Source organism: Bufo gargarizans, chromosome 3, assembly GCF_014858855.1.
Source record: "Bufo gargarizans isolate SCDJY-AF-19 chromosome 3, ASM1485885v1, whole genome shotgun sequence".
In the NCBI taxonomy this organism is placed as follows: domain Eukaryota; kingdom Metazoa; phylum Chordata; class Amphibia; order Anura; family Bufonidae; genus Bufo; species Bufo gargarizans.
The window spans coordinates 560,307,025-560,375,183 of record NC_058082.1 but is presented as its reverse complement, the minus strand read 5'-3'; the positions used below and the strand labels follow the sequence as shown (position 1 = coordinate 560,375,183).

At 44.2% G+C, this 68,159-nt stretch overlaps 2 protein-coding genes across 4 annotated transcripts; one reads left to right on the top strand and one right to left on the bottom strand.

Moving 5' to 3' along the window:
• Positions 1-3,925: 3,925 nt before the first annotated feature.
• BTLA (B and T lymphocyte associated) lies at positions 3,926-19,077 on the bottom strand. Of its 2 annotated transcripts, none has more exons than XM_044287442.1 (6): positions 18,805-19,077; positions 12,439-12,765; positions 6,975-7,022; positions 6,513-6,632; positions 5,995-6,038; positions 3,926-5,898 (listed from the first exon to the last, which is right to left on the bottom strand). In XM_044287442.1, exons 1-6 carry the CDS (start codon positions 18,923-18,925, stop codon positions 5,611-5,613), a joined length of 948 nt encoding a protein of 315 aa, XP_044143377.1. In that variant the 5' UTR covers positions 18,926-19,077; the 3' UTR covers positions 3,926-5,610. The 2 variants fall into 2 exon arrangements, with proteins under 2 accessions (XP_044143377.1, XP_044143378.1); XM_044287443.1 differs by lacking the exon at positions 18,805-19,077 and adding an exon at positions 17,290-17,417.
• Positions 19,078-39,140: 20,063 nt separating this feature from the next.
• On the top strand, positions 39,141-67,736 carry PDZK1 (PDZ domain containing 1). 2 transcript variants are annotated; one of them, XM_044287440.1, is made up of 9 exons: positions 39,141-39,221; positions 40,516-40,727; positions 42,604-42,805; positions 43,271-43,407; positions 44,492-44,687; positions 51,504-51,700; positions 51,833-52,096; positions 53,339-53,983; positions 67,279-67,736. In XM_044287440.1, the coding sequence occupies exons 2-9, from the start codon at positions 40,518-40,520 to the stop codon at positions 67,333-67,335; spliced, it is 1,908 nt and encodes a 635-aa protein (XP_044143375.1). In that variant the 5' UTR covers positions 39,141-39,221; positions 40,516-40,517; the 3' UTR covers positions 67,336-67,736. The 2 variants fall into 2 exon arrangements, with proteins under 2 accessions (XP_044143375.1, XP_044143376.1); XM_044287441.1 differs by lacking the exon at positions 39,141-39,221 and adding an exon at positions 39,386-39,410.
• Positions 67,737-68,159: the final 423 nt, after the last annotated feature.

The following is a 68,159-nucleotide window of genomic DNA, read 5'->3' as shown; positions in this document are numbered from 1 at the left end:
CCCATCCTGAGACAGAGTCTGGTCTAGGAGAGGAGTACAAGGTGGAGAGGAGACATGAGAGGTCCTGTCCTGATAGTTGGGGAGGTGGGAAGTAGTTCGTAGAGCACCCACTCCTAGGAACCATATCCAGGGCAAGTATCCAGAGGTCCTGCCAGACAGTTGGGAAGTAGCTTGTAGAGCACCAACACTCAAGAATCACAATCTTGTAAGGTGAGGGACTACAGATGAAGACACCCATCATCAAACAATCACTAGGCCAGTATCATCTAAGTGTGAAACTGCAGCCATCCAAACTGCCTCCATACCTCCTCAGATGCTGCTACTAAAACCTGCTCCTACTGTATGTATTTCAAGTTCTACGTTGCACTTAGTAAAAAGGACTTTGTTATGTTCAACTCTGGCCTCATTCTTTGGCACAAGAACTTCCACTGCAATGGACCCCAGGGAGCGACGGTCTAAGTTAGGAAACCGTGACACAACATCACATCATGGACACTACTGCTAAAGCTCGCTGCACATGGCACAGTACACTTACCGCACTACATACAGTATATACAGGCAGGGTGCAAACCACCCACTTTAATATAATAGATGAACTGGGTGACTGCTTGGCACGGGACAGACCAGACGGTATCCTCTTTACTAAGGAACCTGACCTCTCCACATTCCTGCAAGGACCCCGGTCATCCATCGTCGGTCGCCGAGATTTTCAAGCAAGATGGAAGCTGGCGGCCCTTTGCGCGCAAATGGAGGCGGTAAGTTTTAATTTTAGGTTTAATCGATTCGCTGACACGAAGCAAGAGGAAATTCGGCTTCTAGGCTAATCTAGGATGTTTGTTCCTTTCCTGTATAGATTTTTCTGTATGGCCATACAATTTTATCGGAGGACTTTCAATGCAGATACATCACTTATTTCACCATATGCGTTTCAGGTAGATTCACTCTCCCTTCCTCAGTGGTGGGAGAGTGAAGAGGAAGGGAGAGTGAATCTACCCGAAACGCGTATGGTGAAATAAGTGATGTATCTGCATTGAAAGTCCTCCGATAAAATTGTATGGCCATACAGAAAAATCTCTACAGGAAAGGAACAAACATCCTTCTCGTTGAACGCTGTACCGAAGGAAGTCGCGGAATAGAGTGTTAACTCCCGCGATCTTTGGAACTCCCGCGGGATTCGAACTAGCTTGCCTCAAGGAGCAATTGAACAAGCCGGCGAATATCTAAAGCTCCGTTCAAGCAACCGGGAGACAGCAGGCACCAGACGGTAAGCTGAGCATTGATTAAAAGTTTACCTTTACTTATAAGGGAAGCGGTATAAGAGACTTTAAGCCTAGTATCACCTGAACCCTGTGGAAGATACAGGAATACACTGCGTTCCTATGGTAAATGTACTGTATATTCCTGCGTATAAGACTACTTTTTAACACATGAGAATCTTCTCAAGAGTCGGGGGTCGTCTTATATGCCGGGTGTCGTCTCATATGCCGGTATACAGCGTGCTGAAACTTACTTCCTAGCCGGACTGGAGAAGCTGTCCTTCTCCAGCTTCAGGGACAGGCGCCCTCTAGCTGAGCCACCGTGTGCTGCATCCGGCCAGCCGCTCCTGAAGCAGCCCCCTCTCCCTGCTCTCAGTGGTTTTCTCATACCGGCAGTATCACATTGCGTATTACCGCTCAGATCGTCTTGAAGACAGGGAGGGCTGGGCAGGCAGGGAGAGCTGACCCACCCAATCCAAGCAGGCTTTGTATGCAGTGTGCACAGAAAATACCGGTACATCGCTTGCCGTGATTGACTGGTTGTTGTATACTGGGTTGGATTGGCGATTCTGAGGAAAGGCAGCAGGAAGCAGGAGCATCTGCACTTCAGCCAATTCTAATGTTGGTGGATCTCTAATGAAGTTTGCTGTGCATCTTATCTGTGGTGAAAAAACAGAGTCTATCTGGGGAGCAGATACATGTGGTGGTGAATACAGTACAGCACCAGTATCTGTACATACAGTACAGCACCAGTATCTGTACATACAGTACAGCACCAGTATCTGTACATACAGTAGAGCACCAGTATCTGTACATACAGTAGAGCACCAGTATCTGTACATACAGTACAGCATCAGTATCTGTACATACAGTACAGCACCAGTATCTGTACACACAGTACAGCATCAGTATCTGTACATACAGTACAGCACCAGTATCTGCATCGGTTCATACAGTACAGCACCAGTATCTGTACACACAGTACAGCATCAGTATCTGTACATACAGTACAGCACCAGTATCTGCATCGGTTCATACAGTACAGCACCAGTATCTGTACATACAGTACAGCACCAGTATCTGCATCGGTTCATACAGTACAGCACCAGTATCTGTACACACAGTACAGCATCAGTATCTGTACATACAGTACAGCACCAGTATCTGCATCGGTTCATACAGTACAGCACCAGTATCTGTACATACAGTACAGCACCAGTATCTGTACATACAGTACAGCATCAGTATCTGTACATACAGTACAGCATCAGTATCTGTCATACAGTACAGCACCAGTATCTGTACACACAGTACAGCATCAGTATCTGTACATACAGTACAGCACCAGTATCTGCATCGGTTCATACAGTACAGCACCAGTATCTGTACATACAGTACAGCATCAGTATCTGTACATACAGTACAGCACCAGTATCTGTACATACAGTACAGCACCAGTATCTGTACATACAGTACAGCATCAGTATCTGTACCAGTTCATACAGTACAGCACCAGTACATACAGTACAGTATACAAATGTCCAACAGTCAAGACCCCATCATGGCTCTACCAGCAAGAAGAAAGAAACATGAAGCCAGTTTCAAATTTAAAGTTGTAAACTTTGCCATGGAACATAATAACTGCGCTGCTGCAAGACAATATGGAGTAACAGAAAAGATGGTTTGGGACTGGAAAGCAAATTAAAAGCATTAAAGAGTATGCCAAGGGGTAAGTGTGCATTAAGGAGAGGCCCCCACATTGGCCAGAACTCGAAAAACATGTAGCAGACATGGTGAATGAGCATCGCCAAAACGGTTATGTAGTGACACGAAATAAAATACGTTTGCACTTCAGTGGCCAAATCTAACCCAGATCACAGCTACAGATGTACGGCCGCTGTACCCGGTGCAGTAGAGTCCTGGAAAGGCATAATATGGCACCGAAGCAAAAGACGAAAATTGCACAACAATTACCTGCAGATCTTGATGCCAAAGTAAATGTTGTTGGAGGGGTAGTCTTATATGGCGAGTATAGCCCAAACCCTATATTTCAACTGGAAAAGTTGGGGGTCGTCTTATACGCCCAGTCGTCTTATACGCCGGAATATACGGTACCCACAACATTTGAAGTGACTTTCACCTTCCCAATCTGGGATAGAGACACAAAGGAAACCCCCTTTTTCATCTTGTTTTGAAATAATAGTATATATGGGTATATCACCTGAAGAACTTCGGCGCGATATATACTACTGATTGTTTTTATTATATGTCATTGTATTTCTACTGTACTATTTTATTGTATTTTTATCATTTTATATTTTATGGGGATATAGTAATAAATATTTTCTGCATATTTCAATCTGGCTACCAAGTGTATGAGTGCCCGCTCTTTTTTCTATTTCTAATTCCCATAGAAGTTCCTCAAAATGCAATAGTTGTCAACTTTTCCCTCAAAGATGCGGCAGGGTTGGACTGGCCCAACATAGTAACAGTGGGCCCAATTTCTGACAATGATGGACCCCTAATAAAACAGGGCCCTTAAGGTCCAATATACACAGAGAGTGGCCCTTCAGAATCATTTACTCTGGTGGGTCCAAGGGACTTCAGTGTGACAACTGATTTTATCCTTCTTTCCAACGTGGTCAGCATGGTAAACATTCCCAAAAAGCGTGAATATCTTTTAATGATCTGGCATATACTTTACAATCATGTTCTTATTGTTCATTTTATACGATTACAATCATTTTGATCACTTAATTTGTACCAGGTAAAGGACTACTTATACCTCTCTATATACACAGATATTACAGAAACATGTGTTGGATTTAATCTCAGGCAGTGTTTACATGTTGTCCATTATATACTGGAGACACCATATGAGATGCTGAGCAGCATTTTACTTGGTAGTAAAACATTTTCACAAAAACACAAAATTTGTCGGGAAGTACAAGATCATGGCATCTTTATAAAATGGGTAAAAATCCCAGAGGTCTCCACTAACGCATCCATACCACGTGCGATGAGACCATGGAGAGGAGCTTGTTTTAAGAGAACCACCAATTCTCCATGAGTCAAGTTTCTTGAAGGCACCACAGGATGTTAAAAAGGCTGTCTCCTTTTTACTATTGAAGACCCATCCTCAGGAAAACTCATCAATATCAGATTGGCGGGGGTTCGAATACCGGCTCCCCGCTGATCAGTTGTTTGAAGAGGAGGCAGTGCTCGTGGAAAGGGTCCATATATTTTGTTGCTCTGGAGCATTTAATGACTTTGATCTGGTCTTCTATGAGATATTACATCCTTGTCCATCATACAGTAGCTCAAGTAGACATGGCCCCCATGATTTTGGGTTGAGATAACTTATCCAGTTTTGATTAACCAATTTTAACAAGTTTGAAATCAGTAGGAAAGGATTGCTGATGCATTGCATGATAGCTAAGTTGAACATTCATGTTGAGTGAAGAGCATCAAACATTTTCCTGTTGTACGCAATTATATAATCAATTAGCAGTATATATTGGCAGTGCTGTCCATAATATAAGACATTTATATTCACTGTATTTCGGTAAAAAAAATTAAAGACACATTTAGAAATGTCTAAACTTGGCACCTCATCCTAAGTAGAGTCCATAAGTTGGGATCCTATTCCAATACTAAAGGATTCATTCTCTGCACCTAACCCTCATCTATACTTTTTGGAGTCTTCTGGATATTTTCTTCAGAAGAACCACTGATTCCAATGGCCTGAGCAAGAAAGCACCATCCTTCAAAATGTGCATAATTTAAGACATTCAAGGAGCCCCAAACAGCCCAAGAAAGGTTCATCGATTATTCTAAAAATTGATGAGTGCTACAACTTACAGCAACCCCAAGAAAACCTCGTTCAGCAGCAACTCTATCTCTTATTAATGAACCTTTATCTTATATAACATTTCAAAGTCAGAAACTCCAAGCCAAATCAAAACACGACACTTGGCCATAATAGATACAACCCAGGCTTTCAGAAAGTTTGAGAAACAATTTACCCTCATTGGTGATGTACATTTATAGGAAAGCTCTTGTTGGAATAAAACAACTGTACATTGCATAACCATGTATAACCAGTATATTGCTGTAGAAGATCTCCTGGTCCTACAAAAATGTAGGCCACTAGAAATATTCATTTGCATAAAGAATTCATGTCTCAGAGTATTGTTCTCATTTCTATGGGTTCTGGTAGACCATAGCTATGAACATTGACGGTGAACACCAGTAGGCCAATGACAACCAAGCTAGAAAAATTACCACCGTCCATCTTCGAAAAACATGTCTGACCTCATTATTTAGATGTAAGGACGTCTAATTGTCTCATTTCTTACAAATCATATTTTCGGTCCTTGTTCAAATGTACTACGGCATATTCAACTTCAACGTCGCCCTCAAACTGGAAACCTGTGTTTTTGGCATTGTGTTTTAGATCAGCATAGACAATGGAGTCTTCTTCATCTGGTCCTGGAACATTCTGTGTGGTGGACTTGTAACCCATATGGGCATTGTCATATGTAACCTCAACGGTTACTGCAGCTGGGTCTGAGTCCTTTAGAGTTGGAGTCCCTCCCTGTGGACAGTTCTTTGGACTTCCTGTCACGGCCACAAATTTTAGCTGGAGAAATAAGAACATTTACATATTTTTTTAATGAAACTTGATGAACGTTAAAACATGACCACAGTTTTCCACATGACCATCAACAATACTCACCTCTTCAGTAGGTGCAGGGTCTTGAAATGATGACCTCTGTTTTACTATTAAAAACAATTTACAAAAATTTTAATTTTCCATAATTTCTTTTTTCATAGACCAATGACACACAAAAACATGGGGTAAAAGGACCATGGCAAATTGATATGTGGGAGCAACAGAACAAAAGCACCCTGCCACGTGGGATACACAACAATGACATATGGGGTACAAGACAAGAACACAGTAATAATTGGGGTACAGGACCGGACAGGACACCCTACTGGTACATATGAACTGAATTTAAGGTATCTCATACAGCCAGCCAGTACCCTCTGCTCTATACTGATGAGAGGCAAGAGCCCCAAAATACTGCTTTCTAAAGTTGGGTCTTTTTGAGTTAGCTAACATTAATTTGCATATTTTTTTCCCATGGAGCATTGCTTGAAAAAAAAAGTCTCAATATACCACCAAGTCTCCTCAAGGAAAGCTGGTATTCCACCTGAACACTTGAAATCCAAACTACAAAAACTACTTACATTTGAAATGTTTTTGACAGTGAATCAGCAAGGAGACGACGATAACAAGAACACAGACACCTCCCATGGATGATACGATGTATAACAACAATGTAAAGTTCTGAAAATAAGTGATATTTTCTGAAAAAGAGAACAAGAGTATAAAAAAGTCACAAATTATTAATAAGAGCAATATTATAGGTTTCCACAATAAATTAGTACTTCAGGCTTCATTTGGAATGGGCTTTAGGACCCAGCAGCTCAGGCTGTCCACAAACCCCACCCATGCTTACTTTCTCTCTCTGACCGTCCAATCACAATTTATTATACGTCAAAAAAAAGAATTACAGCTACATTTAGGTGAAAACTTCCTTTAATTTTAAAGTTAAAAAATAATATTCCCTTAAGGGAATTTCCAGAAAATGCACAAAAATCACCATCAATTTTTTTTACAGATGTTTCTCACAGAAAAAAGGGGTTTACCTGTCTCTGTGGTATTTATAGCTGTAATATTTTCAGCCACATGTTCACCTGAAAATGAAGCGAAACATAATCAATGTGCAACAGCTCAGAGGAGACATGCTTCTCACATCCTCATTTACACGCTTTTTTTTTTTTGCTTGTTTTGATCATATTTTAATGGGAAGTTAAGGTATAAAATAAAAATAAAAAACAATGTGGCTTTACCTCTAAAGACAATTCAATGGTAGAGTGTCTCATAAAAGTTAATACCATCTCATTAAAATCAAATATTTTCTTTACAATTTACACAGATTTATTTATTTTTATTGTTTTTGGAACTCTACTGAAAGTTAAAAAATATATCTTATAATGTGGGTTATAGTTCACTGTATTTGTTTAGAAATATTTGTTTTATTTTGTGTCTGTATTAAAAAATAAATAAATAAATAAATAAAATGTAAAATAGGTTTATTAAATAATAATAACAATTCTAAAAATTACTAGCACTAGCAACATACCCAGCCGCTTCTCTTCAGTGCTTCCCAGGTCCCCCACCAGTCTGTACTACTGGGATCTATGGAAATTTGACCACTCTGAGGCAGGTCCCCACTGCCACCATTGTTTGACCGAGTTGTAAAATGTCATGTGTCGAGTGGGTCCAGGAAGTAGAGAGCAGAGAACCCGGGTGGCACAGAAATGAAGCAGTAAGGAAAATCCTTTTTTATTTTTTATTTTTTTTTAATTCTTCCCCTGTTTTAAAAAAAATTCCTGGTTGGGCAACCCCTTTTTAAAGAAAAAACTTTTTAGGCTCATCCTAGACCACCATACTTCTGTAAGTCAAGCCAGACTTTTCGGTTAGCTGGAATGCTGAAAAAATGTAAAAAAAATATAAGGTTATGTTCAGATGCTTAACTCCATCAATTGATGGGCAATTATTATAGTCACAAAAATTTTCCGCACCAAATATTTGCCTGTAAGCATCCGATTTACCCTTAGGCCAGTTTCAGATGAGAGTGTGCAAACGGAACTGTAAATTCCCGTAATCAACTCTGCTTCTCCGACCGGACTGCACAGCATTATAGTGATTTACAATGCTGTGTGTCTCTGCCCGACCTCAACTGTAATGATTTGTACTGAGGGCATTAGGTGAGTACAAATCATTACAGGTGAGGTCGGGCAGAGATACACAGCATTGTAAATCATAATGCATGGCGGTCCGGTCAAAGGAGCAAAGTTTACTACAGGAATTCACTGTCCTGCTTGTCTGAAACTGGCCTAAAGGGTAAGGCCTCATGCACATGGCCGTTGTGCGGCCATTCCGTGCATTGGGGACCGCAATTTTCGGGATGGGTCAGTGATCTGTCGGCACCGCAAAAAAATAGAACATGTTCTATTTTTTTGCGGTGCGGAGGCATGGACAGAAATACCACGGAAGCACTCTCTTCCGCACCGCATCTCCGCGATTGTGGACCCATTCAAGTGAATGGGTCTGCATCCGTGATTCGGGGTGCACATGTCCGGTGGCCCGCGTATTGCAGACCCGCGGTATGGCCATGGGGCGCACAACGGCCGTGTGCATGAGGCCTAAATGTTAATGCTCACGGACACATTTTTGGTTTGAAATGTATTTAGTTTTTATAATTGCCCTTCAATGCAATTAAGCTTCTGAACATAGCCTAGATTTTTATATTTTTTTCAGCTTTCCAGCCAGCAGGTCTCTCGGATGTGATCCATCAATCATAGAAGTACAAGAGAGAATTCTCCACTCTGATATCACGCAAGTGACATCACTGGTAGGGTTGATCCTGAAACGATGCACTGTAAGCTCATAATAATAATAATAATGAGTATGTGCAAGCAAGTAAAAAGACACATCTCTCCAAACAAATCACCTAAAAATAAAAAATATGCATATAACAATTAGTAGATAAAAATATTTCCAATATACAGTATGTTTGCCAGCAGGGGCGCAACTACCATAGCGGCAGACCATGCGACTGCTAGGGGGCCCAGGGCAAGAGGGGGCCCAGCATTAGTTGGGATTATCTCCTCTTCTACTGGGGATGAAAACTTGGTCTGGATTCTACCCTCTAAAGCAGGGGTGCACAAAAATTTTTGGTCTTGGGGCCGCATTATCACATTGCTCTATTTCAAGGGGCTGCAAAAAACAAAACAAAAAAAAAGTTAATCAGCACTTGTTTGCATCAGCCTATGCAAAGTGACTGGGGAGGAATGATCGCTTAGCACAGTCACTGCTCCCTCATTTAGTTCTGTTGATTATTGGCAGCATATTCCTGATTACGCAGTGAGATGTGCTGATGTAACACCCCAGAGTTATACTGTCATCAGATATCATTTCTGTTATGTCTTCCACAACTGTGCATATAAAACTATGTTAAACTTAATTGTTCATGTAATTTGCCTGGTTACCAGTAGGTGGCAACAACCTATTGGAAAGTATAGTTTAGTGAATTTAAGCTGGAATGGATTATTCCAGCTTAGCTCCCCCTCTATGAGAGAAGTGGACAGTTCCCACATCCTGCAGCATGGGTGGAGAAGGGAGTTAGAGTCAGTGTAGCCTCCCCCCTGCTAGGGGAAGGCTGGGTGATAGCGTTCAGGAAACCCCCTGTATAGGGAAGACAGCAAGCAAGGACCTAGTCTCGGCTGAGACTTGGCCACATACCCAGTCTGAGCACCTTCAGCTCTGCTGGATGAGGAAAGCAGAAACTACAGACAACCTCCAGAGGTCCAGGAAGAAAGCATCCCCTAAGAAACGATCTGTGAGATAAGTCCAGTACCTAGGAGAAGCCATATCCTCCTCAGCTAGTCTGTCCCCCACAGCAGAGGTCACATTCCTGCCAATCATTGCCAAAACCTGCTGGGACCAAGAGACCAAAGCTGTATACTGCTTGGATGCAAGTTATTAAAGTAACTTAGTAAAGCAACGTTTGAAATTTATCGAAAGGTCTGGACATCATTTATTCTGCAAAATTCCTCTATTACTCCTACTATCACTACACTCAAATTTATTGCAAGTGAGCCAGGAGTCCGGCTGTACCCAGGTAGGAGACACTGTGACACAACTACCACCATCCTATAGAGACATTATAGGCAATCACACCACTCTGGCATTCCTAATCTAGGACGTGTGTTATAACACCTTGGAAGGGCCCTGAGATAGTGCCCTGCGCACGCTGCAATTGGCGCCACGACAAGTACAGAATATTAATAACCCGTATACTGGCCATTGCACTGACAATAATTGTACATCTTTCGTTCTGATAAAACATGCAAATCAGCCGACAAACGAGTGATCGCTTGTTTATCAGCTGATCGGCGGCACGATTATACCGGTCAGATATCAGGAATGAACGCTCCTATGAAGACTTGTTCCCAGTAATAGTCCCGGATATCGTGCAGTGTAATGATTTTTGACACAATCCTGAAGCATGGCCTTGAAACAGAAGATTCATACTCTCCTCCTCCCTGCCGCTGTCTCCATCTTCCGGTCCACGTGCTGTTCACATCCAGCTTGCTATGGGTATAGTCACATGCTCCGCTCCAGCCAATGACTGGCTTCAGTGGTGATGGGGCCACAAGGTGTGTTTTACCACTGAAGTTAGTCTTTTGCTGGAGAGGTGCTCCGGGACCGGAAGATGGAGACAGCGAGACAATAACCAGTAAGCCCTTCCCTTCACTGCAGAGGACGGCGCTCACTGGTTATTACCGCCTCCTGCCCCCAGTTATAGCGGTCCTACAATAACCAGTAAGCACTTTCCTTCACTGCAGAGGACGGCGCTCACTGGTTATTACCGCCTCCTGCCCCCAGTTCTAGCGGTCCTACAATAACCAGTAAGCCCTTCCCTTCACTGCAGAGGACGGCGCTCACTGGTTATTACCGCCTCCTGCCCCCAGTTATAGCGGTCCTACAATAACCAGTAAGCCCTTCCCTTCACTGCAGACGACGGCGCTCACTGGTTATTACCGCCTCCTGCCCCCAGTTCTAGCGGTCCTACAATAACCAGTAAACCCTTCCCTTCACTGCAGAGGATGGCGCTCACTGGTTATTACCGCCTCCTGCCCCCAGTTATAGCGGTCCTACAATAACCAGTAAGCCCTTCCCTTCACTGCAGACGACGGCGCTCACTGGTTATTACCGCCTCCTGCCCCCAGTTCTAGCGGTCCTACAATAACCAGTAAGCACTTTCCTTCACTGCAGAGGACGGCGCTCACTGGTTATTACCGCCTCCTGCCCCCAGTTATAGCGGTCCTACAATAACCAGTAAGCCCTTCCCTTCACTGCAGAGGATGGCGCTCACTGTTTATTACCGCCTCCTGCCCCCAGTTCTAGCGGTCCTACAATAACCAGTAAGCACTTTCCTTCACTGCAGAGGACGGCGCTCACTGGTTATTACCGCCTCCTGCCCCCAGTTATAGCGGTCCTACAATAACCAGTAAGCCCTTTCCTTCACTGCAGAGGATGGCGCTCACTGGTTATTACCGCCTCCTACCCCCAGTTATAGGAGTCCTACAATAACCAGTAAGCACTTTCCTTCACTGCAGAGGACGGCGCTCACTGGTTATTACCGCCTCCGGCACCCCTAAATATACTGTAGGGGCCCTACAATAACAAGTAAGCACTTTGCCTGAGGGCTCGTGCACACGACCGTTGTCTTGGTCTGCATCCGAGCCGCATTTTTTGCGGCTCGGGTGCGGGCCCATTTACTTCAATGTAGCCGCAAAAGATACGGACAGCACTCCGTGTGCTGCCCACATCCGTTGCTTCGTTCCGCAAAACAGCTCATGCAGAACACACAAGGCTGGTATCCGTGTTTTGCTGACCACAAAACACGGTGTGGTCATGTGCATGAGGCCTTACTAGTGGGGAAAGCCCTTATTGGTTAACCCTTTAATGACCAGTCACTTTGTGGTTTAGCGTACGGGGTTCAGACACATAACTTTTTTAGTTGTTGCACTACCAAAATAACTTGCAGCTTTTTATTATATGACACAGAGCTTTTTAATATATATATTTTTTGTTTTATATTAGTTTATTTTATATTTTTTTTACAGGAAACTGTACAAACATTTTTTTTTAAGTCATTTTTATTCAAACTATAGCTCATTCTTTAAATATGCAAATTAAACCTTGGCTTCAAACCTTGGCTCTGGGGGCCGCCTTTGGCCCGCGGGCCGCAGGTTGTGCACCCCTGCTCTAGGGGAACAACTTTTATCAAATGAGGCAGTGGAAAAATGCCCCAAAGGTCATTGAAAAAGGGTTTAGGTGGAAACCCTTCTGTCCTGTGTGGGGGGCCTGGTTTGATCCTTGCTATGGGGCCCTTACTTCTCTATGTACGCCACTGTTTGCCAGTTTTTTTTTTACCAGTTGGTTATGGTAACCTCTTGTTGGTATAGGTTTGAACATTTTTGGCCTAGAGGACAAAAAATTGACCTGAGGATCCTCATTATAACACTTGACACTCACCAGATACAAGAACTTGTATTGTTTTGCCCACTATCTGCTGCTTCTTAAATTGGGCTCTACATCTATAATATCCAGTGTCGTTCATCTGTACGGAGTCAAACCTCAGAACATAGACAGCGCTGCCTTCTTTCTTCTCCTCCAGACTAGAGTCAATCCCGTTTCTCACGAAATCACATTGTTCTTTGATTAATTTACAGCAAGAAACATTGGGTAATCCCTCGTTACAGAGCCGCAACGAATACTTTATGCTCAGAGACTGCCCTGGTGATTTGGCAAACTTTTGGGATCCTTCCATGTTTATTGTAAGTGTACACGATGGACTGTTTCCTAGGAGAAAGACCAAAAAACAACATTTGTAGCAATGCGCCCCATAATGCTCACAATGTTCATAATAATGTGTCAGTGTTGGGCTCCTCGAGGGCCGGCACTGATACTTAGCACCTCCTCCTCATGCTAGATTGAAAAGCCTGAAACCCAGCAACACTGGCAGGGCAAAGTCATGTACAGTGGCCCACTAGCCCTTAAAACCAAAAGGTCATCAATTGCATGTACTGTATGCTAAAAATGAATGAGTGTACTGCAAAGACAGTAACAATAAATTTAAAGGGGAACATACACAATGTGACCTCATTTTTATTTATTTTTTTAAATCTTGTGCAATCGGTCCTGGGTGATGCAATTATTTGGCAGCAGTCGGTGCCCACCACAGCTTTTCCTCTGCTGGTAGACATAGCCGTCGTCTTGCTCACCTGTTCAGCCCCTAAAGTGAAGGAGAGAGCACCACGCAAGCATGGCCACCCTCCATTCACCGGCGCTATAGGAGTTCCGAAAGTAGCCAAGTTTAGCAGTCCCATAGCAGTGAATAGAAAGGTGGCTCTGCATGCGTGGTGCGCCATTCATTTACCGCTATGGGAATTCCGAATAAAGCCAAGCGCTATATAGCACTCCCACAGCAGTGAATGGGGAGTATGCTGCACTAGCCTTCAATTTGGGGGCCCCATTCTGGAGACAGGAACAAATCCCAGAGTTAGGATCCACACCTATCTGACATTGATGACATATCCTAGCCATACGCCATGCCCTTTAACTCACCCACCCTCTAATGATAATGAGATGACTCAGCTTATCAAGTTCCAGTCTACACAGTAAAGTTGACATGTGAGCTGTGTAACTCATGGTCACAATCCGTAGTTTTACAAAAGGCTACAGATATACTTAGTGATCACAAAATTGCTCAATCACTTTTGACTTTTTTGTAGTATATTATGCACAGAGTCTTGGTAGCTTTGCCCCTCTTTGCTTCCTTTGCAGAGTTTTTGACCCACATTTGTTACTTGCTTTTGTTTAAGGTGGGACATTTTCCAACCGCAGCATCCTCCTGCTGTTCTCAATACGGTCAGGGCTGCATGTAGCCCTCCTATGTATTACCGTCATAGCTCAGTGTCAGCACAAGAGGCATTCAGTAAATCCTCCTTATTATGGTCCTTTAGACTAGTATTATCTATAAAATTGTCAGTTTTATTGGAATGGATATACATGAACTACCCCTCGACATGTCGCTGCCTGCAAATGAGCCGAGGTGGCTAAGCTACCCCTTTACTCTCTATTTAGCAGTGTCACATAAACCACTTCTTGCTTAAAGTGAACCTCTTAGGAGGATCTAGGCCCTCAAACCGCTCCTGTGAGTGTCGCGGCCTTCTCTCAGCTTACCGAGCAAAGTGCTCTACATTGCATAGTGGCTGTACTTGGTATTGCAGCTCGGCCCCATTCACTTCTATGGGACTGAGCTGCTCCTAGGCCATGGGACCGATGAACGTGACGTCACTGGCCTACGGAAAGCCGAGAGAAGGCCGCGGCACTAGAGAGAGCGCTGCTCCCTTTTCAACCAGCTGATCGGCGGGGGTCCTGGGTGTGGGACGTGTGTGGTACTGTTGCCCAGTATCCTCTGTCCATTTTCAGGTTCTACTGGGAGTTGTAGTTTCACAAGAGTTATGATACTTGTTCTGTAGAACTACAACTCCCATGGTGGCCTGAAGATACCTGTCAGGCCATGCTGTGTGCTGTACTTTCACAGAAGATATGTTTTCATAGCGTGACTTAATGTGTAAATGTGTCTTCACTCTTATTTTCATTTGGTCGAGGTGCATTCAAAACATTGCCTTCATTTACCGCTATGGGAATTCCGAATAAAGCCAAGCGCTATATAGCACTCCTATAGCAGTGAATGGGGAGTATGCTGCACTAGCCTTCAATTTGGGGGCCCCATTCTGGAGACAGGAACAAATCCCAGAGTTAGGATCCACACCTATCTGACATTGATGACATATCCAGTACAGGTGTTTTCGCATGTGGCTAAACCCTAAGGCCCCTTTCACACGGGCGTTGCGGGAAAAGGTGCTGGTGCGTTGCGGGAACATGCAGGATTTTTCTGCGCAAGTGCAAAACATTGTAATGCGTTTTGCACGCGCATGAGAAAAATCGGCATGTTTGGTACCCGAACTTCTTCACAGAAGTTCAGGCTTGGGATCGGTGTTCTGTAGATTGTATTATTTTCCCTTATAACATGGTTATAGGGGACAATAATAGCATTCTGAATACAGAATGCATAGTACAATAGGGCTGGAGGGGTTAAAAAAAAAAATATAATTTAACCTTAATCCACTTGCTCGCGCAGCCCGGCATCTCTCCTGTCTTCTTCTTTGCTGTGTGCAGGAAAAGGACCTGTGGTGACGTCACTCCGGTCATCACATGATCTATCACCATGGTAAAAGATCATGTGACGGACCATGTGATGACCGGAGTGAAGCAAAGAAGAAGACAGAAGAGATGCCGGCTGTGCGATCAAGTCGATTAAGGTGAGTTAAATAATTTTTAATTTTTTTTTAACCCCTCCAGCGCTATTGTACTATGCATTCTGTATTCAGAATGCTATTATTTTCCCTTATAACCATGTTATAAGGGGAAATAATAATGATCGGGTCTCCATCCCGATCGTCTAGCAACCATGCGTGAAAATCACACTGCATCCGCACTTGCTTATATGGGGCCTGCGTTACGTGAAAAACGCACAAAGAGGAGCATGCTGCGATTTTCACGCAACGCACAAGTAATGCATGAAAATCACCGCTCATGTGCACAGCCCCATAGAAATGAATGGGTCAGGATTCAGTGCGGGTGCAATGCGTTCAACTCACGCATCGCATCCGCGCGAAATACTCGCCCGTGTGAAAGGGGCCTTAATGTTAATTTTTATATTGGTTTTTATTTGAAGTTTTAGGAAAGGGTGAATTGCATTTTTATATATTTCTTAAAAAAATTTTTTTGCTTTTTTTACTCTTTTTAAGAGTAAATGTAATACAGTATAGTTCTGCTGCATGCACCTACACATACACACACACAGCCCCACTGTACTCATTACATATGCAGTATAGCTCTGCTGCATGCACCTTACCCACACACAGCTTCACCATACACATTACACATATAGCTCTGCTGCATACACATTCACACACAGCTCTGCTCTACACATTACACATATAGCTCTGCTGCATGCACATTCAGACACAGCCGTGCTGTAACATTGCATATACAGCCCTGTTGTACACGTTACATATACAGCACTGCTAGATGCACATTTCCCATACTCAGCTCTGTTGTACACATTCACACACAGCTCCACTGTACACGTTATATATACAGCTCTGCCGCAGCCTGCATACATTACCCACACACAGCTCTGCTGTACACATTACACACACAGCTCTGCTGTACACATTACACATACAGCTCTGCTGCACACATTACACATACAGCTCTGCTGCACACATTACACATACAGCTCTGCTGCACACACATTCACACACAGCACCACCGTAAACATTACATACACTGCTCTGCAGTTCTTCTGACCAAGTGCAGTGCTGACTCCTCCTACACCCGTGATCATGACATCATCAAAGGTCCAAGCGGTCAGGTCCTGTAGCTCTGTAGGGTCTACCATAACATCTGCCTTTCAGGGGTGTGAGGAGATGAGTGATTACCGACATTCCTCACCGAGTCCCACTGCCTGCACAATCCAGCGCCACAACACAGCACCCCTGGCACTGTCCGGCTGCGCACACACATGCTCTGCCTCCGCCTCTGTAAGTGACTCACTGTGGGAGCGCGGTAGGTGTGCAGCGCTGAAGCACTCCTTTTCTTCTGGGGGGCCCTACAGACCCCCTGACTTACGGACCCGGTCGCAATTGCGACCACTGCGGCGACCCCTATAGCTACGCCACTGATCCAAGCCCTTTCCACCACCTGCCGCCTCCAACTCAAAAATATCTCTTGGATCCACACATTCCTCGACCAGGAGTCTAAAAAATTCTTGTACGTGCCCTCATCATTTCCCACCTAGACTATTGCAACATCCTCCTATGTGGCCTCCCATCTCTTGCACGCCTCTAATCTTTGCCTAATTAATCCCCCTCTCCCCCCATTACTTCTCTGTCTCTTCTCTGTGCCAACATATTAGACAATCACTTACGTGGAAAACTTCAAAAGAAACCTGAAAACCCTCCTCCTCCTCCGACCAACCTACAGTAACCCTGCTGCCGCTATACCACCATATGAGCAGCTTCAATCCTCACCTACTGTATTCTTCCCACCATCCTCCATATGTAGGGTCTGACTGCTTGGACCCCCACCAGTCATGAGATTAGGTGACCTGTATCTCCAAAATGATTTAGATTGTCAAGCATGCAGCATAATGCTCCAATCATCTCTATGGGACCTCCTGGGAATAGCTCAGCGTTGTACTCGGCTGTCTCCATCTGACCCATAGAGAATAAAGGAAGGATTAGAACTCACGCTCCACCAGGTGCTCCATTCATTTCGGATGGCTCCCCACATGGTCAAAGTTACCCCACCAAGTAATGAGAGAAGAACGAAAAGTAGCAGGGATCTAAATCCTATGCAGATGCCGTAGGGCAGTGGTGGCGAACCTATGACACGGGTGCCAGAGGTGGCACTCAGAGCCCTCCCTGTGGGCACCCACATCCTGGAATAAGTCTGTGGTGTACCAATATGCCTTAGACTTTTCTTACCATTTATCAGCGCAGGGCGCACTATGAACAGCGCAGCGCATGATAAAGTACATGGAAGATACACTAGACCTGACTGTAGTATTCAGGGTGAATTACCGTGTCGGCACTTTGCGTTAATAAAGTGGCTTTTGGGTTGCAGTTTGGGCACTCGGTCTCTAAAAGGTTCGCCATCACTGCCGTAGGGGATTAAGACGTGTCAGTGCGTACAGGACATCACATGTCGGAAAAATGCTCCATGGAGGAGGGTAAAAAAAATCTCAATTTCAAGACATGCCGATCAGATACCAACCATAAAAATATAATGAGCCTCCACTTCAAAGCTTGTTGTCATAAAGGTAATTCGCACTTTCTGCAGCTTCCTTTTATACAAGGCCACAGAACACCAGAAACGAGTGATACCGTCCATCATACTCTGTCCAGTGACCACATTGCTGACTCTGACCTTGCGGACCTTGACCAGATGTGGCCAGCACCTGTCTGTGGCTGGATTTAAATAAAAATGATATGGTTTGATTCCGTCAGACATAAACGCGTCTTGGTTATTGGCGTCCAACCAATGCATAGAAACGCGCAGTGTACAGATGGTGAAGCATGTTAAGGGCTTCACCAGGAGGAATGGTGAAGGGGTCACTTCTCTATATTGCCCATTGCAAGTGTATGGGTTACATCTATGCCCACACATGATGCTCGCTTCTGGTTGGCGTTGACTACACTATTGATACTCATCGTAACTTATCAGAGTTGCTCATAAAAAATAGCAGAAGAATCATTTTACTGTCCAGTTTCTTCTTCCAAAATTTTTTAAGAGAACATTTCAACCATGTTCATAGGAGACGTAGAATGTGGCAATTAGTAGACAGCTGTCTCCCCCGATTTCTCCTTGGCTTGGCTGATCATGCATGTGTTGTGAATGGGAGATGGGAGAAAGCTGCTGCCAAACACCTATGTTGGGCGACTTATCTCCCGGGGAAATCCAACATATCTAACCCTTCTCACTTCGAACATCTGCCACTAGGGAAGAATTGGGAGAACCCCATACATATTAGATGGTTGGCCAATCCCTGTGAAGTCTGCGAGCCAGTATGACCCACTTTACTTATCCCATGGAAAACCATTGATAACTTTTTGATACTCCAGCAGATCAGGTTTAATAACGTATTCAAACCTACCATATCTACAAGTTGTGCCAAGTGCCACATTGGGCACACTCAGTTCTGAAACATCTGTACAACCGTCATAACAATATCCCGATGGGTTGATAGAATCTACAGGTACTCACCATCCACCAAACTCATCGCAAGAAAAAAAATGGCCACAATGTACAACAGGCCCCTCCGAGAAGCCAATGTCTCCATGGTTAATGGGTTCCTATATACAGCAGCAGACCTGTGATAGTTCATAATTTCTCCAAATGTACAGTAAGGGTGAGGATCGGAGCTGGGAGCAAGAGAGTCATCTTCTCAGTGTGGTCTGCAGAGTCTGAACTTCTCACTTTCAGAAGAGCTAGTATAGAAGATGAGAGCGTTCACCCTCGCATGTCACCCGCAGCTCATGTTCTGAGGAGCACACAGACTTATCGTGCTCCTCATCTCAGATTCAGCTTCCTGTTCTTGTTCCGATTAAAATCTTGCCTCATTAACCACCTATTGTTCAGATTGTTGAAATGGAGTATGTTTTCTTAAGAATGTATGTGTTAACTTTTACTTTATATATTTTTATTTGTTATATATTTCTTATATTATAGAGTCATATATATTTTTATTCTATTAGAATTTAATATATGGTATGTGTATAATTTTCCATTTTTATTTTATATATCGTTTTATATATGTGTATTTTTATTTGTACTTCCTGTATGTATTTTTTGAAATATTAATATTTTACATATGCATTATACTTTATGTGTATGGTTAATAATTTGGTTATGTATGTATATATATATATGTATATATTAAAGTCTTTTAATTTCCTGTTAGGGAATTCTGGGTTATTAGAGGGCGATTATCTATTCAAGATCCTCGTTGACATGTGTAATTCTTAGTTTCTCCTGTGGTGGCGCTGCAGGGAAATTGAACACTTACTACAAGGTTTCCCCACAGATCGCAACTGATCGTTGAAGGTCTCACCAGGAAGCTTATTGTCAAGAGAGCTTTTTACTATAGTAGGTATAAGCCAAAGCAGAGAACCTCATCAATTAAATGATTTAAAATGTGCCAAATTAGCATGATCACACAATAAGAGCTAAGAAGAATCGGGATTGCATCTATTAGGACTTGGTCATATAATTGTTGGCGTTTGTCCCTCCTTGAAGAGTGTTGGCATTCTCTGGAGCTACGTGGGGTACCATTGGGCACTGTGAGAGGATAGAGATACAATTAAATGTGCTGATAGATGCAAACAAGAGTCCAAGGCCGTCCCAAATTCAGAATTTTCACCGGCCCTGCCAGCAGGCGTTTAATGCAATTATTTAACCTTTGATGATTTGGATAATGCACCATCATGGAACTTGTCACAGCCTAAGGTTCTGTTATGGTGGCGTACCATGCCGACTGCCACTCTGCATCCTCCAGCAGGCTTGGGCTCTGCTCTGCACATCTGCTTCTCCACTGTCCAATGCCTGCATCCCTCCTCCCAGTGGGCCTGTCATAGAAATGGTCCTCCTGTCTCCACCTCCCGCAGGCTGCGGCCTGGTTTCTTCCTCGGCTGTCCAGCACTCTCTCTCAGGCTCTTAAAGGGCTAGTGCACGCACACAGTTTGACCCAGACTATCACAGACATTTCTGGGGTAAACAAGGTGCCTGAGCATTAGATTCTTGTCTGCTAGTGTCTTGCAAAGGTGTGCTGTTGCTACTTTCCTCTGCCTGTGTACAGACTTATGCTTGTTTATTGGATTTGACCCATCGTTCCTTGTCCTGACCTTTGCCTGAGCTCTGTTCTGACCCTGGCCAGTACAGTAATCAGGCAGAGGTCAGGACAGGAAGCACATGGTCAATAGGTTAATCAGGCAGATGTAAGTCAGGTGGCATGGGGTCAATACAGTAATCAGGCAGAGGTGAGATATGGGAGGTCTGAATTCACAGTAACAACACATCTTTGCAGGAATTAGACAGATAGGTGATATATGGATAGAGAGATAGATAGATAGATACATGGATATGAGATAGATAGATAGATAGATAGATAGATAGATATGAGATAGATAGATAGATCTAGAAGTAGTTATTCTCTATGCAGTGGTTTATTAGCTTTTATACTCACCAGTCTCTGGTCCTGGGTTTGGTATTTTCTCAGCACTTACTGTTTGTTTTGGAACAATAATTTGTTGGTTTCTTGGCCAGGAAAATACATATTAGTTGAAATTTCAAAGTCAAAAGAATTTCCCACCCTATCATTTGAGAAAGAACGTCATTTTAAGTTAGAGGAACAAAATACAAAATTAAAAAGCTGAAAAAATTATAAAAATGAGCTAGTCCATTTAAAAGGCACTTGTAATCATTTTTTCTTGGAAGGGGTTCTCCAAGACCCAGAACCGCATTTCAGATGGTCAAGCAGGTTGCCAATGCAAAAAAATTCTTATCTATCACTGGTGCTCTGGATCCAGAGCCGAGTTCTAATCTCTTCCACTTCTGTATCTGCTGGAGTAGACCTCTGCCATGTACCCGAACTTCCAAGCCAATCAATGGCCTCAGCAGTGATATGCTCAAGTATGGATCGTTACTGCTGAGGCTTCACATCATGTGCCCTGCCTGAACATGTCAACGCTGAGACCATTTACTGGCCAAGAGGTGTGATGTGCAAGTAGACATTTATTTAATCAGAAGAAGAAACCCTCCTATGACCAAAGAGGGAAGGAAGTCAGAGAGTGATGAAGTGATTACCGGGTAAAAGAGAGAAGACCTAATGGAACCAAGTGGAGAAGTGAAGAGAGCCCTACTGTTACCAAAAAGTGGAAAACAAAAGCTCTGCTGTGATCACTGGGGAAAGAGGGGAGCCCTGCTGTGATCAGCGGGGAATGAGCCCTGTGTGATCACTGGAGAAATAGAGGAGCCCTGCTGTGATCACTGGGGAATGAGCCCTGTGTGATCACTGGAGAAATAGAGGAGCCCTGCTGTGATCACTGGGGAAAGAGGGGAGCCCTGCTGTGATCAGTGGGGAATGAGCCCTGTGTGATCACTGGAGAAATAGAGGAGCCCTGCTGTGATCACTGGGGAAATAGAGGAGCCCTACTGTGATCAGTGGGGAAAGAGGGGAGCCCTGCTGTGATCACTGGGGAAAGAGGGGAGCCCTGTGTGATCACTGGGGAAAGAGGGGAGCCCTGTGTGATCACTGGGGAAATAGAGGAGTCCTGTGTGATCACTGGGGAAATAGAGGAGTCCTGTGTGATCACTGGGGAAATTAAGGAGCCCTGTGTGATCACTGGGGAATGAGGAGAGCCTTGCTGTGATTACTGGGAAAATAGAGGAGCCCTGTGTGATCACTGGGAAAATAGAGGAGCCCTGCTGTGATCACTGAGGAAATAGAGGAGCCCTGCTGTGATCACTGGGAAATTAAGGAGATCTGTGTGATCACTGGGGAAATAGAGGAGCCCTACTGTGATCAGTAGGGAAAGAGGGAAGCCCTGCTATGATCACTGGGGACAGAGGGAGCCCTGCTGTGATTACTGGGAAAAGAGGGTAGCCCTGCTGTGATCACTGGGGAAAGAGGGGAGCCCTGCTGTGATCTCTGGGGAAAAAAGAGGAGCCCTGTGTGATCACTGGGGAATGGAGAGCCCTGCTGTGATTACTGGGAAAATAGAGGTGCCCTGTGTGATCACTGGGAAAATAGAGGAGTCCTGTGTGATCACTGGGGAATGAGGAGAGCCCTGCTGTGATTACTAGGAAAATAGAGGTGCCCTGTGTGATCACTGGGAAAATAGAGGAGTCCTGTGTGATCACTGGGGAAAAGGAGGAGCCCTGTGTGATCACTGGGGAATGAGGAGAGCCCTGCTGTGATTACTGGGGAAATAGAGGTGCCCTGTGTGATCACTGGGAAAATAGAGGAGTCCTGTGTGATCACTGGGAAATTGAAGAGCCCTGCTGTGATCACTGGGAAATTAAGGAGATTTTTGTGATCACTGGGGAAATTGAGGTGCCCTGTGTGATCACTGGGGAAATAGAGGAGTCCTGTGTGATCACTGGAGAAATAGAGGAGCCCTGTGTAATCAGTGGGGAATGAGGAGAGCCCTGCTGTCATCACTGAGGAAATAGAGGAGTCCTGCTGTGATCACTGGGAAATTGAGGAGATCTGTGTGATCACTGGGGAAATAGAGGAGCCCTGTGTGATCACTAGGGAAATAGAGGAGCCCTGCTGCAATCACTGGGGAAAGAGGGGAGCCCTTCTGTGATCAATGTGGAAAGAGGGGAGCCCTGCTGTCATCACTGGGGAAATAGGGGAGACCTGCTATGATCAATGTGAAAAGAGGGGAGCCTGGCTGTGATCACTGGGGAATTAGTGAAGTCCTGCTGTGATTACTGGGGAAGACATTTGCCATAATTTTCTTACTAGTACACAGATTCTAACTGCTTGCATTGAAGGCCTATGTCAGTAATATATAGCTTTTAAGAGCACAGGGGCAAAAAGTGTTGTCATAGGGATAGCTGTAACTTAACATACATGTTTCAGAATTTGGACCCTGGACGTATCCTCTGGTGGGCCAGAAGACCCTATATCTTCATATTCCCACTCCTATAACAATGTATAATTAGGCAGATTTACCATTTAGGAGTCCCTCTGTGGGAGAGGCATAGGTTCCCAAGGGTTTAGCTATATGAGGTGCAGGGGTGGCAGTCCTGAGCCCTGGTGCCTGTAGGGGGGCCAATGCCACCGCAACCCCCAGTATTATAAATGGCACATGGTAGGGGGAGACCCTTCTACAGATTTTGCATTATGGCCTCGGAGCTTCCAGTTACGCCTCTGTGAACCCAAGGTCTGCTTTTATTTTTAGACTCGGTGACACATCAGGACGTTTGGTTACACATTTCTATGAGAACTTCACATGATGGACAGAAAATTTTTAAGTTATCAAAAATAGAAACTTTCTTTAGAGGAAACCAAAACAAATGACTGAGTGGAAGATAATGTCAGACAGAAAAGAATGTGCTGGAGGTGACAAAAAGAACGTACACAACAAAATGTCTGCAGATTCCACAGCAGAGAATGATGGAGGAGTGTGAAAGAGCTGTGAAACCACATGTGGTCATAGTACGGTGTGACAACAGCCAATAGATAGATCAGTAGATAGATAGATAGATAGATAGCTATGGATGATAGATAGAGATGATAGATTAAATAGACCTAATAATGCAGAAAATAAAACTGAAGCCTAAAATAGAGATAGTAATGGTTCTCCGGTAGAATGGGGACCTCTGAGACCTCCATCCTCCTTTCTGATCTAGGTTCTTCCTGTCCCACCACTACCTTCTATGCTGCCGGCCTGGTGGCCCTCCAGGTGTCCGTTTGCTATCTATTCACTATTATGAGCAGTGTACATCTCTGGGGAATCACTGGGCCCATCCCATGATGGCCATTTAGAAATCTCTATGGGGATCTGTGAGTGGAAGTCTAAGAGTATGGCCACGTAGTGTGGCTGGCTGTACAAGGCCAAGACAGGCCTGTCAGGGGCAGCCATTGACAACACGGCAAAACATGCAGCCATTGGCTGCTGAAGGTGGGCGTGGCAAGGCCACTGGCTCAGCTGTTTCTGTAATTCCCATAGAATTCCGTGGTTCACTGCATGTGCACTGAGCTCCCTGAGTGCACATCTGCTGTATCTATGCATAAGGTAGGGTTAGCATTAGGAATTGAACTTACCATTCCTCCCCCCTTGGTGGGAGTGGGTTGGTCCTACTTCCTGCCAGGACGGGAAGTTCTAGAGAGTTTCAGAGTTAGTTGAGCAAGCCTGGAGTGAGGGAGCACCAACATCTACTCCTGCTCCAAGGGCCCTGGGACTATGAGAACAGCTTGTCTGTGGGGACTAGTACTCCAGGGAGACAACAGGGTTCAAGGCCACCAGACGACCTGCAAGCTACAGCGTATAAAGTCAGCAGAGTAATCATCACTACAGCTATATAGACTCTGCTGCAGGTGAAGGGATGACTAGTTAAGACACCCATCACCACAGTTCAGGACAGGGACAATCAAAAGCCTGCATTTCACAACTGTGCACCTATAGCCACAAGTGCCAGCTTATTGCTGTTACAGAATGGAAATCAGGAGAGAGAGAGAGAGAGAGAAGGACTACTCCACAGTGCTAATGTCTGCCATCTTTCCTGCCACCATATCTCATCATCTGGATTTTACAAGCTGGGGCAGCGCTAAAGCCCATACATCAGTGCCGGTGACGTCACCGGGCTCACTACTGTCATTGAGTCAACCTCTGTTTTTCTTCTACGTTTGCCTGAACCTTTCACATCACATTTATACTGTCCTAAACCCCAGGGAGCACCAGCCTGAGGGAGTCCTGAGGAAGTACACTTTGACAAAACATCTCGACAGGGCCACTACCACTCCCATCCTCTGCACTGGTTGCTCAGGGGCTCTCTGCACACGGCATGGATGAAGAATAGAGATGCTAGAATTTGATGTTCAGTTAGAGAGTCGGGAAGTGTTGGATTTGGGTTAGGGGATCGTGAGGGGAATGGGACCTTTTTTCATCATTCTGACCCTTGTTTACAACCCCTTTATGGTCGCTTATTGAAAGTATTTCCCGCAGGTGATCAGTATATAATTGGTGGTGGTCCAACTATGATGAAAATGGGGGTCTGTCCTGAGTGACGGTCCTGCTTAAAATGTGCAACTTCATTCATATCTATGGGACTGACAAACCAAGTGCAGTGCTCATCTACCTCCCAAACCGTGTTACTGTCACTTCCATTCATTCGGGGGCTCAGAGACCCCTGTTCTTGTGACTGAACCCCCAGCAATCAGACACTTGTCACCACACTGCAGGACAACCCTTTAAGGGGTCACCCAATCTCTGAGGTGCTGTATACTTCAGGTGTGAGATCTTTTGATCTTCTCAAGAACTTCAGGATTATCATCTACGACCCAGAGAAGATATTAGCTACATAGGACATTTCTGGCTCAGGAGCACCCAATGTTCATGAATTACATGGACAAATTATTTATTTCAAGAGAAATGTGTAATTTGTCATTCTCCCTGCGGAGGCACTGCAAGAAAATGAAACAGTTGCTTATAGGTTTCCCCACAGATGACCATTAAGGGGTTGTTTGGGTTCAGAGCTGGACCCGGACATACCCAGAAATTCACCCAGGCAGCCCCCCCCCCCCCCCCCTGACAAGAGCAACGGAACATTTACGATGCTCTCCTTAACCCTGCCCTGCGCTAAATCGTGCAGAGCAAAGGCATTTTCAGGAGTTCCGGTGACTGATATGTGGGCTATAGCGCCGCCCCAGCTTGTAAACTGGCTATGGCAGTGCTAAAATCACTGATGTCACCAAACACTTTGGTGTACTTTTCACATGGTCAGGCAAACTATAAAACTTCATAAATTCTCCCAGCCCTGATCGATGGGACAGTTGTTTGTAGAGAAGGGTGGTCTTGATGAGACATCTCCTTTACTCCCTCCCCATTTTTTCCAACTTCTCCACTGAAAATAGGGACCAAGCCTTATATTCTCAGGATTCCTAGGGTGGCCACCCCCACCTATCTCAGACATTACATAAGTTATTGCTTGGAATGTCCCTTTAAGAGAAGTCAAACTAGAGAATTTAACCCTTGGACTTATGGTTCATATGACTAGGAGTAAAGGGCAACGAAGCAAGAATTCCAAGAAATTCCATCCAGATAACTGGAAGATAAGCATCCACAAAGATATGTCATCCAATGTGGAGCTGATGCAGGTTCTTGCAGTTTTGTGCCTCATGCTCACCCCAAGTTTTGCTGATGCTATAATCTATAAATGTGGAATGAGCTTCAGCTTACCCCAGTGTAGATCTGTTTGATGGTCTATCTACAGAGAGGTTTGAGGATCTAATTCTCGTATGTAAAAAAAACATCATCATATAAAGTTATACAAATTTTTGAAAATGGAAAAGTATAAGTTTATAAATTTCCTTTCTTAGAGGTCCAGTGGCTCTATAATGGAGACTACAGAAGAGCCCACATAACAGTGCCGATCCTCAGTACCCAATAATAGTGAAGCCTACAGTGCCCTACAACAATGCCCACATTAGGGCTCCATGAAATGGCCACACTGCTCCATAACAGTGCCAATCCCAGTGCACTATAGCAATGTCAATCATAACACCCCATAAAGTTTGGACATAGGACCCTATAACAATATCAGCCACCATGCTTCCATAACTTTGATAGCCAGCATCCATAACACCATAGCCAGGATGGGTTCATTCATTCATGAGGAGGAACATTGATGGCTTTAAGACCTGAGTAGCTTTTCAGTTGCAAGACAGATGGTGGACTGGAGGCAGAGGAGTATGATGCATGGTTTATGGAGATGCTCCATAGTGGGTTGCATGGCACAGCTGCAGACTTATAGGAGAGGCCTGTCAGATAAAGTCCTGGAGAGCAGTCTTAGCCAAAGAATAATGTAGCTTGCAGACATCTGTGCAGACTGTTACTGAAGTGGGGGAGAGGTCAACATTGAATCCTTATGCTCAATGGGTTGGCCGAGCCCCTGAAGAGTCTGTTAGAAGCTGGTTCCTCTCACTAGGATGCATATTTACGCCAGATCCTACCCCTCTTCCTTCCTCTTGGAGGTCAAGGAGACATCTGTGTCCCGCATGCTCCTTAAGTCTTGCTTCATTATGGAATTTACATACATTTTTGGCTGGTCAGAGGTTTCCTGATGGTGAAGCTTGGATGGTGGACTTGCTCTATGGGTATCCATTGACCAGCATACCACTTCCAGTTATATCTTCCTATATATTAAGCATGTTAGAGCTCTTTGAATACATTTGTGGATTCTTATTGTGAAATAAAGCTATGACTGACCTCCATCCAGCAAATAAGTCTATGTGATGTCCTCATTTCAGGTTTCAGGTGCCCTCATTGGTATTATATGTGGTTGTGTTCCAGCCGTCTGATGTAAAGTGGGCATCACCAACCTGAGGGCCCTGTGGAGTCAACACTGCCCGGGAAAAGTTCTAGTCCTTGTAATCTAAAAATTCTCTTCCGAAACATTTCAAATAATAGCGACTCCTAGTGTGTACTGCAACAATCAAGCTTCTGTGCCTTACATGAGGTTTGTAACTGACAAGCATTTTCTACCACTACTGTGCAAAGAAACGTAAATTCTTCTGGGACTGTTTGTTTTAAAGGGCATCTGTCAGCAGATTTGCTCCTATGAAACTGGCTGACCTGTGTGGGGATTCGCTCTGGTAGTCAGGACTAGCGGATGCAGTATAGAGGCAAAGTGCACAGTTCTTGAATCAAACAGCGGTGTTTATTCACACATTGGTGTATAACAAAATGCAGATAAGGTGTATCACAAAACGCAGGTGGCTTGGTGTTTGTTCACACACAAGGAAAGGCCATAAACAATAAAAGTCACCTTTTCTCCTGGGTGTTAATTCACACCCTGTTTGCCATTCAGCCTCATCAAGTCCATAGGCGGCCTGTTCGCCTTTAGAGGGGCCTGAGTCCTCCAGCCCGGCTCAAACCTCAAATCCCAGCACAGCCCTAAGTTCACAGCACACAGACTCCTGAGCTTCACTGTCAGAGGGAGGTAAATCCACCACACCTGGCAGTGCTGGCTGTTTTTTATGTCTGGCAAAACCCGGCCTGGAACATGGGGAGTAGTCACCCACCCAGCACTCTGACTACTCCCAGTAAGAGCCGTCCCAGATCAGCTATGAAGCCATACTAAATCTCACTGTGTCAATCAGCAATAGCTGCTGCTGACACATAAAATACCGGCTCTTACTTCACCGAGGCCAGGAACCTCGGTGAACACATACCTTTCATTTACGATGATTCCAGGTACCTTCTTACACCTGTTACATGTGTGCTTGGTATCTGAAGGCATCTGTGTTGTCCCATGTTCATATGTGCCAGCATTGCTGAGAAAAACTATGTTCTAATATATGCAAATGAGCCTCTAGGAGCAACAGGGGCGTTGCCGTTACACCTATAGGCTCTGCTCTCTCTGCAACTGCTGCGTCCTCTGCACTTTAATTGACAGGACCAGGCAGTAAAAAAGTCATCACCCCTGGCCCTCTCAATCAAAGTGGAGAGAATGCAGCAGCTGCAGAGAGAGCAGAGCCTCTAGGTGTAACGGCAACGCCCACATTGCTCTTAGAGGCTCACTTGCATATATTCAAACTTTATTTTTCTCAGCAATGCGGACACATAGGAACATGGAACCAACACAGATTCCTTCAGCTGCCAAGTGCACATGTAACAGGTCAGCCAGTGTCATAGGTACAAAACTGCTGACAGATGCCCTTAAAGGGAGACCAACACCACGAAATTGGTAGGATACCATTCAGGACTGTAGGAAAGCTGGGTGGGAACCTGAATGGCAGCTGGTGTGTGCTAATCAAAGGCAGGCACGAATTGAGTGTAGTTTCATATAGCGCCTCTCGTATATAGGATTTTATGGCGCGCTCTAGTGGAAGCTATTGGTCCAGACTGCATTCTGGGTCATAATCTTGGTACCTTGGTACAGTCAGGTACAAAGTCTAAAAGTTTATTGCGTTCTGTTTTATCTTAACTTTACACATATACAGCTGCATATCCTCTTTAAATAACAGTGTAATATTCTCTTCCACAAATATAACGTGGGGTAACGAACCGCCACCTACCATGTATAACACAATACAACTCAAAGGTCAGTTCTCCGATACAGATGCAGCGAGGCTCAACTAAACACTTGTCAAATACAATGTTGCATCAAACTTTACATTGACACAACACAAAAAGCCATAAAAAAAGTCAAGGGAAGGTTTGCTGCAACTGTTCAATACTTTAAAAGGGTTGTCCCACCTCGCCCTTTACGCAACGGGGTGGCACTAAGCACTAGTCCCGGGTGGGTGGACTTATGGAAACACCCAGCTCAGCAGTTTCCGTATGCCTAGCCACTTTGAGCCAGCGATTAGTCCCATCTCTTGGTGGAAATAGCGAGATGGGACAACCCCTTTAAGCATCAAGTTAAACTTTGCTACATCTGTACTACATTACTATATTGACCCCTTCTCTTCTCCTACAGGGACAATGGCCTTACTATACCCAGTACTTTGTGGATAACATATCTGGCAGTGAGGGACCATATATTGGGCCAAGTAGAAGAAGCTGACCTTTTTATAAATTACAGATCTGGCCATCAGATTATCTGGGATTATAAAAGCTTTTACACCACCAGTGATAAAGCTCATTGGACCAACAGGTACTAAACAAGGGACACACCATGACCACAAGGGGTAAGTGTCACTGTCATCGGATCAGACACTAGACCACCAGGGATTGAAGATCAAGTTATCCATTTTGTAGATTTTAGTAAAAACCATTCAGCCAACACCAGAGATTACATAATCATGGCACTGGATTACTGGACCACCAAAGGTTGCAAAGACCACTGGACCACCAGGGATTACTGATCTGGTCATTAGTTTGTCAGATATTACAAAAAACATTCAGCAACCACTAGATCAAATTATTATACTGGATTACTGGTCATCATAAAGTTCACTGGATGATCGATTGAAAAGACCACTGGACCACCAGGGATTACACATCAGGTCATCGGTTTGTCAGGTTTAAAAAAAATATTTTGCAACCAGAGATGGCGTAATCAAGACGGTGGACCATTAGGTACTGAAGATCAAGGTATCAATTTTTTAGGCATTAGAAAAACCATTCAGCCACCTCCTGATGTGAGATCACACCACTGGATTATCAGTGATGATAAAATTCAGTGGACCACCAAAGGTTGTAAAGACCACTGGACCACCAGGGATTACAGATCAGATCATTGGTTTTTCAGGTTTTATAAAAAATCCATTTGGCAACCAAAGATAGTGTAATCTGGACTACTGGTGCGGTGATGATAACGTTCGCTGGACCATCAAAGATTTTAAGGGCCATAAAGAGAAGCTGTACCACTAACCACCAGGGGTCAGGTTCTACATTTCACACTTAGCAATCCTTACACCAGGGACTATATAGACCAGGCATCCTCAAACTGCGGCTCTCCAGCTGTTGCAAAACGACAACTCCCAGCATGCCCGAACAGCCTACAGGTATCAGCCTACAGCAGGGCATTGTGGGAGTTGTAGTTTTACAACAGCTGGAGGGCCGCAGTTTGAGGATGCCTGATATAGACCATAATGATGCCCAAATGTCCCTCTTTTCCTGTTCTCCAGGGCCAAGACTACAATAAACAAATTAGAGCTGTCCAGACCTTCACCCATCTGACATCTATCAATGGTTAAATTGGAGTAACCCCCCCAAGTGCTTAAAGGGAATCTGTCGCCGGTGACTTCCCTATCATAGACACATAGCTGTGCTTCATCTGATTAAAACGCAGTTTTTCGTTTGTTGATCAGAGACTCCATTCCCGAATATGTAAATTATGGCTTTGGTGCAATGAGGGCATCACCATTGTTCCTGTTGCACCCAAGCTACACACATTTTTGTGGCCAGACCCTCCCTGGCTGCTTTGCCACTGCCTGGCCCTGTCGATCATAGCAGCCAGGGAGGGACTGGGCACAGAAAGGAGCGGAGCTTGGGCACAACAAGGGCAACGGTGACGCCCTCATTGCACCAAAAACCTCATTTGCATATTAAGAAAAAGTATCATAACACGGGGACGGAGCCTCAGATCAACAAAAGAACAACAGCGTTTTAATCAGGAGAACCCCAGCGATGTGTCTATGACAGGGAGGTCACTGGTGACAGACTCCCTTTAAATGGAGCATCACTGTTTATCGGCCTCCTGATATGAGGGGACAAAAGGACAATTTTAAAGGTCAGAAATTCCTCCTTATCTCCGGAGTATGAATCATTATCATCTTGGGATCAAGTCAATGCCAATAGCATGAAGACATGTGCAGCGCTGCAAAATATGTCAGCACCAGATGATCTGTCGTCTCTGGCTGGCTCCACCTTCACTATAACTGAGCTGCACTACCAGGCACAGCCATAGACAAGGGTGGCGCTGTTTCAGGGAGGTAGGGCAGCTTGGTTTTCTTATCCTTACGGTAAAATAAATCTGAGAGGCAGAAATACAAGGGACTATTTGTTACAAAGAAAAGGAGACGAAAAAACGGCTGGCCCCTCTCTTCTAGGGCCACATAGCAGCCATGGGGGGCCCCTCTTTGGTATGTATGTACATTGTTAGCAATTAAACTGTAATCACTGGTGCCCGCGGCTGTACATTCTGTAGAGGTAACCCATGCTTCTGCTATGGGGCCCTAGGAGTGAGGGGCCCATACCTGTGCAGGAGCCCCTCTCTAGAAGAACTGCATTGTTAGAATTGGCCAAAATGGAAAGCAAATATGGCAAGGCCCTTCTGACCGGTTGTTGCATGGGATTTTGCAGCAAAATGGTTCCCAAAAGGGCAGAGTCAACCCAAATATGTCCATAACGAGGCACCTCTGGGTGGATTGGGGCAAGGCGAGGGAGCTCAGATTTTGGGGGGTTTAGTTCAAGGAGGCAAAATCCAGCACCATAAAGTGGGGGGTGATTTGGTCTATGCTTTGTAGCCCCCTCTATTCTGTGTGCACCCCTACGATAGACCACAGTCCATATCACAAGGAGGAGCCAGGACAACGACCACCATGTGCAGATCTTCCTCCAAGCTCAGCTCCTTGGACCTCACCAGACCAGGCCACCAGAGATCACTGGTTCCACGTCTGATCCTTGCAGTTTCGCAGTTTCAGCCGCTCTCACGGATTAGGTGACAATCTCCTGGGATCATCGTCATAAAAGCCATAAAAGTGCACAATCTATTAACTCTTCTCACCCCGGTCTAGAGGAAGAATTAGGAAATAATTACTACGGGTGTGAAAAAGGGAACCCGAGGTAGGAACCGATACAGTGTGACCAGACTGTCCTGTATAGATTGTATCACCCGGACCAGGTCACATGATGAGAAACACCCACAAGTCACCTCCACAAATGTGCTAACCTAACCTGCACCCCGAGTGTCAGTGTCATTATCCTGTACCCCGAGTGTCAGTGTCATTATCCTGCACCCCAAGTGTCAGCGTCATTATCCTGCACCCCAAGTGTCAGTGTCATTATCCTGTACCCCAAGTGTCAGTGTCATTATCCTGTACCCCATGTATCAGTGTCATTATCCTGTACCCCATGTATCAGTGTCATTATCCTGTACCCCAAGTATCAGTGTCATTATCCTGTACCCCAAGTGTCAGCGTCATTATCCTGTACCCCGAGTGTCAGTGTCATTATCCTGCACCCCAAGTGTCAGCGTCATTATCCTGCACCCCAAGTGTCAGTGTCATTATCCTGTACCCCATGTATCAGTGTCATTATCCTGTACCCCATGTATCAGTGTCATTATCCTGTACCCCATGTATCAGTGTCATTATCCTGTACCCCAAGTATCAGTGTCATTATCCTGTACCCCAAGTGTCAGCGTCATTATCCTGTACCCCGAGTGTCAGTGTCATTATCCTGCACCCCAAGTGTCAGCGTCATTATCCTGCACCCCAAATGTCAGTGTCATTATCCTGTACCCCATGTATCAGTGTCATTATCCTGTACCCCATGTATCAGTGTCATTATCCTGTACCCCAAGTATCAGTGTCATTATCCTGTACCCCAAGTGTCAGCGTCATTATCCTGTACCCCGAGTGTCAGTGTCATTATCCTGCACCCCAAGTGTCAGCGTCATTATCCTGCACCCCAAGTGTCAGTGTCATTATCCTGTACCCCAAGTGTCAGTGTCATTATCCTGTACCCAAGTGTCAGTGTCATTATCCTGTACCCCAAGTGTCAGTGTCATTATCCTGCACCCCGAGTGTCAGTGTCATTATCCTGTACCCCGAGTGTCAGTGTCATTATCCTGCACCCCAAGTGTCAGCGTCATTATCCTGCACCCCAAGTGTCAGTGTCATTATCCTGTACCCCAAGTGTCAGAGTCATTATCCTGTACCCCAAGTGTCAGTGTCATTATCCTGTACCCCGAGTGTCAGTGTCATTATCCTGTACCCCAAGTGTCAGCGTCATTATCCTGTACCCCAAGATGTCAGTGTCATTATCCTGTACCCCAAGAGTCAGTGTCATTATCCTGTACCCCAAGTGTCAGTGTCATTATCCTGTACCCCAAGTGTCAGTGTCATTCATCCTGTACCCCAAGTGTCAGTGTCATCATCCTGTACCCCGAGTGTCAGTGTCATTATCCTGTACCCCAAGTGTCAGTGTCATTATCCTGCACCCCGAGTGTCAGTGTCATTATCCTGTACCCCAAGTGTCAGTGTCATTATCCTGCACCCCAAGTGTCAGTGTCATTATCCTGCACCCCAAGTGTCAGTGTCATTATCCTGCACCCCAAGTGTCAGTGTCATTATCCTGTACCCCGAGTGTCAGTGTCATTATCCTGTACCCCAAGTGTCAGTGTCATTATCCTGCACCCCAAGTGTCAGTGTCATTATCCTGTACCCCAAGTGTCAGTGTCATTATCCTGTACCCAAGTGTCAGTGTCATTATCCTGTACCCCAAGTGTCAGTGTCATTATCCTGTACCCAGTGTCATTATCCTGTACCCCAAGGTTCAGTGTCATTATCCTGTACCCCAAGTGTCAGTGTCATTATCCTGTACCCCAAGTGTCAGTGTCATTATCCTGTACCCCAAGTGTCAGTGTCATTATCCTGTACCCCAAGTGTCTTAATCCTGTACCCAATGTCATGATCCTGTACCCCAAGTGTCAGTGTCATTATCCTGTACCCCAAGTGTCAGTGTCATTATCCTGTACCCCAAGTGTCAGTGTCATTATCCTGTACCCCAAGTGTCAGTGTCATATCCTGTACCCCAAGTGTCAGTGTCATTATCCTGTACCCCAGGTGTCAGTGTCATTATCCTGTACCCCAAGTGTCAGTGTCATTATCCTGTACCCCAAGGGTCAGTGTCATTATCCTGTACCCCAAGTGTCAGTGTCATTATCCTGTACCCCAAGTGTCAGTGTCATTATCCTGTACCCCGAGTGTCAGTGTCATTATCCTGTACCCCAAGTGTCAGTGTCATTAATCCTGTACCCCAAGTGTCAGTGTCATTATCCTGTACCCCAAGTGTCAGTGTCATTATCCTGTACCCCAAGTGTCAGTGTCATTATCCTGTACCCAAGTGTCCGTGTCATATCCCTGTACCCCAAGTGTCAGTGTCATTATCCTGTACCCCAGTGTCAGTGGTCATTATCCCTGTACCCCAAGTGTCAGTGTCATTATCCTGTACCCCAAGTGTCAGTGTCATTATCCTGTACCCCGAGTGTCAGTGTCATTATCCTGTACCCGGAGTGTCAGTGTCATTTTCCTGTACCCCAAGTGTCAGTGTCACCATTCTGTACCCCAAGTGTCAGTGTCATTATCCTGTACCCCAAGTGTCAGTGTCATTATCCTGTACACCTAGTGTCAGTGTCATTATCCTGTACCCCAAGTGTCAGTGTCATTATCCTGTACCCCGAGTGTCAGTGTCATTATCCTGTATCCCGAGTGTCAGTGTCTTTATCCTGTACCCCAAGTGTCAGTGTCATTATCCTGTACCACGAGTGTCACTTTGTCATTATCCTGTACCCCAAGTGTCAGTGTCATTATCCTGTACCCCAAGTGTCAGTGTCATTATCCTGTACCCCAAGTGTCAGTGTCATTATCCTGTACCCCAAGTGTCAGTGTCATTATCCTGTACCCCAAGTGTCAGTGTCATTATCCTGTACCACGAGTGTCACTTTGTCATTATCCTGTACCCCAAGTGTCAGTGTCACTATCCTGTACCCAAGTGTCAGTGTCATTATCCTGTACCCCAAGTGTCAGTGTCACTATCCTGTACCCCAAGTGTCAGTGTCATTATCCTGTACCCCGAGTGTCAGTGTCATTATCCTGTCCCCAAGTGTCAGCGTCATTATCCTGTACCCCAAGTGTCAGTGTCATTATCCTGTACCCCAAGTGTCGGTGTCTTTATCCTGTACCCCAAGTGTCAGTATTATTATCCTGTACCCCAAGTGTCAGTGTCACTATCCTGTACCCCAAGTGTCAGTGTCATTATCCTGTACCCCGAGTGTCAGTGTCATTATCCTGTCCCCAAGTGTCAGCGTCATTATCCTGTACCCCAAGTGTCAGTGTCATTATCCTGTACCCCAAGTGTCAGCGTCATTATCCTGTACCCCAAGTGTCAGTGTCATTATCCTGTACCCCAAGTGTCATTATCCTGTACCCCAAGTGTCAGTGTCATTATCCTGTACCCCAAGTGTCAGTGTCATTATCCTGTGCCCCAAGTGTCAGTGTCATTATCCTGTACCCCAAGTGTCAGTGTCATTATCCTGTACCCCAAGTGTCAGTGTCTTTATACTGTACCCCGAGTGTCAGTGTCATTATCCTGTACCCCAAGTGTCAGCGTCATTACCCTGTACCCCAAGTGTCAGCATCATTACCCTCAGGGCTGGTGCAAGGATTTTTGCCACCCTAGGCGAAAGCAAATTTTGCCGCCCCCTTGACCCCGCCCCTTGACTCCGCCCAGTCAGACCCCCACACTGCCCTCCATTATGTATTTGCCCCCCAGTGCCCCCACTAAGTAATACTGCCCCCACAGTGCACAATGCCCATTATGTAATTTGCCCCCACTAAGTAATACTGCCCCCACAGTGCACAATGCCCATTATGTAATTTACCCCCCAGTGCCCACACTTAGTAATACTGCCCCCACAGTGCACAATGCCCATTATGTAATTTGAAATTGCCGCCAAACAACCCCCCCGTACGTACTTGTGTCGCTCGCTGACGCTGATGATCCTGTAGTCTGTACTTGCCGCGGGTGTCTAGTGATATTTCCCTACCCCGTAATATTTCAATACCCTGAGTCGTCACGTCACTTCCTGTTGTCCCCCGGATATGACGTTGGATAAGATACGATCATGAGTATCGGCACGAGACCCGTGACCTCCGGTCTCGCGTGATTTTGCGCCGAAGTGACTGAAAAAAAACTCATGCCCGCGCAGGCGCACATCCCAGGACATCCTTGATCCGGCCGGCAAGTACAGGAGGAGTCAAGAAGCCGCAGATGAATGATGTCAGATTTGGATCACAAGTAGGGGGCGTGGCGCGGGCGGTGGCTAGTCGGGAATCAGAGGAAGATGTTACTTAGATGGATCACAAGTAGGGGGCGTGGTGGCGGCTAGTCGGGATTCGGACTCCAGAGCGCCGGCGCCCCCAGGCAGAGTGCGCTCTACGCGGTGGCCTACTCTGCTTATGGGTAGCGCCGGCCCTGATTACCCTGTACCCCAAGTGTCAGTGTCATTATCCTGTACCCCGAGTGTCAGTGTCATTTTCCTGTACCCCAAGTGTCAGTGTCATTATCCTGTACCCCGAGTGTCAGTGTGATTATCCTGTACCCCGAGTGTCAGTGTCATTTTCCTGTACCCCAAGTGTCAGTGTCATTATCATGTACCCCAAGTGTCAGTGTGATCATCCTGTACCCCGAGTGTCAGTGTCATTATCCTGTACCCCAAGTGTCAGTGTCACTATCCTGCACCCCAAGTGTCAGTGTCATTATCCTGTACCCCAAGTGTCAGTGTCATTATCCTGCACCCCAAGTGTCAGTGTCATTATCCTGCACCCCAAGTGTCAGTGTCATTATCCTGCACCCCAAGTGTCAGTGTCATTATCCTGCACCCCAAGTGTCAGTGTCATTATCCTGCACCCCGAGTGTCAGTGTCATTATCCTGTACCCCAAGTGTCAGTGTCATTATCCTGCACCCCAAGTGTCAGTGTCATTATCCTGTACCCCAAGTGTCAGTGTCTTTATCCTGTGCCCCAAGTGTCAGTGTCACTATCCTGCACCCCAAGTGTCAGTGTCATTATTCTGTACCCCAAGTGTCAGTGTCATTATCCTGTACCCCGAGTGTCAGTGTCATCCTGTACCCCAAGTGTCAGTGTCATTATCTGTACCCCCAGTGTCAGTGTCATTATCCTGTACCCCAAGTGTCAGTGTCATTATCCTGTACCCCAAGTGTCAGTGTCATTATCCTGTACCCCAAGTGTCAGTATTATTATCCTGTACACTAAGTGTCAGCGTCATTATCCTGTACCCCAAGTGTCAGTGTCATTATCCTGCACCCCAAGTGTCAGCGTCATTATCCTGTACCCCAAGTGTCAGTATCATTATCCTGTACCCCAAGTGTCAGTGTCATTATCCTGTACCCCAAGTGTCAGTGTCATTATCCTGTACCCCAAGTGTCAGTGTCATTATCCCGTACCCCAAGTGTCAGCGTCATTATCCTGTACCCCAAGTATCAGTGTCATTATCCTGCACCCCAAGTGTCAGTGTCATTATCCTGTACCCCAAGTATCAGTGTCATTATCCTGTACCCCAAGTGTCAGCGTCATTACCCTGTACCCCAAGTATCAGTGTCATTATCCTGTACCCCAAGTGTCAGTGTCATTATCCTGCACCCCAAGTGTCAGTGTCATTATCCTGCACCCCAAGTGTCAGTGTCATTATCCTGCACCCCAAGTGTCAGTGTCATTATCCTGTACCCCAAGTGTCAGTGTCATTATCCTGCACCCCAAGTGTCAGTGTCATTATCCTGCACCCCAAGTGTCAGTGTCATTATCCTGTATCCCAAGTGTCAGTGTCATCATCCTGTACCCCAAGTGTCAGTGTCATCATCCTGCACCCCAAGTGTCAGTGTCATTATCCTGTACCCCAAGTGTCAGTGTCATTATCCTGTATCCCAAGTGTCAGTGTCATTATCCTGTACCCCAAGTGTCAGTGTCATTATCCTGCACCCCAAGTTTCAGCGTATCATTATCCTGTACCCCAAATGTCAGCGTCATTATCCTGTACCCCAAGTGTCAGTGTCATTATTCTGTACCCCAAGTGTCAGTGTCATTATCCTGCACCCCAAGTGTCAGTGTCATTATCCTGTACCCCAAGTGTCAGCATCATTATCCTGTACCCCAAGTATCAGTGTCATTATCCTGCACCCCAAGTGTCAGTGTCATTATCCTGTACCCCAAGTGTCAGTGTCATTATCCTGTACCCCAAGTGTTAGTGTCATTATCCTGTACCCCGAGTGTCAGTGTCATTATCCTGTACCCCAAGTGTCAGTGTCATTATCCTGTACCCCAAGTGTCATATTGGACTCATTGGACTTGGCATATACTAGAATAAACGTGTTTTGCGTGCGCTTCACCAGGAGGGGTTTTTAGGAGGAGCCCCTCACTCATGAGCCGGCCCGACTCTGCTCCAAGCATTGCAGGTTGTAATTATTTTCATTTTTTTACGCTGTAATATATATATATATTTTTTTTTTTGTGTCCTGCGCTGAGAGCAGAAGTGGTAGACCGGAGATAACGCTCCTGGTTATCCACTAATGCAGAGTTAAATAGATCATCTTTTAATTCAACCTTTGCCCAACCAAAGTCCAGCTGATCAGTGCCAAGTCGAGGCAAGACTTCATCCTCAGCGAGAGGACAGCGAGCCTACCTCCCCAGCCACATCTGACAGGTAAGTCTCCCTACATGTGTGTGTGGACAGAATATATACTGATTTGTGGCCATATATATAGGACTTTATAGAGGAGGACAATCTGCACCAGCCATTCTGCTGCTGCTCAGGCTGTGGAAACATCTCTGTCCTACATACAGGCAGAAGAACATCTATGTTCTTCATGGATTTTGGGATGTTTTTTGGATGGTAAAGACTTCTCTATTGCTTTTTCATGTCCTACCTCAATAGAAAACTTCAGACAAACCTAAAATAATTACCTTTTGATTGCAATTAAAGGGGTATCCCCCACCTTATTAGATAGATATGGGTCCCACCTCCTGGACCTGCACCTATCTCCTGTCCCAGCTGGTAAGGAGGCAATCACATCCAGGAGAATGAATGGACAGATGTCCGCGCATGTCCTATGCTCTCTCCATTATCTTCTATGGGAGTCATAGAAACGGCCAAGCATGGTACGCAGCCTCCTATCCATTCATTTGAGACCTTGACAGGGTGGTTGCCTCATCAGTTGGGTTTAGGAAACCTCCATTCTGGATATGGATTCAGGTTCCAAAGCTCAGGCACTTATTGTATGATATATCCAGTAGATATGCCATATATGTCTAAGGTTGAAACATCCCTTTAAGAACTCCCACCCCATATCACATTAAGAGAAGTCCAGGAAGCTGAGATACAGAGTACTATTTGGCGGGGTCCTGCTGACAGCAAAAAATAGCAAAAATTTGGCAGCGCCCTCTGAATACAGCCCAAGTGCATTATGACCTATGGACTCTGTGTAACCAGGAGGACTGAAAAGGGATGGAAACCATCGGGGGCTACAAAAGTGGCAATTTTGGTTTTATCGAGAGGGCAGGATAGGACCTCTCTAGATGTAATGATGGTCATACTGGTTACAACTAAGTAGAGAATGACCATAAGGCTTCATGCACACGACTGTATGTATTTTGTGGTCCACAAATTGTGGATCCGGAAAATACGGAAACTGGCCAAGTTGCATCCGCATTTTGTGGCCAAGTATAGGAGATCCTCTATCTTTTTGCAGAACTGACTTATGAATGCGGAGAGCACAGGTTCATCCATGTGTGTGTATTCCGCAAAAAGTTAGAAAATGTCCATAAAATGTGGGTCAGCACACGGACCGCATTCATATTCTGCAGATCTGTGATCCGTTGACCGCAAAACTGATACGGTCGTATGCCTGAGGCCTTAGACCTATACTTGCTTTGTCCTGGATGCCCCCGATGCCCACAGTCCATAATCACCATAGAATATGTTATATCTTCTGCTGCAGACATGGACCTGAACGCCAAGGCCCGTGAATGCTCAATAACCAAGCAGGATGGAAAAGGCTATGGATTTTTCTTACGCATTGAGAAGGATGTGCTCGGTCACCTCATCCGGTCGGTGGAAAGTGGAAGCTCCGCAGATAAAGCTGGGTTAAAAGATGGAGACCGCGTCCTGAAGGTCAATGGGGTCAATGTGGATGACACAGAACATACTAAGGTACCAGAGACTTTTCTTGACTTTATTTTTTAAATGTTCTTTTTAGAATTATATAAAGTTAACAAAACCATTATAACCAGTACAACCAGCACAACCTTAGCTTTTTCACTCCCTTGTCTATTCTCATTAATAATCCAGTTGCTCTTTACTTTCTCCCTACACATCACAGGTGATTACGTAAGCTTTTTCCATGTACATTAGATTTGTTACTGACAGTCTTTCCCTTTTCCAGTTCATGAGTTAACAAACTCATTTAAAGCTATGGATCAACCCTATTGAACAAGTCATATTGCCTTGCAGGGCTGATCCTGCCGATTAAAATGATACCTGTCTTGTGAAAATCAGTTGTCGCGTTCCTGATAAAAAATACTTTTATTCTGTAAGCAAAGTGAGTTTCAGTTCACCGAGGGGAGGAGTCTAACCACTCAATGCATCTCTGCTGGCCACACCCCTCACTGCTCTGTAGATCTCATGTACATAAATAGTAAAAGCCTTTATTCTCAGGAGCGTCACAACCGATTTTCACAAGACAGGTATCATTTTAATCAGCAGGATCAACACTATCAGACAGTATGATGGGTTTAATAGTGTTGATCCTGCTGACAGGTGCCCTTTTAAGGTTCCATTGTCTGTGGTTGATAGGATAAATCTCATAAACATAGTTGTTCTAGCCCAGACTTTTTGTGCAATAGTCCAATTTAGTTGGGGGAGAAGATATTATTGGAGAGCCTGGTAAGGGAACTAGTTTGGAGAGGCAAGAAGGCAAATATTCATGTGAGGAACAAGATGGAGGTTTGGCAATACCATATTTTAGGCCCTATTTCTGGGCAGGACAACTGAAATAAATGGTGAGGTGGAAACAATTTGATTCCATATATGATGAAGAGCACTAGGTGGTGCCTCTCTATTTTCTGTAGGTGTTGAGGCGTGGTCAGTTAAAAAAATAAAAAAAGATTTTAAAAAAATTTCACTTGTAGAACTTTGGTTTAATTTATGGGTGAAGGTTAAAAAAGTCCTTCAGATGGCAGGCGAGTCATTTTTAATGTTAAAATGAGGACAACTTTTGGGGAAAGACATGGATTGAACTATTTCACTTTTTTTTTATGGAGACACTTAAATTTTTTGTTAAAGAATATGGGGAATCACAAAATGCCTATAATAGATACTTCCATGCATGATGAGATGATCTTCATTGTATAGGGGCTCATGCACACAACCGTACTGGCTCAGTGCCCGTGCTGCGGACCACAAATGGCGGTGCACCGGTCATGTGCACTCCGTTTTCGGATACAGACCCATTGACCTGAATGGGTCCATGAACTGAAACATACGCAACATGTTCTATCTTTTTGCGGTGCAGAGGCACGGATCAGAAGCCTACAGAAGTGCTTTGTGGTGCTTCCGTGGACTTCTGATCCGCGCCTCCGCTCCACAAAAGATAAGTGAGGTCCTATCTTTGGTCGTATGTTGAGTAATGTTTTTTTGTGTGAGAAATCTCTAAGCAGTACCAAGAGTCCTTTGGAATTGGCGGTGGTCTGAGGTTGCGAATATCACCGGAAGGTTCTCCTTACTTGAACCCATGGCACATGTGTTGCTGTGAATCCGTGGCTGCAAAAAACAAGCCCCACCCCCTTAAAGATTAATTTTAAAATCGCCTTGGACGTTTTTTAACCTATAACATTGAGTGGTGTTGCTTTTCTTACTTTACGTTGTTTCATGTATTTTTTTCCTCCAGTCGCATCCAAAGCGACACCTGAATTCTGCCACTTGCACGTTAGATTCAGAATGGTGCTTTGGATGTGACTAGAGAATAAGTAGCCCAACATGGCGGCAAGCCTAGAAGCTTCATGAATGTGGTCTTCTTGGCCATTCGCAGGTGGTGGAGATGATTCAGGCCAGTGGGACGTCGGTGACTCTGACGGTTCTGGATGAAGTTTCTTATTTAAATTCCAAGAAAAATCAAGAGAATCTGTCTGAGAATAAAGCACCTCCGGGGGAAGCTGTGTCACCAAAGCCAAGACTTTGCTATTTGGTGAAAGACAAAGGTTCTTTTGGATTCTCCTTGAAGACACAAAAAGGTAAGGAGTCAAAAAATGCCCCACCTTAAAGGGGTCATCCAGGATTTGTAAAAAATTATTGCTTTCTTTCAAAAACAGCGCCACCCATGTGTACAGGTTATGTCCGGTACTGCGGTTCATCTCCATTCAACTCCATACTAGACATAAGGCATTGGGTGGGACCTAAAACTAGTCTCACTACTGGGCCTATATCAGTGCCACTGAATGCAAACAGTGAAAGTTTCCATTCAGTGACAGCAAGAAGAGACCTTGAAATTCACGAGTTAGCTGTGTCCTTCCTTCAGAGGGGCACAGCTCGTTACATTGTTTCAGAGCTGCCGATTAGTTTCCCGTGATTTTCAGATTCTGTGTGTAGATGACCATGTTTCCATTCATTGACAGCAAAGTGGAGTCTTGAAAATAGGGAGACATTAAGCTTTATTGATGAAATTGGCGCATTTCTTTTCCCAATATCTCGGCCTTTAGGGACTAAGGGATTTTACCTGGATGCGCTGGCCGCTGATGGCGTGGCGGTTAAAGCCGGTGTCAAACAAGGAGACCGTATAATTGAATTAAATGGCAAGAATGTCGAATTTCTCAGCTATGATGATCTAGTTAAGCAGGTGAGATCATATCCACATGCAGTACCCCAGCGAGGCACTGCAAAGGGTTAACTAGTGTAACATAATGTTTGCCGGGTTAAATGTTCAGAACTATTGGTGTTATACTTGTCTTTCTATGCATGATGTACATTCATAGCAGTGTATGGGCAACATAGGGTTAAGAATGCTTAGGTTACCAGGGTGATGGACTGGGTACGCCCCCTGGTTAGTGAGTTTGAATTTAGCAGAGCACCACTCCTACCATAAACTCATCTGTGACAATCGACCAGCCAGGTTATTCACTCCATCATCCACCCCTAACATGAAGGGTGCCCCATCTAACACCGGAGCCCCAACTTCAGGGAAGGAAGGAAGAGTGTGCCCTCCAGTTACTACACAGCCCCAGGCAGAGCCAGAGGAAGAGATTTCCACTGTGAAATATGAGCACTACTACCACTAGCATATTCACTACTGCTCCCATCTTCCTCACAGCAACTCCCCTGCAAGCTCATTGCACAAGGAGGTAGCTACTGGCTGTGCCGAAGCGTCAGTGGCTTCTGGGCCCGGCCCTGGTATCTGATGGTACCCATCACTAGACACTAATGAATGACACACTATGGGGCCTGACACTGCTGTAACACAGTAATAGTGCTAGCCTACTGGCTCCACTAGGGGGAGCCCACTGAATACAGATTTTTACAGCTCACTTTGGGCTTAAGAGGGTTCTCTGCCGACAAAAAAAAACATGCACATTTGTATTAAAATGCAGGAATCGCCCCATTTCAGATGCGTTCATGCAGTCCCATAAGTTTGTAGGTTGTTTTGAAAGCTTTGATGATTCAGCATGACTCACTGGGGGACACAGCAGGGGGTGATACCTGCAGCTTTGAAAATAACAGCATATTGGGAAGTTACATGCTGTCTCATTTGAACAAAAATACACAAGATTTTTTTTATTTCTTTAAATAATACATGGTATCCTCAGGATGTTATCCAGTCAATGAATGCTTTCATTTACTCACAGCAAGCAGAGATCTTGAATATTAAAGTATGAAATGTATTAGGAAGTTGCACTGATTTATGCCATCTTCCATGTTTCCCTTAGGTGAAGGAGTCCGGGGATTCTGTCATGTTCCTGGTTGCCGATAAAGAAACCAATGATTATTACCACAAAGAAAAGAAAAAAATCACAGCGCACGAGGCGACCCCACATCTGCTGCCCAACCCGCCGCGCACCGTGGATCTGGAAAAGGCGGCTGACGGCTATGGCTTTTTTCTGAGGCAGGAGAAAAATCGTAAAGGTAATGTCCACAACCCAAGTACTTGTATTCCCCATGAGCATGTTATTCTTCCTGGAACTATATGACTAAACTCGACCATACTATATTCTACCATGATCATCAACTCTGGATGGGGTCCTATTACTGTCCGCTCACAGTTCCTGGGCCACCCTACTCAGTACTCCTGATTCTGACAGTCCATGCCACCTCAGATTTCTTTTTATTTTATTTTTTTATAAAAAAAAAGAGCTGCAAAGGTTTTCTTTTGTTCTGTATTCTTGGTATCTGACCTAGCTTGTCCTCTGCCCGGCCTGACTTACTGCTTGGTTACTGAACTCTGCCCTGAACCCTGAACCCTGTCCATCAATGTCTTCTGCCTGCTCAGTTCTCATTAGCTGCTGCCAAAGGAAACTTCTCCCGGGGTAGCGACCTGGGGATTTCCTTTAGGATAGTCCAGATCCCCGAATAGGGGGTTAATGGTGAATAACAAGGATTCCTCTAGACTCTGTTCCCAGCTTAGCCCAAAGCCTAATTCTTAGCGACCCAGTGGATTTGTGTCATTGCAAATGGACACACACCCATGACAAGGGGAATGGAAACACCCAGTTGTCAATTTGCTTATTTATTTTAGGAGGAATAACAGAGGTAAACGAACCAGAGTTTCTAATATAAGATCCTGGTCCTCCCTATATAAAGAATCTAGAATTGATCTTATACATGAAAAATGGGTCTAAAGTTATCTAAAACAGTGATCGTGTGTGAGGATCTCATCAAACATCTCCCCAGATCTTGGCTTCTTAGACTCAAGTCACTGTGACATGGTGACTAGGAATATATTGGGGTTTACGACCATGGGTTTTATATTCCCTGATGGTCTAGGATAGTGAAAGGGTCAATAATAAATGTGGGTTACTCCTGGGAGTCTCATCCTCAGGTGGCCCCAATTGCCCAATTCGCCGCCCCATAACACTGTCCATGAATCACACACAGAGCATCTCCTTTATTATTTCACAAAAATCTGATTACTACAGCAGTAGGAGATAGAAAATTGAGTTTCAGTTTTACCAATTATCCTTACCTCACCTTGACTGTTGTGTTATTTCCAGTCAAGTTGTAAATGATCTGAGATGGACTGGTTGCTAAGAATTGATAACTCTGCTTAAATTTGGATCTTAAAGGGGCCAAACACCTTGGCAGGAATCACATCACATCCTCCCCCATTACAGCCGGTAGTAGTAATCAGATTTTCCTAAAAATAGATTTGAAGAACCTCTTCAAAGAAGAAATGTAATGTCAAAAAATCACATTGGTGGAATTTATGAGCTGAGACCAACATTTATTTCCATAATAAAGGGGCTGCAGCTTTCTACTTGGTGCCTAAACCCCATTTGCCCTGCCCAGAGATTCCCATCACTGGAAATCACTGACATTCTAAACAAAGTTCAATGGAATTGAATGATTGCAAATTTAGAATTTTTTATGACCCGAGATGAAAATCACAGAGTGCTAAACGGGTTTGGCGTCAGTTTTGGACATGGTGGGCCAGGAGTTCCAGGAGGTCCTGAGATGTGATCTTCTGATATACATTTATAATATCACAACTTCTAACCTTAAATGAAGCTTCAGCACGAGCTTGTCGGCAGGTATAAAAGGAAATCTATCTTTATCTTATGCACAGGAGCCACGTGCCAATGACCTCTGCAGAGTTCAGGGGTCAAAATTGATTATTTATTTTTTTAAACCCTGACTCGACAGATTAAAGAAAAATTCTAGTGACCACCAGATCTGTGAGGTCTTTGCATAACAGTATCTCATATCTCAGCTTCCTTGGACCAAATGAGTGTGACACAAGGAGAACACTGGGGTTAGCTGCAGCTACCCTACAATTTTTTGATTCTGAGTGTTAGTGATAGTAACTGAGGTACAGTAGTGTTGCATGTGCAATGGCCGCCTCCCCCTAGGGCCCTTTAAGATGTGACCCTGACATAGGAAATTCCAAGTGGTATCTTGCGGCCTAAAATGTCCATTTCTGTCACAGTGCTCCTACCTGGATACAGCTGGACCCCAGGCTTTGGTTCGGAAGCAAACAAAAAGGGGGGAATAATTGAGGGACAAAATAATAACCTGAGTCCAGACCTTAAGATGCAGTTGAAAAGCAGCTTTACTTTGTATAAACTTTCTCCAAAACGGTTTACAGACTTTGTCTTGGTCCCAGCAGGCTTTAGCATTAAAACTCTGGCAGGCAAACTCATCTCTGCTACATCTGTTGCTATCTGGCTCTGCTGTACTGACAGGCTGACTGTATAACTTTGCTTCTTCTTGTTTGCCGCAACTTCTCTTCTGTATGGACTGTCTCTAGAATAGGCCAGGGAACTTTCCTCCTGGCTCCTGAGGCTTTAAGCTGTGGCCTTAATGACCAGCAGAGCTGATGGTGCTCTGGATGCTCTGGCTTGCTCTGGCTTGGGCTTAACCCCTGGCTTGGCAGGGGTTAAGCTAGACTAACTCTCACTGGTCCCCACCCTTACTGCTGGAAGTGGGACTCGCCCACTTCTCTCCAGGTGGGTTAGAATGGAATTGAAAGTTCTCTTCTAAGTACAGCTCTGCCGTGTTTGCTGCCACCTGCTGGTGAACCAGGCACATTAAATATGAACATAACAGTTACAAACATTAGAAATGCACATTGTATAGGATCTGAACAAAATACATAAGATTATACTTTGTTAGCCTATTAGAGATAGTAGCAGGGTGCAGAAGTGGTAATGCCACTCTAGGGCATTACATTACCCCTTACTTAAAACAAGACGCCCTCAGCTTGTGCTTAGGATGTGCTCTAAGGGTACCAAGGAAAAGTGCTGCATGAGATTATTATTATTTTTTTTTTACTGTTTAGAAATCTTAATTTATGGCGTCACGCACACAGCCATGTCCATATTTTGGTCTGCAAAAAGCAAACCTGCAAAATATGGATACCTTCCATGTACAGTCCGGATTGTTCTTACTCCTAATAATAAGGACAAAAATAGAACATGTTCTATAATTTGTGGAATGGAAAAACAAACACTGAATTTGTGGTGCTTTGAACGAGTCCTCTCTTTTATGGAGAAGGCTGGTTAAGAAAAATATAATGTATTAGAGATATTTTTATTAGGAAAAATGCTATAGTATTTGGGTCCCATGATTCATTTATTTTTCATTACTTTTTATATTTTTTAATAGAGTACAAAACAATTATTATTTTCACATACAAGTAGCAATCAACAATTATTATCACTTTTACTTCCCCTTAACCAACTAAATCCCACCCTAGCCTCCCTCCCCTTGCGAAGCGTCTCCAATCCCTCTATCAACCCAATCATGAGGGGGGAAGGAAAGAAAGACTATAAAAGTAGGAAGAATAAGGCCCCTTGCAGACGAGTGTGTCCGGATTAGGTCCGGATGCGTTGCGGATGCGTTCAGTGAAAACTGCGCGATTTCTCAAGCAAGTTCATTCAGTTTTATTTGCGATCGCGTTCAGTTATTTCGTTTTTATTGCGTTGGTGAAATGCGCATTGATGCGTTTTTCACGCTCGTGATAAAAAACTGAAAGTTTACAAACACTATGTCTTAGCAACTATCAGTGATAAATGCATCGCATCCGCACTTTCTTGCGGATGCGATGCGTTTTTCACGCAGCCCCATGCACTTCTATGGGGCCTGCGTTGCGTGAAAATCGCTGAATATAGAACATGCTGCGATTTTCTCGCAATGCACAAGTGATGCGTGAAAAACAACACTTATGTACACAGACCCAATGAAATGAATGGGTCCAGATTCTGTGCGGGCGCAATGCGTTCGCATCACGCATTCCACCCGTCCGGAATACTCGCTCGTGTGAAAGGGGCCTAAGCGAGGGACTGGAGGCAAGGAAGGTTAAAACCTCCAAGCCTCCCATATCTTAGTCCATTTTAGCTCAATATTTCTTTGCTTATATAATATATTTTCATATTTTTTAACCTTGTTAACCAGATTTACCCATTAATTGACATGTTACATGAAAAAAACAAACTCTGGTAATCAAGAGTCTCGCCAAAAACATTATTCTGGTTAGGAGAATATTTTTATATTTACAACAATTTACCTAGGAAAGATCACCCAGTATATAACATTCTACAGTAAATTGGACCATTAGTTTCAATTTGTGGATAATAAAATTATTCATCGCATTCCAGTATTCCTTTAGTTCTGTGCAAGACCATAGCATATGTAAGTGATCAGCCCCAGGTGCATCACACCATGGACAATTAGAACTCTCTCTTAATCGACATTTATTTACCCATTTCGGGGTGACATAAACTCAAAATGTGCAAAATGTTAAATTGAACCAGTACATGAATAAAATTGTGAGATATTAAACTTAAATTAGCAAAAATATTTCCCCAACCATCTAATTGAATCCTTGGACAATCAACACCCCAAGCCCTGGTGAAATAGAATTAATATATAGTACCTTAAGTAAAGATTTATACAATTGGGTAATCTTGACCCTCTGGTCCAAATTCCCCAACAAAACATTCAAAAATGTAGACGTGTCTATCTCCAATAGTGTTTTTTCCTTTACGGTAGAAAGTGCCGAACGTATCGGAAAATATCTAAACCAAGGTAAATTACCCATATTCTCACTGTGTGCTAACTCTGCAATTAGGGTGTGGGTTTAATTTTTAAGCATTTTAACTTCATTTTGCAAAAATTCCACAGATTTTTCTATGGTGACAACTCTGTTGCGGATCTTTGAAACATCGTCCCTTATAAGAGCCACATCCGACTGGATTGTCCCCAGCTGCATTGAGATATCATGTATTAGCTCGGCGTTTTTTTTTAAAAGCAGCCAATATTTATTTTAAAGGGAAAGATTCAACATTGGACGAATCACTTTCAGCGACCCTCTCCAACCCCTCAGTCTGGGAGTAATCGTCCAGTGTTTTTTCCACTGTAGGTCCAGCATTATTATTTTTATTAAAATTTGAATCAGGAATCCCATTTTGTCCTGCTCTTGTATTGACCTTTGGAGATTTCAGAAACTGGAAAATTTTTACAATTCCGTAGGTCTTTGGGCTGTTTTTAAGATAGAGTAGTCCGCTGAACGCCTATTTTGTTTAGGACCCATTATTTTTATTTATTTTTTCTATCCTTTATTTCCACTTATTCTTTTTCCTTGTTTTCCAGTTTTTTTCCCCTCTTATTCCTTTTCCACGTGCAGCAGTTAAATCGCCTCCCCCACAGGCAGCAGGCTTGGCAGCCACACAGGACCAGTCTAGGGCTCAGGGGCAGATCCAACAAACGGAGAAAGAGAGGTGCGATGCGGCATGGCAGGAGCGGAGGGGGGGGACATGACGCACCAACCTACATCATCAGTTAAAGTGCTGCATGAGATTATTTTCTATTACTGACATACATAAACTGATATAGCAACAGCTACCACTAGGTTCCCCGTATGAGTAGGGTGTCTATTGAGTTTTCCCTCTCTCGGTAATAACCAGAGAACCAAAAGGTCTGCAAAAAGCGATCATTCCTGGCTTTCTTTTGAATATTGTGGCCACTAATACCAAAGAAAGTATGGGTGTGTTTTCACTCTGTAATCCCACCACTACGCAATGAAAGCCCGCAAACAGAAGGGTGTCTTCATCCTGTATTCCCTTCCAGCACCAAGGTCTAATCATGCTTTACACTTCGTCACCTTGATGTCTGAACTGGTAGCTTTTACACATTTTTTTTCTAAGATGGTGCACAGTGCCTTAGGGCACTTAGGAACAATTTTTTTTCTTTAGGTTACCCTTTACAATGTTGGTCCTGCTTGTGACTTTACCACTTGGTCCTCCCTGTGTAACACCAGCACATGATCCCAAAGACACATGACATACTGGCTCCTTTCCCTCCCAAGTCTGTGGAGAGAACAAGGTTAAGGGCATATGCAAATCATACAATATAATGCCTAGACTTTCTGAACTAACACAAGGCGAAATAGGACCATAAGTATGCAGTGTCCTCAGAGGCAGTCTGTATGAGCAAAGACGCAAGGGTCGCTAACTATCTGGCTAATCATATAAAGTCCGAAGTCTATTCAAAAAGTGCATAAGAGGTCACATTGTTGTACCCGTAACAGAGTCCATACAATGGGCTAAAGTCCTTGAACGTTGCAGAACCTTAGAATTTTAATGCAAAAATATAGTGCAAAAAATGTCACAATATAAATGACCAAGAGCTCAGGTACGCGTTTGAGTCTATTCTTTGGGAGCTGGCTTGTAACATTGCAAAACTGGAACTTATAATGCAAAAAGGAAAAAATTGATTTGTAATTCACATGAGGTATGGCGCCAATGTGCACAACCTGGAGATAATTATTGGCTGATGGATGGAGTCTTGACAATCTGTGCTTTTCTGGGCAAGAGGTAAAACAGGACAACAAAACGGACAGTATTAGAACAAAGTTTTATGCGAATCGACTTCAGATGTTTCATCTGAAGTCGATTCGCTCATCCCTAATTATAACAATAGTCACACTGGATTTTAGTTAGGGGTATCAGAGTACAGGGGGCTGAATGCAAATGCGAGCCACACTTTCCAGATTTTTATTTATTAAAATTTTTGAAAACCATGTATCATTTTCTTTTCACTTCACACATACTTGCTACTTTCTGTTGGTCTATCGCAAAAAAATAAAAAAAATAAAATACATTTAAGTTTGTGGGTGTAAAGAGAAAAAATGTGGAAAAGTTCAAGGGGTATAAATACTTTTTCAAGGCACTGCATATAAAAGAAGGTGTGTAGCATGCTATATCATGACTACTATGTTCCTTGTAGGTCACTTAATTGTGGATATTGATCAGAAAAGCTCAGCATACAAGGCTGGCCTCAAAGACTATGACCGCATTGTTGCTGTAAATGGAGAATCTGTGGAGAGCTTTGAGCATGAACAGGTGGTGGAAGCCATCCAGAAGGGGAACAACAAGACCAGCCTACTGATCTCAAACAAAGTGACAGATGAAATCTATGCCAAGGTAAATGCCAAGTATAGAAAAGGTGGATACACTACCAGGATGGCTATAAAAGGGTATTCTAATCCAGGTAAAATTAACATGCCATAACTGATTCCAGTGATCATGTGTAATGTTCTGAATTTGTGGTTCCAGGCTGGAATATCTCCATTTCTGTACCTGAAAGCTTCAAAGGCTCAAAAACCAACAGAAACTCAACCGGTAAAGCCATCTCCTGCTCCAGAGGCAAAACCAACAGAAGCACAACCTGCCAAGCCAACCACTACTCAACCTGCAGCCACCATCTCTTCTCTTGACCCAAAACACAAGCCCAGACTATGTAAATTGACAAAGGGCAGCTCAGGTTTTGGTTTTAACCTGAATGCTATCAAAGATGTCCCCGGACAATTTATTAAGCAGGTGAGTGAACTGTAGAAGATGTTTTCTCACAAGTAGGACTATAGAGCCTTACTGCTGGTGGAAACATGAAGTTAAGCTTATGTGATGATTTTGGGTTTCATTGCTAACTTATTGGGAAGGATCAGTGGTTTAAAGGAAACAACTTCTCCCAGGTTGGTCACCTATTTTTACAACATTAGTGGCCATTTGTTTTTTGCCAGAAACCTCTCACTCCATGTCCATGACAGTTTGGTAAATCAGATATCTTGTAGCCTTAGCATGTCTTTTACAAAGTCTAGGAAAGCTTGTCCATTTTCTTGTCAAATGTTTGAATGCTCAGATCGACAACAGTCTCTGCATTTTTGGCTATATACGCTCAACTGCAGCTAATACAAAAACATGACTGCTTCTTCCAGACAGAACTCTGCCCTTGTTCATTTGTGCTTAGTGCTGCATCTCCAGCCACCGTTTCTTGATAAACGATGAGTTAGGTGATGATGAGTTAATAACGATGAGTTACTTGGTCAAGATGATATCCAATTTGGGACAGGGAGTTATTACGTTATTAGGTTACTTAGGGTTTGTTTTAGATAGGCACAAATAACTTGAAATTAGTTTCATGTCCGATTTTTCAAATTTTGTGAATTTTTTTTATTCATACCTGAATCGATTCTACAACAATTAAGTTGTTCTATGTGCCCAGAAAATCGGCATGTAACACCCTCTAGTCTCCTGGGGCTCTAAAGATTTTTGATGAAAAGAAAGCACCCCACTAGGAGGGGGCAGTGATGACAGAGAGGATGAAACTGAAAGGCTTCCCTGGGGTTGCAAGGAGGAGGAGCAGGGGGGATGCTGTGACCCCTGGCTCCAAGGCATGGTGTCAGACTCACCCCTTAATAGACCCTAAATTCCCAAATTTATCTCCTATTCTTTCACTATAATTTTCTTATAGTGTCCCTATTACAGTATATCAGTGGGTTATGTCTGCAAACTCTTGTAGCAAGTGTGACCATCCTTCTTTTTTACTCCCTTGTGGTTTTTCCCGCCAACATGGACAGTAAAAGGGCACTGGCTGCCGCTTTACGCAATTCGTCTGAAGGGAATCAGAACATCTTAGTTTTTTTTTGCCAGGCACATTTTTGTGAAATTCATAACGAATTTAGCTAATTTGGAATCGATTTGCTCATTCTTACTTAGTTGGCATTCTAGATGGATGTCCCTCATATTCAGAATTTAATGAACCCATTTTGGTTTTATTTAAAGGTTAATAAGGGTGGGCCTGCAGATGTGGCTGGAATAAAAGAAGATGACTTCTTGGTGGAGGTCAATGGTGTCAACGTGGAGAAGGAGGGGTATGAAAATGTTGTAATGAAGATCAAAGAAGCAGGAGGAAGCATTACAGTACTGGTGGTTTCACAAGAGGGTTATGAGCATTTTAAAGCACAAAAAATACAAATTACATCATCGATGGCTGACCCTCTACCTGAATCAAAGAGTCCTCCTGCTAGCTCCGACCAGAAAAATTCACCTAACAAAACTGAGCTGGTATCTGAAACAAAAAGTCCTCCTCCTGTAAGCTCCGACCAGAAAAATCCACCTAACAAAGCTGAGCCTGTATCTGAAACAAAAAGTCCTCCTCCTGTAAGCTCCGACCAGAAAAATCCACCTAACAAAGCTGAGCCTGTACCTGAAACAAAAAGTCCTCCTCCTGTAAGCTCCGACCAGAAAAATCCACCTAATAAAACTGAGCCAGTATCTGAAACAAAAAGTCCTCCTCCTGTAAACTCCGACCAGAAAACTCCACCTAATAAAACTGAGCCAGTATCTGAAACAAAAAGTCCTACTGCAAACTCTGACCAGAAAACTCCACCAAGCAAAGCAAGATCAGTTCCAGAGCCCGTGGAAAAGGTGAGATACAACATTAAAATAGTAATATAGGCTATCTAGATGAGCCTAATGTCTTCCAACCTTGATCCAGAGGAATTATAGTTGTATAGAGAGACTCCATAGTTTAACTGCTCTTACAGTGGCTACTCCATAGTGTGACTGCTCTTACAGGGGAGACTCCATAGTGTGACTGCTCTTACAGGGGAGACTCCATAGTGTGACTGCTCTTACAGGGGAGACTCCATAGTGTAACTGCTCTTACCGTGGCTACTCCATAGTGTGACTGCTCTTACAGGGGAGACTCCATAGTGTGACTGCTCTTACGAGGGAGACTCCATAGTGTGACTGCTCTTACAGAGGAGACTCCATAGTGTAACTGCTCTTACAGTAGAGAGCTCCATAGTATGACTGCTCTTATATTAAAGACTCCATAGTGTGACTGCTCTTACCGTGGCTACTCTATAGTGTGACTGCTCTTACAGGGGAGACTCCATAGTGTGACTGCTCTTACGAGGGAGACTCCATAGTGTGACTGCTCTTACAGAGGAGACTCCATAGTGTAACTGCTCTTACAGTAGAGAGCTCCATAGTATGACTGCTCTTATATTAAAGACTCCATAGTGTGACTGATCTTACAGTAAAGACCTCCATAGTGTGACCACTCTTACAATATGGATCTCTATAGTATGACTGTTCTTACAGAAGAGATTCTGTAGCGTGACTACTCCTACTGTAGAGAGGAGGGATGAGAGAATCGACTTCGGATGAAACATCCGAAGTCGATTCGCATAAAACTTAGTTTGAATACTGTACGGAACAGGAGCTCCATACAGTATTAGAATGTATTGGCTCAGATGAGCCGAAGTTATTACTTCGCAAAGTCCCGCAAGACTTTGGGTAATAACTTCAAAAATTTATTTTTACTGTTAAAAACCTTTTCCCGAACTCGGTTTCAGTTCCAAGTGGCTCATCTGAGCCAATACATTCTAATACTGTATGGAGCACTCGTCCGTACAGTATTCAAACAAAGTTTTATGCAAATCGATTTCGGATGTTTCATCCGAAGTCAATTCGCTCATCCCTAGTACAGAGCTCCACAGTGTGACCAATCTTACAGTGGAGACGCCATAGTGTGAACGCTCTTACAGTAGAGATCTCTATAATGTGACTGATCTTACAGTAGAGGTTCTGTAGTGTAACCTCTCTTACAGTAGAAATCTCCATAGTTTGACATCTTACAGTATAGACTCCACAGTGTGACTGCTCTTACAGTATAGACTCCATAGTGTGACTACTCTTACAGTAGAGACCTCCACAGTGTGACTGCTCTTACAGTAGAGACCTCCACAGTGTGACTGCTCTTACAGTAGAGACCTCCACAGTGTGACTGCTCTTACAGTAGAGACCTTCACAGTGTGACTGCTCTTACAGTAGAGACTCCATAGTGTGACTACTCTTACAGTATAGACTCCACAGTGTGACTACTCTTACAGTAGAGACCTCCACAGTGTGGCTGCTCTTACAGTATAGACTCCATAGTGTGACTGCTCTTACAGTAGAGACTCCATAGTGTGACTACTCTTACAGTATAGACTCCATAGTATGACTACTCTTACAGTAGAGACCTCCACAGTGTGACTACTCTTACAGTATAGACTCCATAGTCTCACTGCTCTTACAGTAGAGACCTCCACAGTGTGGCTGCTCTTACAGTATAGACTCCATAGTGTGACTGCTCTTACAGTATAGACTCCATAGTGTGACTGCTCTTACAGTAGAGACCTTCATAGTGTGACTGCTCTTACAGTAGAGACTCCATAGTTTGACTACTCTTACAGTATAGACTCGATAGTGTGACTGCTCTTACAGTAGAGACTCCATAGTATGACCGCTCTTACAGTATAGACTCCATAGTGTGACTGCTCTTACAGTAGAGATCTCCATAGTGTGACTACTCTTACAGTAGAGACTCCATAGTCTCACTGCTCTTACAGTAGAGACCTCCACAGTGTGACTGCTCTTACAGTAGAGACCTCCACAGTGTGACTGCTCTTACAGTAGAGACCTCCACAGTGTGACTGCTCTTACAGTAGAGACTCCTTTTCTATGTTTCTGTACAAACCTTCTTTCCTCCAGGCGCAGAAGATGTCCCCTTGTCACAGTCCTGGGGATAAGTAGATGATGGGAGTTATCGCTATACTGGACCCTGATATATTTATCTATTATTTATTAATTTTCTTGACTAAATAACCCTAATTTCTATAATCTTTCTGGGTACTGTAGTCCACCCATTTTGGTTATTACTTTAGTTGCCCTCCTCTGAACCCTGTCTATGTGTACTGTGTCTTTTTATGTTTTTTTGTGCAGTGGTGCTGAGTACACAATCCCCAATTTATCAAAACTGGTGTTAAGTAAAACTGGCTTAGTTGCCCATAGCAACCAATCAGACTCTGACTCTAAAAAATGGAAGGTGGGATCTGATTGGTTGCTATGGGCAACTAAGCCACTTCTCTGTTTCAACAGTTTTGATCAATCAGCATGTATGGGTGTATAGGGGATATGCAAGGATGGATTCAGACCCAGATCCAGGGGCGTAGCTAGAAGTGACTGGGCCCCACAGCTTCGCAACTCCCTCCTCCTGTGTAAACCCCACTCCTTTGGCTAGTCACGATCTAGATCAGACCAGGCTGCCACGCCGTCCTTTTCCTATATAATATATATATATATATACACACTGTCTGTCATGTAGTGTCATTGTATAATACTGTTGTGGGGGCCCTGTCAAAGTCTTAACCCTGCCTTTGCCAAACTTTACATTTCCCTCCCTTCTTTTTCTGTAACCCTTTGTAAAATAGGACCCATCACCACACCTGCCATGTCTCTATTAGGCTACTTTCACACTAGCGTTTTTCTTTACCGGCACTGAGTTCCGTCACAGGGGCTCTATACCAGAAAATAACTGATCAGTTTTAGGCCCCATGCACACGGCCGTTGTTCACAGCCGTGTGCGAGCCGTGGAACCGCGGCCTGGATCCCTCCTGAGAGCAGGAGTGCACGGCGTCACTGGTTGCTATGACGCCGTGCATTCTGAATGGAGAGCGATCTGTTCAGGATGCATCAGGACGTCTTCAATTCAGTCTTTTTGACTGTTCAGGATGGAGGTAATACTGCGTTTTATCTCCGGCCAAAAAACTGAACACTTGCCTGAATGCCGGATCCAGCGTTTTGTCACATAGGAATGTATTAGTGCCGGATCCGGCATTCAAATTGCCACATTGACAGACCCGGTATTCCGGTCTGCGCATGCGCAGACCTTTAAAAATGTAAAAATAGAAAAATACCGGATCCGTTTTGCCTGATGACACTGGAAAAACGGATCCGGTATTGCAATGCATTTTTCTGACTGATCAGGCATTTTTCAGACTGGCCTGAAAAACTTTATTAGATAATTAACTCCTTGGTGTCATGGTGTCGAGCCCCTTGTCAGCCCAGGCCCCAAACCAGCCGCTTCCCCTTCTTCCCCGGTAGTTATGCCACTGCCCAGATCGATGGATGAGTGGCCAAGAGAATGCCATAAAAAACCTTCCCCAGACCATAGCACTGCTACCACCAGTTTTTGTTCTTCCAGCAATGGCTGCAGGGTGTTCCCTCTCTGATATTTGTCTCCTGACACGCCAACGTCCATCCGTTCCATGAAGCAGAAAATGTGGCTGACACCCGGAAACTCCAAATCCAATTCCAATACCGCCGTGAAAACTGAAGCCTTTTCTGCCGATGCTACTTTGTTAGCAGAGGAGCAGTGACCATCTGTCTGCTCCAGAGCTCCATACGCAGTAGGGTTCACTGAAGTGTTGTCTTAGACACACGACTGGTCGCCTCCTGGTTCATTTTGGTGGTGAGCTGCTCCCCTGTAGCGTGCCGGTCCCCCCTCGTACACTTTCATAGCTGACGTTCAACTCTTATATCAATGGCACGTGGTGCTCCACAGGTTCCATGTCAATTATGTGCAATGGTGCCACTTGTCCACTCATGGTACATTTTCACCACGGCAGCACAAGAACAGTTTACATTGTGCAGGTTCAGGAATACCACCACCCTCGGCCCGAAAGCCAATAAACATCCCTTTTTTTGCATTTCCTTTTTGATAAATCGTACCTTTTACCCATGACAGCAATGAGGGACATGTGTGCAGACAGGCTATCATACACCTTATACAGGTCCTTCTAAAAAAATTAGCATATTGTGATAAAGTTCATTATTTTCTGTAATGTACTGATAAACATTAGACTTTCATATATGTTAGATTCATTACACACCAACTGAAGTAGTTCAAGCCTTTTATTGTTTTAATATTGATGATTTTGGCATACAGCTCATGAAAACCCCAAATTCCTATCTAAAAAAATTTGCATATTTCATCTTACCATTAAAAAATACAAAAAAAAGTCAACCTTCAAATAATGATGTTCAGTTCTGCACTCAATACTTGGTCGGGAATCCTTTTACAGAAATGACTGCTTCACTGCGGCGTGGCATGGAGGCAATCAGCCTGTGGCACTGCTGAGGTGTTATGGAGGCCCAGGATGCTACAATGCGGCGTGGCATGGAGGCAATCAGCCTGTGGCACTGCTGAGGTGTTATGGAGGCCCAGGATGCTTCGATAGCGGCCTTAAGCTCATCCAGAGTGTTGGGTCTTGTGTCTCTCAACTTTCTCTTCCCAATATCCCACAGATTCTCTATGGGGTTCAGGTCAGGAGAGTTGGCAGGCCAATTGAGCACAGTAATACCATGGTCAGTGAACCATTTACCAGTGGTTTTGGCGCTGTGAGCAGGTGCCAGGTCGTGCTGAAAAATGAAATCTTCATCTCCATAAAGCTTTTCAGCAGATGGAAGCATGAAGTGCTCCAAAATCTCCTGATAGCTAGCTGCATTGCCCCTGCCCTTGATAAAACACAGTGGACCAACACCAGCAGCTGACATGGCGCCCCAGACCAAGCGCCTGACCTGGGCTACAGAGAAGCAGCACTGGACTGTTGCATGTCATTCGGGAATCAAGGTGCCAGAGTCTGGAGGAAGACTGGGGAGAGGGAAATGCCAAAATGCCTGAAGTCCAGTGTCAAGTACCCAGTCAGTGATGGTCTGGGGGCCATGTCAGCTGCTGGTGTTGGTCCACTGTGTTTTATCAAGGGCAGGGTCAATGCAGCCGCTATCAGGAGATTTTGGAGCACTTCATGCTTCCATCTGCTGAAAAGCTTTATGGAGATGAAGATTTCATTTTTCAGCACGACCTGGCACCACTGGTAAATGGTTTACTGACCATGGTATTACTGGGCTCAATTGGCCTGCCAACTCTCCTGACCTGAACCCCATAGAGAATCTGTGGGATATTAGGAAGAGAAAGTTGAGAGACGCAAGACCCAACACTCTGGATGAGCTTAAGGCCGCTATCGAAGCCTCCTGGGCCTCCATAACACCTCAGCAGTGCCACAGGCTGATCGCCTCCATGCCACGCCGCATTGAAGCAGTCATTTCTGCAAAAGGATTCCCGACCAAGTATTGAGGGCAGAACTGAACATAATTATTTGAAGGTTGACTTTTTTTGTATTAAAAACACTTTTCTTTTATTGGTAAGATGAAATATGCTAATTTTTTTAGATAGGAATTTTGGGTTTTCATGAGCTGTGGCCAAAATCATCAATATTAAAACAATAAAAGGCTTGAACTACTTCAGTTGTGTGTAATGAATCTAAAATATATGAAAGTCTAATGTTTATCAGTACATTACAGAAAATAATGAACTTTATCACAATATGCACATTTTTTGAGAAGGACCTGTATACCCACCAAGCCAGCTCAGCACACGTGACTTCCTTCATGAGCGACACACTGCCAACATCCAGAGAAGGAAGTGGTCAGAATAAGGGGAATCGACAGTGTATACCTCTACAGATGGATATGGATAGACTAGAGGCTTGGACAGTATAGCACACACATATATATATATATATATATATATATATATATATATATATATACACACACACACCATATACTGTCCTCTGTAGTATATACAGTACAGACCAAAAGTTTGGACACACCTTCTCATTCATAGAGTTTTCTTTATTTTCATGACTATGAAAATTGTAGATTCACACTGAAGGCATCAAAACTATGAATTAACACATGTGGAATTATATACATAACAAAAAAGTGTGAAACAACTGAAAATATGTCATATTCTAGGTTCTTCAAAGTAGCCACCTTTTGCTTTGATTACTGCTTTGCACACTCTTGGCATTCTCTTGATGAGCTTCAAGAGGTAGTCACCTGAAATAGTTTTCACTTGCCCTGCAGGTTTAATAAGTGGGATTTCTTGCCTTATAAATGGGGTTGGGACCATCAGTTGCGTTGTGGAGACGTCAGGTGGATACACAGCTGATAGTCCTGCTGAATAGACTGTTAGAATTTGTATTATGGCAAGAAAAAAGCAGCAAAGTAAAGAAAAACGAGTGGCCATCATTACTTTAAGAAATGAAGGTCAGTCAGTCCGAAAAATTGGGAAAACTTTGAAAGTGTCCCCAAGTGCAGTCACAAAAACCATCAAGCGCTACAAAGAAACTGGCTCACATGTGGACCGCCCCAGGAAAGGAAGACCAAGAGTCACCTCTGCTGTGGAGGATAAGTTCATCCGAGTCACCAGCCTCAGAAATCGCAGGTTAACAGCAGCTCAGATTAGAGACCAGGTCAATGCCACACAGAGTTCTAGCAGCAGACACATCTCTAGAACAACTGTTAAGAGGAGACTGTGTGAATCAGGCCTTCATGGTAGAATATCTGCTAGGAAACCACTGCTAAGGACAGGCAACAAGCAGAAGAGACTTGTTTGGGCTAAAGAACACAAGGAATGGACATTAGACCAGTGGAAATCTGTGCTTTGGTCTGATGAGTCGAAATTTGAGATCTTTGGTTCCAACCACCGTGTCTTTGTGCAACGCAAAAAAGGTGAACGGATGGACTCCACATGCCTGGTTCCCACCGTGAAGCATGGAGGAGGAGGTGTGATGGTGTGGGGGTGCTTTGCTGGTGACACTGTTGGGGATTTATTCAAAATTGAAGGCATACTGAACCAGCATGGCTACCACAGCATCTTGCAGCGGCATGCTATTCCATCCGGTTTGCTTTTAGTTGGACCATCATTTATTTTTCAACAGGACAATGACCCCAAACACACTCCAGGCTGTGTAAGGGCTATTTGACCATGAAGGAGAGTGATGGGGTGCTGCGCCAGATGACCTGGCCTCCACAGTCACCGGACCTGAACCCAATCGAGATGGTTTGGGGCGAGATGGACCGCAGAGTGAAGGCAAAAGGGCCAACAAGTGTTAAGCATATCTGGGAACTCCTTCAAGATTGTTGGAAGACCATTTCAGGTGACTACCTCTTGAAGCTCATCAAGAGAATGCCAAGAGTGTGCAAAGCAGTAATCAAAGCAAAAGGTGGCTACTTTGAAGAACCTAGAATATGACATATTTTCAGTTGTTGTTTCACACTTTTTTGTTAGGTATATAATTCCACATGTGTTAATTCATAGTTTTGATGCCTTCAGTGTGAATCTACAATTTTCATAGTCATGAAAATAAAGAAAACTCTTTGAATGAGAAGGTGTGTCCAAACTTTTGGTCTGTACTGTATATATGGTATATATATATATATATTTATACACACAGTATACTGTCCTCTGTAGTATATATATATACACACACACACACACACACAGTATACTGGCCTCTGTAGTGTATATACAGTATACTGTCCTCTGTAGTATATATATATATATATATATACACACACACACACCGTATACTGTCCTGTGTAATATATATATATACACAGTATACTGTCCTCTGTAGTATATATATATATATATATATATACACACACAGTATACTGTCCTCTGTAGTATATATATATATATATATATATATAATCGAAGAAATAGGACTGCACTCCAGATATTGACGAAAAAATCAAGTGGTTTTATTCACCCATATTATGGCAAATCTTGCGACGTTTCAGCTCTTGCGAGCCTTTCTCAAGCTTGAGAAAGGCTCGCAAGAGCTGAAACGTCGCAAGATTTGCCATAATATGGGTGAATAAAACCACTTGATTTTTTCGTCAATATCTGGAGTGCAGTCCTATTTCTTCGATTATATCATTGGGGACTGCCGTTATCCCCCTTGGATTTTGCACCCATTTTTTAGGTTGGTGCTCCCGCTGGATTTTCTTTTTCTATATATATATATATATACACACACACACAGTATACTGTCCTCTGTAGTATATATATATATATATATATATACACAGTATACTGTCCTCTATTTTGTTAATTACTTTACACAGCATAGAATCTCTTAGAAAACCTTAGAACTGTTTACCCACAAGACAGGTTAACCCCACAGGTCATTTACTGGTAACTGGTCACTTTTTGACCGCTTCTTTTTGGTACCACTTTTGGTATCTGGTAGACCAGTATGGTGGAGGAAGATCCCCTTCCCTGCGCAGTACAACACAGAAGGTGAATTTCAGGGGAAGAGATCACTAAAAAAAATCCAATCTGCAGAAAAAAATGGTGATAACCCAACAATATAAAATATCCCTAAGAACAGATCACACTACAAAGAAGCCAAAATCAGTAAGTTTTATATATATACAGTTTATATATATATATATATACAGTACAGACCAAAAGTTTGGACACACCTTCTCATTCATAGAGTTTTCTTTATTTTCAAAACTATGAATTAACACATGTGGAATTATATACATAACAAAAAAGTGTGAAACAACTGAAAATATGTCATATTCTAGGTTCTTCAAAGTAGCCACCTTTTGCTTTGATTACTGCTTTGCACACTCTTGGCATTCTCTTGATGAGCTTCAAGAGGTAGTCACCTGAAATGGTCTTCCAACAGTCTTGAAGGAGTTCCCAGAGATGCTTAGCACTTGTTGGCCCTTTTGCCTTCACTCTGCGGTCCAGCTCACCCCAAACCATCTCGATTGGGTTCAGGTCCGGTGACTGTGGAGGCCAGGTCATCTGGCGCAGCACCCCATCACTCTCCTTGATGGTCAAATAGCCCTTACACAGACTGGAGGTGTGTTTGGGGTCATTGTCCTGTTGAAAAATAAATGATGGTACAACTAAACGCAAACCGGATGGAATAGCATGCCGCTGCAAGATGCTGTGGTAGCCATGCTGGTTCAGTATGCCTTCAATTTTGAATAAATCCCCAACAGTGTCACCAGCAAAGCACCCCCACACCATCACACCTCCTTCATGTAGAGTCCATCCGTTCACCTTTTCTGCGTCGCACAAAGACACAGGGCCGTCTTTAATATTGATTGGACCCCGGGCAAAGATTTACTTGGGCCCCCTGGATCCCGCCTTCCCACACCCTAGCATGCAATCACACCCTCCACCACAACACACACACAAAAAATCCACACATCTGGTAGAGTCCAGTGAATGACTGTAAATACTTCCAGTTCTGAAGACTCCAGCGGCTCAGGATCAGTGCTCTGGGAAGCTGGGCTCAGGCTGGAAGTGGGCACCGCTCTGCAGGAAGGAGACCGGGGCTCGGCTCACCCTAGTGTTACAGTGCACCCCAGCACCCCACAGTATGCAGTATAGCACCCCACACTATACAGTACCCCACAGTATATAGTAGAGCAGTATAGCAGCCCACAGTATACAGCACCTCACTGTATACAGCACCCCAAACTATACACGATACAGCCCCCCACACTATACAGTACAGCAGTATAGCACTCCACACTATACCGCACCCACAGTATACAGACCCCCACAGTATACAGTACAGCAGTATAGCACTCCACAATATACAGCCCCCCACACTATACAGGCCCCCCCCCCACTATACAGGCCCCCCCCACACTATACAGGTCCCCACACAGTATACAGCCCCCCCACACAGTATACAGCCCCCCACACAGTATACAGCCCCCCCCACACAGTATACAGCCCCCCCACACAGTATACAGACCACCCACACAGTATACAGCCCACCACAGTATACAGGCCCCCACACAGTATACAGCCCCCCACACAGTATACAGCCCCCCACACAGTATACAGCCCACCACACAGTATACAGGCCAACACACAGTATACAGCCCACCACACAGTATACAGCCCCACACAGTATACAGCCCCCCACACAATATACAGCACCCCACTATACAGTAGTTTACAGTATATTAACACAACAGCCCCTGTCACCTTTTTCTGATGTAATCTTCACACAAAAAAGCTCCACAGTTAACTTCTGCAACACTCCTGATAGGACCTGTGATGACCTCATAGCCATGTGACCAGTAAATGCTAGGTTACTGGTCACATGGTGATGATGTCATTAAGGTCCTAGATCACAACGTAAAAGTACACAGACAGCTTGACACCCGGGGCAGTAGCTAGCAGGGCTCAAGAGGCAGCTGCCTTGGGCCCCCCAGGAGCAACTGGGCCTGGGGCAGCTGCCCCTTTTGCCCCTTGGTAAAGACGGCCCTGCAAAGACACGGTGGTTGGAACCAAAGATCTCAAATTTGGACTCATCAGACCAAAGCACAGATTTCCACTGGTCTAATGTCCATTCCTTGTGTTCTTTAGCCCAAACAAGTCTCTTCTGCGTGTTGCCTGTCCTTAGCAGTGGTTTCCTAGCAGATATTCTACCATGAAGGCCTGATTCACACAGTCTCCTCTTAACAGTTGTTCTAGAGATGTGTCTGCTGCTAGAACTCTGTGTGGCATTGACCTGGTCTCTAATCTGAGCTGCTGTTAACCTGCGATTTCTGAGGCTGGTGACTCGGATGAACTTATCCTCCGCAGCAGAGGTGACTCTTGGTCTTCCTTTCCTGGGGCGGTCCGCATGTGAGCCAGTTTCTTTGTAGCGCTTGATGGTTTTTGTGACTGCACTTGGGGACACTTTCAAAGTTTTCACAATTTTTCAGACTGACTGACCTTCATTTCTTAAAGTAATGATGGCCACTCGTTTTTCTTTACTTAGCTGCTTTTTTCTTGCCATAATACAAATTCTAACAGTCTATTCAGTAGGACTATCAGCTGTGTATCCACCTGACTTCTCCACAACGCAACTGATGGTCCCAACCCCATTTATAAGGCAAGAAATCCCACTTATTAAACCTGCAGGGCACACCTGTGAAGTGAAAACCATTTCAGGTGACTACATCTTGAAGCTCATCAAGAGAATGCCAAGAGTGTGCAAAGCAGTAATCAAAGCAAAAGGTGGCTACTTTGCAGAACCTAGAATATGACATATTTTCAGTTGTTTCACACTTTTTTGTTATGTATATAATTCCACGTGTCAATTCATAGTTTTGATGCCTTCAGTGTGAATCTACAATTTTCATAGTCATGAAAATAAAGAAAACTCTTTGAATGAGAAGGTGTGTCCAAACTTTTGGTCTGTACTGTATATTAAATTTGCACTCATTATTATATAACTGTCACATTGAAAGCAACATTCAGAACACCGCTGGTTGTCACTTGGAATCAGATAACAATAGATTACAGCCAGAGCTCCTGATTCCTGTTTGTCCAGGTTTCTTAGGTCCTAGAAGCGTTCCTCTGAGCGGAGAGAGAAATTCTGTTAAATGACTAAAATTTATTTACAGAGTAACTAATCCTTTAATATGTTCTCCCTAATGCCTTAATAAAACTCTCACTAATATACTTTATTAATGAAGTTTCTATTTTTACTACTCTTTTCCTACCTAAAGCACACCATTCACTGTGCGCTTAAAACTCTGTTCTCTGTACATCGCTGAGCTGTCAGTGGTGTACAGAGTACGGAGTACATGTTCTCAATGGGCAGCAGCGCTGTAGGTACGGGCAGGAGCGATCATTGCTGCGCCTGCCCGTACTCCCTGGACTATTACTAAGCTATTACCATGTACTATTCCAGGATTACCTGAGCGGAGCAGGCAGGAGCTCGCTCTGCTCAGCTCATCCTGGCATTGTACATGGGTACAGGGTAGGAGTTAGTAATCATCGGGGGGGCACCGGCAGAAGCAGCAATATGCTCACATCGCTGCTGCTGCCCATTGATAAAATGTACTCCATACACCACTGAACTGTCAGCGGTATACAGAGAACAGAGTTTTAGGCGCACCAGGGAATAGTGTGCTTTAGGTAGGAAAAATAGAAAATTCATTAATAAAGTATATTAGAGATAGTTTTATTAGGGCATTAGAGACCACATATTAAAGGTTTAGATAAAGGTTTAGTTACTCTTTAAGCTTTTGTATGTCAACGCCCGTGCAGGAGCTCCCTCCAGTGGTTGCAGCAGGTAGGCAGAATTCTCTCACATTCGTTATGGCAGTGTCAAGAAAAGTGGACCTCAGTATCAGGGTGGAGCTTCAATAGCTATGGACAAAACTTTTAGACCTATTTAAATTACATTACACAAAATTTAATTATAGGCTCATTTTCCACCATGATTAACCCCTTCACCACCATAAGCCATATTATAATAACAAAACATGTGCTCCATATTGTCAAATTAAATACCTAGCCATATCATATTATCAGGGGATATTAGCTATCAACCCATAACCACCCTAAGACCTCCAAGGATATTATGTATTAACCCATAACCACTCTAGATCTCCAGCGATATTAGCTATCAACCAATAACCATTCTAGACCTCCAGGGATATTGGCTATTAACCCATAACCACTGTAGACCTCCAGGAATGTTAACTACAGTATTAACAATAACTACTATAGACCATCAGGAATATTAGATATTAACCCATAATAACTTTATCCCTCCATGGTTACTAGCTAGTAAACCATAAGACCCTATACCACCAGGGATATTAGCTACATTGTTAACCGATAGCTAATATACCTGGAGGTCTGCAGTGGTTATCAAACCATAAGGCATAATGTACAGAAAAGTCATCTTAGGCCTCCAGAGATAGCAGGTATTAACCCATTGCATACTGTAGACTACCAGGACTGCTATCATCATACTCATCCTCTAAACAACGCTATGTAATGCTTGGCAAAGTCCGTATAAAAGGAGACTTTCTGTCCCAGTTCTCTGGAAACTCCTATTTAAAAATCCTGCATCGCCAAATGCGACTCCAGACCAGGCTAAGATAAGAAAGACATTAGGAGAGTTGCTCAACATTAGCACATTAGAGGGATGCATAATACAAAATGTACTTCCGATGTTTAGGGCAAATCAATACATTTGTACGGTTTTATTTTTCAGGAAACTAAAACTCCAGCAGAAAAGCCTCCAAAAGACGATGATGACACAGCTCTGTAGACACCAAGACCAGAAGAGGTCTCACCTTGGCCAAACATTAAATACACTGGAGAAACCCGGCTGTTCTTCAATTCTAGCTCAGTCAATGATACTCTCTGACTAAAGCTATCCTACCCCTAATAGAAGATCCAAGGTCCTATCCCGGGGGTGAGAGAGTTGGTTATATTATAATTCCTCAGTCTTGGGTTGATTATTTATGGTCGCCTGGTAATAATTAATCTCGGGAGCATTGCAACGGTGAAATATTTAACTTTTACGACTTGTTTTGTATCTTCGAGGCTCGGAAAGTAGAGATTGCTCAAGTTGCGTGCGAGTTGGCGATGGAATCATGCTGAACCGAGTTGAAACTTCTGACCTCGGTAAAAAGTTGTTAATAAAGTGTATTGGTGATTCCGACTGCACATTTGTGTCCTTGTTATGGTTTTTAGAAAGGATAGTTGGATAAAAAGATGTCATATGTCTCATCGAAGAGGCCAGGAGGCTGAGATATGAGGAGCTGTTTGGTGAGGTTTTCACAGACGTTCATCCCTGACATGGAGGGAACACTAGGGTCACTAATGAAAGAGGGATGACACATAGGTGGACAATACGATGGGTGGACTCTCTTATGATGGAAGGAAATTCCATATGGGTAAAAGAAGACGCTTTAGAGATAATTTATCAACCCAGAGGTAGCCATTGCTACTAAAGGTTCCCCTGCCCATTACACGACAACAGGTTGGACCCTTTGGATAGCTCATAATCAGTATCTGACCGATGGGCGTTCTCGCTGTTTCCTGCAGGCCCAGTGACTGCAACGCATTATCACTGACCAGGGTGCGGCT

Coding starts and splice junctions, on each gene's coding strand:
- BTLA (XM_044287442.1), bottom strand. CDS start 18,925: ATGAACTATCACAGGTCTGCTGCTGTATATAGGAACCCATTAACCATG. Junction 7,023..12,438: donor AATACAAGTTCTTGTATCTG/GTGAGTGTCAAG, acceptor CTTCATTTTCAG/GTGAACATGTGGCTGAAAAT. Junction 5,899..5,994: donor ACCCTGCACCTACTGAAGAG/GTGAGTATTGTT, acceptor TTATTTCTCCAG/CTAAAATTTGTGGCCGTGAC.
- PDZK1 (XM_044287440.1), top strand. CDS start 40,518: ATGGACCTGAACGCCAAGGCCCGTGAATGCTCAATAACCAAGCAGGAT. Junction 40,728..42,603: donor ATGACACAGAACATACTAAG/GTACCAGAGACT, acceptor GGCCATTCGCAG/GTGGTGGAGATGATTCAGGC. Junction 42,806..43,270: donor CTCCTTGAAGACACAAAAAG/GTAAGGAGTCAA, acceptor CTCGGCCTTTAG/GGACTAAGGGATTTTACCTG.